This window comes from Narcine bancroftii, chromosome 8 (assembly GCF_036971445.1).
Source record: "Narcine bancroftii isolate sNarBan1 chromosome 8, sNarBan1.hap1, whole genome shotgun sequence".
Classification (NCBI taxonomy): domain Eukaryota; kingdom Metazoa; phylum Chordata; class Chondrichthyes; order Torpediniformes; family Narcinidae; genus Narcine; species Narcine bancroftii.
In genome coordinates, this window is record NC_091476.1 from 60873452 (window position 1) to 60945540 (window position 72089).

The 72089-nt window shown below is 43.3% G+C and overlaps 1 long non-coding RNA gene across 1 annotated transcript; it reads right to left on the reverse strand.

Annotated features, from left to right (window-relative positions):
- Positions 1-22952: 22952 nt before the first annotated feature.
- Positions 22953-56355, reverse strand: LOC138740754 (uncharacterized). Its single transcript, XR_011343151.1, has 3 exons — positions 56176-56355; positions 33103-33263; positions 22953-23463 (listed from the first exon to the last, which is right to left on the reverse strand). It is a non-coding gene; the product is annotated as an uncharacterized lncRNA (long non-coding RNA).
- Positions 56356-72089: the final 15734 nt, after the last annotated feature.

The window sequence follows — 72089 nt, forward strand, 5'->3', positions numbered from 1 at the left end:
ATAGGATCCATCTGACTTTTTCACTGGGAGTATAGGGGTGTTATAGGGTGACATGCATTCCTCCAATAGTCCGTCTCATATTAGGGTCTCAATTACCGGCTGTAGCCCCTTCCTCCCTTCCAAAGAAATAGGATACTGATGTTTCCTTACCGGCTGATGACCTGGTATTAATGTGACATGTAAAGGTGGGATGTCCAGACCTCCTCGATTTCCCTTCTTATACCAGACTCTCTCGTCAATCTGCCGTTCATCCTCCTCCTTCAGAGCACAGAGGTGGACTCGCACTTCTCCGTCCACGGGGAGAGCACCCAAACCTAGGAGAGCCTGTAAATCTCTTCCTAGGAGGTTAAATCCGGCCGACGGTAACAACAAGAGGTCCTGTACCCCTTCTCTCCCTTCCAGCTTCACTGTCACTTGGGGAATTATCGATACCATTCTAGGAGCCCCTTCTATCCCAGAAATTTTCAAATTGCTTTTTACAGGCTCGGTCCCGATCGGCACAGTTATTACACTACTTCGTTCCGCTCCTGTGTCCACCATAAACACCACCTCTTCTCCCTTGGGACCAATTTTTAGTTTTACCAGGGGTTCCCTCTTATACTTGGTCCCCAACATTTGGAACCCCTGACCCCCCTAATCTTCTTCCATAAGTTCGAGGGCACGCAATTCCCTCTTGTATCGGGGGAATTCCCTCTTAAAGTGTCCTTCCTCATTGCAGTAATAGCACTTAACGAACCTCCGGGGTCTTCCCTCTCTTGGATATCTTGGATTGTTTAGAGGAAGGTTTTGTTTTCTTTCCCCTCTGGATTCAGCATTCATCTGTCGGATAGTCTGTACCATAACCTTTGTCGCCCTCTTTTGATCTTCTTCTTCTCTCTGCACATATACTTTTTGCGCCTTTTTTAACAGGTCGCTTAGGGGTTTTTCGCTCCAGTCCTCCTCCTTTTCTAGTTTCTTTCTAATGTCCTGCCATGATTTGGAAACAAATTCAATTCGAATAAGCTGTTCACCCATTGGTGTACTAGGGTCCACGCCCGCATACTGTTGGACATTCTTTCTCACCCTTTCCAAGAAATCAGTAGGGGACTCGTCTTTCCCCTGGTGGTTCCCAAATGCCTTGGTGAAATTGTGACCCTTTGGCACAGCCTCCCGTATCCCTTTAATCGTCCACTCTCTATATTGTCTCATACTTGCCAATCCCGCGGGTGTTCGTTTGTCCCACCTGGGTTCATTCAAGGGATATTTTTGTTCATGGGGTCTGGGGTCCCCAGGTTGTTCACGTTCCCACATGAGGAGGGCAGCCTGTCGAATCATCTGCCTCTCCTGGGGTGAGAATAATGTTCCCATTATTGCGTGCATCTCTTCCCAGATATATGTGTTTGGTCCCAGGAACTGGTCGAACTGTTCGGCCAGTCCCATGGGATCTTCCAATAGATTTTTCATTTCCTTCTTAAATCCCCGCACCTCCATACTAGTTAAGGGAACATTCACATATCCCGATCCCCCTCCCGGTCCTCCCATAGGAACTTCCCTCAGGGGATTTATGCTTACTGAAAACTTTGATGGTCCTGGACCAGTCTGAGATCTTGTCCAGGGTCAGTTTACCGGTGGAAGTTTAGGGTCCGACTCCCTTAATTCATTCTTTTTTTCCCGGCCCCTTTCGGGGCAATCAGATTCATCACCTTTCCCCTCCGGTAATGAGCTTTCCTCGGGCGCAGTAGGCACCGGGGGAATATAAGGAGGGGGAAGGTTGTCCAGAGGTTCCCACTTCTTTTCTCCCGCTACCCTCAATTTAAAACATTTTGTTAAGGATCCTGGCCAGGGAACCCAACAAAATGCATATGCTGACTCTTCTTGATTCACCTTTGGTGAATATATATATTTACATATATGTTTAATGCTTGTCTAACCCAATCCTCATCAGATCCAAATTTCGGCCACCAGACCGAGGAACCTTTAATAGGTTGTTTCGACCAAAGGAGACAATATTGAACCATCTTTTTCTTGTTTTTGTCTCGATATCTTTTACTATCCCAATTTTCAAACATTCTCCCCAAAGGGCTGTCAAGGGGAACTCCCAGGAATTGTCCTGAATTTTCAGATGAGCCCTTAGATTTTGATCCTCCCATTTTCCCACCTAGATCCGTTTATCGTTACTGAGGACCCTCTCGTTCTGGACCCTACTCCCTTCTTCTCAGACGCCTCGTCGGAGGTACTGTCCCTCCTTCGGTTACCGCTGAGGTTTCCCTGGGGTCGACCCCTCTCTTCTCGGCACTTCGTCGGAGGTGCTGTCCCTCCTTCGGTTACCGCCGAGGTTTCCCTGGGGTCTATCCTAGAGTCCCACGACAGGGTCCTTATGCCACGACAAAAGCTCTATACCTGATCTATTACGTTAGGTTTTTTATCCAAACAGGTGTATCCCGTTACACCTGTTACCCAATCCCCACACCACAATCGTAAGTCGTCACTTACCGGTGTCTTCTCGGGGTTTGAACCGTCACCCTTTTCCTCTCCGTCTTGTCGTGTCACCTTGTCCGGATACCACTCGCTCAAGCCGCCCGAAGCGACGAGCAAGAAACTAGGAGCCGCTGAACTCAGCGGGGTGCACCACCTCCGATGTCCCTCTTCTCGCCTCCCCTCACGGCTGGAGTGTAGATCCCGGACGAGCCCCCAATTGTCAGAAGTACAAATTCTCACACATGAGTCTCTTTAAAACTGATGACACGACAAGCTTTATTTACAAGTCTGCAGAGTTGGACTCAATTGGCTTCTCACCAGTTAAGCCCCGATACATACAGTGCATTGATTTTTATACCCTTATTGTTTGCCCTTCCCCTTCTTATTAATACTGTTTTAATTGGTTAGTATTGCAAAAGCATTCTAAGTACAACTGCATTTTTAATTATCACGTTCGTTACGTACGCTGCGAACTCTACATACACTAAATTCTGTTTCTCACCCTTCTTATCAATCTTTTGTCTCCTGCATGTCTCTCACTATGACCATGAAAAGATATGTTTAAAAAAACATATCCAGCTGAACTTTTTGTCCTTGGCTGCTAGTAAGCTCCCTGTCCGTTCTGGCTTCCCTTTATATGATTAATCATCACATTTTAACTTAAGCCATTTTAACCTAAATTCTCTATATATAACAGATCCCACAGCCGGGAAAACAATGAGAGAGACCATGCGCTTGCTGGAAGGGCTGGAGTATTAGGTCCTCGGGTCCATAACGCAGAAAAGACAATTAAAGGAGGAGATTCGACCCCAAAAGGTATGGGTGTATCCAGCCTGCCAATGCCTCCTCTCCCAGCGAGACCCAGCTTCCTGTTTCTCTGAGTAAACATCCCTTGTCTTGAGTTTTCAATACAGAAGAGTCGTAAGGGGCGTGGCAAGATGGTGTAGAAAGAATACGTGTAAAACCACCTCTCCTCAGCTGAACTATTTAATCCCCGAATTATAAAGTCTGGAAACCTGGAAAAAAATTCTTGAAAATATCTGAAGACAACAGATACACAAATGGCTGCGAATGTGAAGAAAACTAAAATTCAATTTAAAAAGAATCTAATTTTAAAGTGCCTAAGAATTTAGGCCTACTCACCAAAAATAAGCCATGGAGTCGATTGAAGCTGCGCCCAAGTCGCAATGAACACCCGGCAGGCTGTATTACACCGCCGCCTGTCCTGCAGCCAAAGATGGCGCCGGTAATACTGGCCGCCCGGGGGGAATCGGAGCATCGTGCCTGTGTTGATGAGCGCACGGATGAGGCAACAGAGTGGCGTTTAGCAACGCCCTCTATTAGCCAGCGCGAACCCGTATACATGGTCAACAGACAGACGACGAGCTATGGTGCAAGATACAATTATGCGGCTGCACGGAATTCCAGGTATGCGCGGGAATGCACGCTTGAGCGATTTGTTGGAATACATCTGGGCTCTGAAGGGGCCTTGTCAGCATCACGCCGAAGACGTCGGACTAACTTTGGTGGGCGTTCAACCCTGCAGTGTGCCCGGCAAAAAAGTTGCAGGTGTCCCGTCCTGCTGGATATAGAGGAAGAAGCAATTTTAACTCCAGCAGCTACAATTAGGGAAGGTAGGCCTCAAACTGGTGCTTTATCTAGGATATCAACAGGAATGGAAGAGACTGGGATTGAAGCATTTTTTTTCTATTCTGGAAGGTATTGCTGAACAGATGGAGAATATGCCTTTTCAGATGACCTCACAGATGAATCAGGATTTATGAATATGAAGGGAAGAATGAATAATATTTGTGAAGAAGTTTCAATAGTTACAAAGGATATGACTACAGTGAAAACTGATATTAATGTTAGAAACAGAAGTACCTTTAAAGAAATTGCTCGAGACAAATATTGAGAACAAAGAACATTTATTACAACAACAATGCAAAGTTGGGTGCTCACCCAACTTTTATACAGTAAATTTCAGTATCAGAATACCCACCCCCTTACATTCTTCTGCCCCCTGGATGGGTTTGGCATAGGCAATCCTTCCTGCCTACGTGCAGTTTCAGTATACTTGGAGGACCAGGGGATATCCTGTAGGTGTCTTCTCATGCCATTATTCCCATTGTCCTTATTCACAACCTTGCCCTTGTCCCCATTCACACCTTTCCAACTCTCAGGGCTACAGTCCCTTCATATGCAGGGTTCGTTAATCTTGTCTAGGGTTTACTAGTTAAATATGCATACTTGAAAAATCTGTGTATGGCTTACTAATTATATATGTATAACTTACTAATATAGTCTAAGGTCTTCTAATTATTTATGCAAGCCTTGCTAATTCTATCTGGGGCTTGGTGACCCCTATCTCGTTCAGACTAACTCTACTTCTATTCTCAATTGTCTGTCCTTATCTCCTTCATTCAGTGAACTTGCTGCTCTAGGAGATTCTTATCTTACTCAGACAGTGTCAGCTTCCTACCTTCTAATATCCATGTCTCATGTTGGTTGTATTGGCTTCATTCATTTACTTATGTATCTATTTTATTTTCTTCATGTTCATATTGCAATATCAGTTTTTCTCATCTCACACAATCCTCACTTTTCTTTTAGATCAGTAATACTGATCTCACACAATGATCAGTGTTACTGATCTCAGTGTTACTGGTCTCTCACAATCCTCTGTTTTAGATCAGTACTACTGATGTGGTAAAGTGGAACGTGGTGGTTTTCCCAGCTGGTCAATAAATGGATAGCAGTCTCCGTGTCCTCAGAAAGATGTTGGGAACCGTACATCCTTTGGGTGAAAGTGTTCTGACGAAAGGGTTGATGATTTAAATGATGTGCACAAGTCTGTTTGTAGGGAAGCAGTAAGATGGTGAGAATAATGAGTCCAGCTGCTAAAAGGGTTGCGAGTATCAGACTCCAGTAACCGGTGAAAAGTCCAGTCCATCCCACAGAGGACCGAGGTTGCAAAGTCTGTACCTGGGCATGGGAAGTTTTTTGAAGTCCCGAAGAAGTGTTCTTAACCGCCTGCCCGTTGTGAGTAGTGTCTTTAAGGAGTCTTTCACAAGTGCTGCCTTCAGCAGCGAAGCTGTAATCGAGAGGCAGGCGGTGTTGTTGAAGTGTGCCTGGTAAACGTTGTTTATCTTCAGCCCGTAACCTCAGGGCCATTGTGTTCTGTTGGATGATGCTGCTCAAGGCTGCATGGAGTCTGATTAGATGTTTCAGATGGCAAGGAGCGTTAGCGATCTGTAGCCGCTGTTGCCGTTTATAACTGGAACTTCCCTTAACGATGCAGTAGAAAGGATTGTGAATGCCGGAGGAACCCAAAGGATGTTTGAGAAAAGGCCAGTCTGGGGAGGATTGTGCATCACGATTAGAGATGTGTGTTACAGTATGAGTATAATTGAAGTTGTGAGTCGAAGCTTGTCTGTGTACATTAGCAAACGTCTTCTCTCTCTCTCTCTGACAGGTGCATTGGTTACTAACATTCAGTGTGTCTTTGTCATATCGCTCTCTTTGTGCTACAGGTTTAGAACTCATACCTTTAATATCTATGTGGGAAGTTAAGTGAAGGTCGCTACAGCTGTTCTGGTCCCCTGGTCCGTATTGGAATCCCTTATTAAAGCATATCTCACTATGGCTAAAAACTAAATCTACACCTTGTCTAAACTCTAAAGGAAAAAAATTGCGACCTCTGCTGCCCCTATTCCAGGAGGACTTAATACATTGCGAGTAATTAAGTGATGTCCCAGAAATGGAGAAGCAACAATTAAACAATACAATAAAGAATAAAAACAACATTACGGCACTTTTTCACGGCGTAGTGTAAGTTTCAGGTCAGAAGGATGAGGCACTGCACACCAGGTGGAGGGTTGAGTTTGACTTTCGTGAAGCTGTGGTTCGGTAGCTGGTTTAATTCGTTGGATGTGGGTCCAGCCTTTTTCTCTCGTTCGCACGGCAGTGTCTGAAATCAAAAGTACACAGTAGGGACCATCCCAGGCAGGTTTCAGTTGGTTATCTTGCCATGCTTTGACATAAACCCAATCCCCAGGCTTAATAGAAAGGATAGGAAACTCCAGGGATGGAGTTTGGGCTAATAATCCCTTCTGTTTCAGGTCGTGTATAGAAGTAGAAAGACCCTGTAGAAATTTTGAAATGTATTGATCATTAGCCTCAGGTATCAGTGTGGAATCCCATAAATAGAAGTCCAAACATCATTTTGTATGGTGAGACTGCAAGGTCTTTACGAGGGGCTGTGCGAATTCTAAGCAGGGCTAATGGTAAAGATTTAATCCAGGAGAGGCCAGTCTCTTCATGAAGTCGAGTGAGTTGATTTTTCAAAGTTTGATTCATTCTTTCAACTCGACCTGAACATTGGGGGTGCCATGGGGTATGTAGTTGCCAGTCTATTCCCAGTTTCTTGCAGACACCCTGGAGAACCTGAGAGGTGAAATGTGTACCTCGGTCTGAATCAATAGTTTGAATCAGACCATATCTTGGAATCACAGATTCAATAAGTATTCTGATCACAGTGATAGCTCGATCATTCGGGGTGGGGAAAGCTTCAACCCATCGTGTAAAATGATCTACCATCACCAGAAGGTATTTCTAAATACCAATTTTAGGAAGTTCTGTAAAATCAACTTGTATGCGTTGAAACGGGCGAACTGCGATGTCGCGACTGCCAGCATTACAGGGCGCATAGATTTCTTATTGATTTTCTGACAGATTGGACAACTGCGAGTAGTGAGTTTAGCAATTGTATATATACCGGAGCAGTGTAAAGATCGTTGAAAGGCATCAACAAGCGCCTGGGTTCCCCAATGTGTCTGTTGATGTAGCTGATCTACCACTTGGCGGGCTAATGCTTTGTTAAGGACTTGACGTCCGTCTGCCGTCCACCACAACCCGTCGGCAGTTTGGCGCAATCCCTGATCTTTCATTGAGACCTCCTCTTCCCGTGAAAAGATGGGTTTTTTTTAAATCTCTAGTGGTGTGGGCAGTAATAGGTGGATGTGAATCTTTTCCGCAAGTGCAGCCTGTTTGGCAGCTGCATCAGCCTGTCTGTTGCCATGAGCTTCAGGACTGTCACCACTTTGATGTCCTCGGACATGTACTACGGCTATTTCAGTCGGGAGCGTCAGAGCATCTAGGGATTGGACAATTAAGTGCTCATGGGCTAACTTCTGTCCTTTATCAGTTATCATTCCTCGTTCTTTCCAGATCTTCCCAAAGGTGTGGACTACACCAAAAGCGTACTTAGAGTCAGTGTAGATAGTGCCTATTTTGTACTCTAAGCCGTAGAGTGCTCTACATAGGGCGTATAATTCACAGGATTGCGCTGACCAATGACCAGGGAGGCGACTGGCTTCAATCACCAGTCCTTGCTTCCCATCCACTACACTATACCCACTATAGCGAGTTCCTGCAATGCATCGTGAAGAGCCGTCAATAAACCATCTTTCACCTTCTTTTAAAGGGACATCAGTTAGATCTTCTCTAATTTTGGTTTGTAGGTCTATAACTTCTAAGCACCCATGTTCTAATTCATTTGTGGAATTGTCCAAATTTGGAGCAACGAGGAAGGCTGCTGGGTTGAGGGTTTTAGTCGTGAGCAAGGTCAAATCATCCCTATCCATTAGGATCGTTTCATATTTTAAAATTCTAGAATCCGTGAGCCATCTCCCAGCATGCTGGAAGAGAATATTGCGGACTGTGTGAGGGGTGTGAACTATCATAGGGGCGCCGAAAGTAATTTTTCGTCCTTCCTCAACTAAAACAGCAGTGGCTGCGATGGCTTGTACACATTCTGGCCAGCCACGACAAACGGGGTCTAAAACCTTTGATAGAAAAGCCACTGGTTGTCTATAGCCTGCCCTGTCCTGGGTTAGTACTCCGGTGGCTACACCTCCTTTGGCATTAGTATATAAATCAAAAGGCTTATTTAAGTCGGGTAGTGCCAAGACTGGGCCACGCGTAAGGCTATGTTTAACGAAGTTAAAATCTTTAATCTCATCGTCTGTCCAGACAAGAGCTTCGGACCCTATTATCGTGAGTTTATCATAAAGAAATTTGACAAGGCTAGAATAATTTTCCATCCAGATTCTACAGAATCCCACTAAGCCAAGGAATTTCCTAAGTTCCTTGGCATTTTTGGGAGGAGGAATCTGCAGAATACCAGCTATTCTCTCTGGACTAATTTTCCTGCTTCCCCGACTCACTAGATGTCCTAAGTATTTGACTTCCGATTGTACAAATTGTAGTTTGGATTTGCTGACTCTAAGACCTTTTTTCTCTAAAAAATTTAAAAGTGCAACAGTAAATTCTTTAGCCAATTTGTACGTTCTTCCAGTAATTAACAAGTCGTCAATGTATTGTATTAGCTGACAATTGTCTCTCCGAGGAGCCTCATCTAGTATCTGTTCTAGGACCTGACCGAATAAATTTGGAGATTCTATAAAGCCCTGAGGAAGGACAGTCCACCGGTATTGATTTTTACGTCCAGTAAAAGGGTTTTCCCATTCAAAGGCAAACATGTCTCTGCTTTCTGTTGCCAATGGACAGGTCCAGAATGCGTCTTTGAGATCAATGACACTGAACCATGCATTATGGGGATCGATTTTACTCATGATCGTATAGGGATTAGGTACAACAGGGTGACGGGTGAAAATGATTTTGTTCAACTCCCTTAAGTCCTGTACTAATCGATATGTACCGTCTGGTTTCTGGACAGGTAAAATCGGGGTATTAAAGGGTGACATACAAGGTTCGAGTATACCATCCTTAAGCAACTGGTCAATTACGGGCTGCAGACCTTTGCGGTCAGCCATAGGAATTGGGTACTGTTTTCTTCTAATTGTTTATTGCGAGTCTTTTAAAGTTACTTGTAGGGGAGGAATGTCTAGAACTCCTCTATTGCCCTTTTCTGCCCATACTCTTGGATTTATAAGTTCTTGATCTTCCTCGCTTAAAATATAAAATTGAACCCCGATGCCTGATTCTAGTGGTCTGGTACATAGTCAATTGGTCCTGTAAGTCTCGTCCTAATAAGCATACTCCAGCTTGGGAAAGTAGTAGAAGATCCTCTACTATTACCTTATTTCCCATTTGGATTCTGACCTCTCTTAACCCCCGAAACTATCATTGTCCCTTCTATTCTAACCCCCTTTGGTTGGTGTAAAATACTAGATCGGGCTGCCCCAGAATCAACTAAAAATATCATGTTGTCACTGTGGGGTCCTATGCATAAATTTACTAATGGTTCTCCGTGCAGCCCCACGGTGTGTATTGACTGAGAACCGTGACCCCCCTATTCATAATCTGATTCCATCAGGGCATAGGATCGTGTGTCCCTGGCTCGCAGTGGGCAATCCTTTTTAAAGTGTCCTTCCTTTTTACAATGGAAACAGACAAATGCTCCTGTTTCCCAATCTCTACCTGAGTTTCTAAGGTGCCCCGGGAAGGGTCGTCGTCCCCGGAATCCTCCTCTACTCCTCCATCTACTGGGGTCCCCACTTCCCCACCCGTGGCTCCCCTCAGCACATACAGGAGCTGGCACACAGTCCCTACCTTTTTCATGTCGCTCATCTACTACCTCTCTGACTGCTTGGATTAAAATTTTTGCCTTCCCTTTCTGCTTATCTTCAGACCTCTGGACAAATGCTTTCTGTGCAATCTGTAGTAGCTGGGTAATTCCTTGCTCATGCCAATTTTCCTTTTTTTGTAATTTTCTTCTAATGTCTGCGGCTGAGTTGGTAACAAAACCCGTTAGTACAAATTGTTCCCCTGCTGGGGATTCTGTGTCGAGACCCCCATATTGCTGTATTGCCATGCGCAATCTATTCAGAAATGCGGAGGGGGTCTCGTCGGGACCTTGGGGAACCTCAAAGGCTTTCTTGAAATTCTGTCCCTTTGGGGCAGATTCCTTGATTCCTCTTATCAAATTAACCCTGTATTCTTCCATCAATACCCGACCGTCATTGGTATTTTTATCCCAATTAGGTCTTGCCAAGGGGAATTTAGTTTCTCCTGGTACCGCATCTGGTCCCCCTTGGTGATCCCTATCCCAGACTCTAATCCCTGCCTGGTGGATCATTCCACACTCATCCAAAGTAAACAGAATCTTAAAGATAGATGTTAATTCCTCCCAAGTATATAGATTTGGTCCCAAAAATTGGTCTAACTGTTCGGCACATCCCTGGGGATCTTCTATCAGGGAGGTCAGTTCTTTCTTAAAGTTACGCACTTCAGTCCTGGTCAGGGGCACATTTACGAAACCGAGACCCTCTCCTACGGGAACTTCCCGCAGGGGTCGCATCCAGTTGGTTTCTGGCTTATTAGGTCTGGGTTCCTGCTCCCTGGAAGATGGATTGGGGGGGTTCTGCCTTTTCTTCCTGAAGAGTCTCACACTGTTCTAAATTTAAGTTTCCTCTCTCCTGTCAACGGAGGTGGTAATCGAGTGCTTTGTGAGCGAGTCATCATACCACTCCTGCTCTCTTCTCTCTTTTCTAGTGGTGGGGAAGGTGCAGAAGGGTAGGTTATAGGAGGGGGAGGAAAGATAGGAGCCAGCATAGGAGGAACATAAGGTGGAGGGAGGGAATGTAGCACATCCCACCCTTGTGGTTCAGGGACAAAAGGTTCCTCCTCTCTCTTGTCCTTGTACTCTTTTTCTTTCAAAACCAATTGATCACACGATCCCCTAAGCCAGCAGGCTGCATATTCCCTGCTCTCTAGGTTATCTCTCTGGTTTTGATAGAGCCAGATGTTCAAAGCTTGACACATCCAGTCATCATCAGATCCGAGCTTTGGCCAGTGCACGGAGCTCCCTTTAATCGGGTGTTTAACCCATTTTCTACAACAATACCTGACCATGGTCAGTTTGTCCTTTCCACGGGTCCTTCCCGTGCCCCACTCAGATAACATCAAACCAAGCGGGCTGTACGTAGTTATCTGATTCTCACATCCTTTACCAGGACTCTCTTCCTTGCTACCCATACTTCCCATACTGATAGGCAAGTAAAATTTCTCTTACCGGGTTCCAGTAACAATGCTCTAGCGTGCTTCCTTAACATTCTTCCGTCGTTTGTTCTCAATGTCTCTTCTCGGATATCACTCGCTTCTTCCACTGACCAGCCACCCGTCGTCCGTGAGTCCAGCTGAATCAGCTGGGGTGCACCTACTCTCGTCGTCGGGCACTCTGTCAGTGGAGGGAGTGTGATCCCGGGCGAGCCCCCATTTGTTAGAAACAGAAGTACCTTTAAAGAAATTGCTCGAGACAAATATTGAGAACAAAGAACATTTATTACAACAACAATGCAAAGCTGGGTGCTTCCCCTTACCCTGGGAATACACACATACACTGGGGCTCACCCAACTTTTATACAGTAAATTTCAGTATCAGAATACCCTCCCCCTTACATTCTTCTGCCCCCTGGATGGGTTTGGCATAGGCAATCCTTCCTGCCTATGTGCAGTTTCAGTATACTTGGAGGACCAGGGGGTATCCTGTAGGTGTCTTCTCATGCCATTATTCCCATTGTCCTTATTCACAACCTTGCCCTTGTCCCCATTCACACCTTTCCGACTCTCAGGGCTCCAGTCCCTTCATATGCAGGGTTCGTTCATCTTGTTTAGGGTTAACTCATTAAATATGCATACTTGAATAATCTGTGTATGGCTTACTAATTATATATGTATAACTTACTAATATAGTCTAAGGTCTTCTAATTATTTATGCAAGCCTTGCTAATTCTATCTGAGGCTTGGCGACCCTTATCTCGTTCAGACTAACTCTACTTCTATTCTCAATTGTCTGACCTTATCTCCTTCATTCAGTGAACTTGCTGCTCTAGGAGATTCTTATCTTACTCAGACAGTGTCAGCTTCCTGCCTTCTAATATCCATGTCTCATGTTGGTTGTATTGGCTTCATTCATTTACTTATGTATCTATTTTATTTTCTTCATGTTCATATTGCAATATCAGTTTTTCTCATCTCTCACATTAATAAGTGTTTGAAAGCGGTTGAAAGTGCAGGACAATGTTAAGAATATTGAAGAGGATTTTTTTAAATGTAGAGATCAAGTGGAACAAAATAGAGAAAAAATGGAAAAAGTGGAAGATTCTTTCACAGGATGGGAAATTCAGAAGAGAGAGTTGCTGAAAAAGAGTGATTCCTTAGAAAAGCAAAGTCGGTGTAATAGTGTGAAGATAGTGGAACTTCCAGAAGACATTGAAAGCTCGGATCTTGTTAAGTTTCTAAGAAGTGAATTCCAGATATCTTGGGTTCTGAATTTTTCCCAGATGGTCTGGAATTGGATAGAGCATATCAAGCATTGTGGAAGAAATCCTGCCCAGGACAGCCTTCCCAGGCTGTCCTAATTTGATGTTTGAGGTGCCAAGACAGGGAGATGATTTTGCGGATGGTTGTTTAGAAAGCCCGTCAAAACCGGACTCCACTGATGGTTCAGGGTAACAGAGTTTGCAGGTATGCAAATTTGAGTCAAGAGATAATTAAGAGGCGGAAGCAATTTAATTCAGCTAAAGAGGTATTATGGAGAAAAGGTTATATGTTACTTTTTGATACCTTGCTGTGTTGAACATTTTCTGTGGGAATTGTCAATCTTAATTCTTTGAGAATGTTCACGATTCATTAATTTTTGCTAATTACTTGCCAGATATATGTGTTCAATCTGATCGACGACAATCACCTAAGAGGAAAATATCTGAGAAGAGGAATGGGAATGAGAAGAAGGGGAAAATGTCGCAAAGACTGCTTGATATTGAAGACTCTGAAGAATCTTTTTTCTGGACTGGAGACATTAGGATGAACTTGGAAGGATGATTAATTTCTAAAGAAGCTCAACTTGGGGGAGGGGTTTGGATGACTCTGATACTTCCGAAGTCATCTGTCACTAGTGGTATTGTCCACACCCAGATAATTGTGGACTTACTACATTTGTTGTAGTTTGTTTGAGGGGGTTATATATATATATTAGTTTTGGAGTGTTCTTTCTTTGTAGTTTTCGAGGGGGTTTATTTATGCAATGGGAGCTTTTCTACTTGTATTTGCTTTGTGAGATGCCTTTTTTTAGTAAAATATAGCTAATTTGAATTTGTAACTTTTAATGTTAAGCATCTTAATAGCCAGATTAAATTAAAGCATCATTGGCGTATATTAAAAAGATGAAGGTTGATTTTTTTTTAAACAGGAAACATACTTAACTGAAAGAGAACATATGAAGTTTGGACATGTTGTTGCTTCTTCTTCTAATTCTAATCGAGAGGAATGGCAGTTTTTGTATACAAAGATACTGTTTGAATTGAAGTCATTTTCTGTGACAGCGGCAGACTTTTAATGGTGAACTGAAATATTTTTGCTGAGGTGTAGACACTGTTGAATGTTTATGCACCAAATGTAGATGATGAACGATTTGTATCTGATACTTTTTTGAACTTGAATCAGACTAATGAAAATATTTTAATTGGTGGATATTTTAATTGTGTTTTGAATCCTTTATTGGATAAACCTCCAAACAATGTAAAGAAATCTAAGATGGCTGTTCAAATGGTGGGTTTTATGAAAGATTTCAATTTGGTTGAAATTTGGAGGTTAAACCGACAGAAAAATATTTTTCTTCTTCACCTCGACGTGATTCTTTTCCTCGAATTGATTTATTTTTAGCATCAGCACATTTTCAGGCTCAGATTATTTATGCTGAATATAAGAGGAGGATTGTGTCGATTATTTTATGTTATTTATATCGTGTGTTGGTTCTGAATTTATGGACTTATCGATGGAGATTTAATGCAATGCTATTAAAGCAACATGCTTTAATAATTAATAATTTAATAATTAGTCATATTAAGGAACATATGGTATCCTTTTTACAGATAAATACTAATTCATTACAGAGCAAGTTTGTTTCATGGGATGCCTTGAAAGCATATTTACGAGGTCAAATTATTAGATATTCTGCAAGAGTTAAGGAACAATTTTTGGCAGAGAGCCTGACTTTGGAGAAGGAAATATTAGTTTTATAAAAAGATTTTCAAAGGAATTTACTGAAGATGAAAAAAAGCAGCTTTGACTAAATTTAAACTTTGTTATAATTTTCTTTGGCTTGGCTTCGCGGACGAAGATTTATGGAGGGGGTAAAAGTCCACGTCAGCTGCAGGCTCGTTTGTGGCTGACAAGTCCGATGCGGGACAGGCAGACACGGTTGCAGCGGTTGCAGGGGAAAATTGGTTGGTTGGGGTTGGGTGTTGGGTTTTTCCTCCTTTGCCTTTTGTCAGTGAGGTGGGCTCTGCGGTCTTCTTCAAAGGAGGTTGCTGCCCACCAAACTGTGAGGCGCCAAGATGCACGGTTTGAGGCGTTATCAGCCCACTGGCGGTGGTCAATGTGGCAGGCACCAAGAGATTTCTTTAGGCAGTCCTTGTACCTTTTCTTTGGTGCACCTCTGTCACGGTGGCCAGTGGAGAGCTCGCCATATAACACGATCTTGGGAAGGCGATGGTCCTCCATTCTGGAGACGTGACCCATCCAGCGCAGCTGGATCTTCAGCAGCGTGGACTCGATGCTGTCGACCTCTGCCATCTCGAGTACTTCGACGTTAGGGATGAAAGCGCTCCAATGGATGTTGAGGATGGAGCGGAGACAACGCTGGTGGAAGCGTTCTAGGAGCCGTAGGTGGTGCCGGTAGGGGACCCATGATTCGGAGCCGAACAGGAGTGTGGGTATGACAACGGCTCTGTATACGCTTATCTTTGTGAGGTTTTTCAGTTGGTTGTTTTTCCAGACTCTTTTGTGTAGTCTTCCAAAGGCGCTATTTGCCTTGGCGAGTCTGTTGTCTATCTCATTGTCGATCCTTGCATCTGATGAAATGGTGCAGCCGAGATAGGTAAACTGGTTGACCGTTTTGAGTTTTGTGTGCCCGATGGAGATGTGGGGGGGCTGGTAGTCATGGTGGGGAGCTGGCTGATGGAGGACCTCAGTTTTCTTCAGGCTGACTTCCAGGCCAAACATTTTGGCAGTTTCCGCAAAGCAGGACGTCAAGCGCTGAAGAGCTGGCTCTGAATGGGCAACTAAAGCGGCATCGTCTGCAAAGAGTAGTTCACGGACAAGTTGCTCTTGTGTCTTGGTGTGAGCTTGCAGGCGCCTCAGATTGAAGAGACTGCCATCCGTGCGGTACCGGATGTAAACAGCGTCTTCATTGTTGGGGTCTTTCATGGCTTGGTTCAGCATCATGCTAATAATACATTACAAAAATATCAGTATGAAAGATTAATACAGAGATCTAAACAACATTATTATGAAAGAGCTCACAAAGTGTTGGCTTGGCAGTTGAAGGCCAAGCAGGCTTCATGGACAATTAATGCTGTAGAAAAGAATTCAAACGTTACTTATAAACCTCAGAAAGTTAATGATCAATTCCGTGTATTCTATCAAAAGTTATATACTTCTGAAGGGGTTCCAGAAAATGGTTCTATTGAGTCTTTCTTATCTGCTTTATACTTGCCAGCTTTAAGGGATGAGGATGCAAAGGAATTAGAGGTTCCATTTACAGATTTTGAAATTAAGAAAGCTATACCGACTATGCCAAATGGAAAATCTCCTGGAGATTATGGGTTTACTGCAGAGTTTTGTAAGGAGTTTTATGAAGTTTTATCCCCTGTATTTATGTATGTGCTTAAACAAGCAATGGAAGAGGAATTGTTGCCAGTTTATTTTTCAAGAATGATAATTACAGTAATTCCAAAGAAAGACAGAGACCCTTTGAAGGTAGCTTCATATCAACCAATTTATTTATTGAATGTAGACTATAAAATAATAGCTAAAGTATTAGCAAATAGACTTGCTAAATATTTACCACAATTGGTACACGTTGATCAGGCAGTTTTTATTTAGAATAGATATGCCTCAGATAATATTCTTAGATTGATTACTTTGATCAATTCTTCAAGACATCAACCCAACCAGCCAATGATAGTCGCACTCGATGAGGAACAAGCGTTTTACTGAGTTGAATGGTGTATTTTATTTAAAGTACAAGAAAAATTTAAGTTTGGGCCACTTTCACTGGTTAGGTCAAGCCACTAAATAACAATCCAGTTTCTAGACTGATGACGAATGGTCAAACACTTCATAATTTAAACTATCGAAATCAACGCCTCAAGGTTGCATTGGTCATAGAATCATTAGATCAAACTATTAGACAAAATGCTATTATTAAGCAATAAAACATTTCAGAAGATAAATATGAGATCAATTTATTTGCAAATGATGAGCTGATATATTTAACACATTCTGAACAATCATTGAGACATTTGCAAGATTGCTTAGAACAATATGGAGTAATGTTTGGGTACAAAGTTAATTGGGATAAAAGTGAAATATTACCTATTTCAGATGATGATTATACTAATTGTAAGAAGATTACAAGATTGAGATGGTTTAATAAAATTAAATATTTAGGGGTAACCGTTTATGTAAATTGCCAATCTTTATATAAATTTATGTACCGTTACTAAAATAAATAAAGCAGATTTGAATAAGTGGAAAAATCTTCCTATAACATTAATAGGCCCGTGTGAATTGTATTAAGATGAATATGTTTTCATGTATTCAATATCTTTTTCAGGCAATTCCATGTGTACTTCCAAAGGCATTTTTTTTCAGGAATTGAATACTGCGGTGAGGAGGTTTTTGTGGAAGGGTTAATGCTAGGATAGAACTGCAGACATTGACCTGGAGGTATGCTTTAGGTGAAATTCAACTGCCACATTTTCAGAATTATTATAAGGCTGCTCAATTAAAATTTATTAATAGGATGATAAAGCTGAATTGGCACGTATTCTCAAGCCTCAGGTTGATCAATTTATATTTAAGTAGAGTCCTCATTTGTTGCAGGGGTATAATATGCCGGTTTTAAAACATTTCCTGGAGATTAAGACTAAATGAAATTATATTATAGGTTCTTGGGTAAAATTATGGATCAAATCCCGGTATATAAACATAAAGTTATTTCTTTTATCAATGAATAATCCGTATTTAAGGTGCGGGGGGGGGGGTGCGTGGGGGGGGGGTGCGTCGCTGCGTCTATACCTACTAAATTATTTATCTTAAATATTTATTTTATAACCAAACATTGCATCATAACACAATTCCATCACACACGAGGTGGATTATGTTAAAGGGGGAACCGGGAATATCCTGCTTACACAAACACCGACCAACCTGGAGAGGGCAAGTCTACTCTCAGTCCCAGGATGACACATTTACACAAGCTTGAAGCAGTGATGGCGGCACAGATCAGTGCTCGGAAAACCTTCCTCCGACAAGCTTTCTCATACGCCAGAAGAACCAATTAATAAGCTGCTACCTAAGGACTGCCGCTGACACTGAGTCCTTCCGACATCCAACAAAGGGACAATGGTGAAGGGGGCGAAATTGTCAGTTCCGCGGTTTTTGTGTCCTGTTATAGGTTAGGCTGGGAGATAATGGTCGCCAACCAATATCACCCCGCACATTAACCACCTCTTCATCCAGCGACCCTCGCTGTGGTGGATGTCTCAGGGGCCGGTACTTTCCTGCACATATTTGACCAATACACAGTCAAGTCTCTGAAAGTGGTTCCCCAACCGGTGGACAGGGTTGCGGAATATTTGTTCAGACGGTGCAACCAGCACTGATCCAACCAATCGCTGTGAATTGAACAGTCCGTACGCAAGTCAGTGCCCACCGCCTACGGCCCAGCGAAGGTGGGTCCTCCATGGGAGGACAGTACGCAGTGAGCAGGCAGCCTCCGGAACTACCCGTGGATTCCCATGGGATGCTTCAGCTGCAGTTATCTGGGATGCGTGATGCCATACACTCACCACCTCGATGACCCAGGGGAGCACCCAGACGAATGAACATGGTGATGAAAGTATTGACTAACGAGACGCCTGTGGCGCTTCGCCATGCGAAGGAATCGGATGGCCCTGATCTATCTGCTGGCGGCCGATGGTGGAACCTCTGATGTTGTCGGTAAAGACTGCTCCATTTCCATTCCGGACGAATCGGGGAATATATCACATGCGAGAGACGGTGAAAAAAAAATAAACAAGCGGGGAAGTAGTTCCTTGAACACGCCATTGTGTAGGGAAACGGATGGGCTTTTGGGGCTGTGGAAAGTTGTCAGGACAGTACTACGTTTAGTCCTGTTTGGGTCTGTGTGCAATGCAATAAGATGCCCCGGTGTTTATATTGGCTTCTAAACAGTTTGCCGGGGTGTTGGGACATTCTGGGGGGGTGAGGAGGTGACCTTCGGTGTGGGGGTATGTTTTATAGAAGGTCAACTGACTTCTCCGGCATAGTCATAACAGAAGTCACCTCGCGTGAAAAATCATATACAGGTGAAGCTACCACGCAATTGGTTCTCATAGGTCACGTGGACATATCTAAGGCAGCGGCCTCCATTCAGCTGCAGTGTAAAATGCTCCACCAGGACCAAATCTCCCTCCTTTGTTCCCCATGAGACAATCCCTCAGCTTCTCTTCAGGTAGCGAGCAGTGGGCGACGCTGGAAAACCTGTTGCAGAGGTGTATGCCGGTACAGGGTGGGAAGTATTATGGCATACACACTAGAGAGACCAGCATGTTTCACCAGTTGTACATTGTAACTAGACTATTGTTCTTCTGCTTGTCGGAGAGGAGTTAGGAGGTAATCACAATCAAGCAGCCAGTTTTCAGGATCCGGATGCTACTGTGTGTTCCGAGTGCAACTACAGATTTGTGTTGACTAGCATCACGTGTCCAGGACTTGTTAGCCTGAGTACGCCTGAGATTGTCTGATCTCTGAAGCTAACCAAGCTCAGGACTGTTCGGTACTTGGAGGGGAGACCGCCTAGGAACATCAGCTGCTGTAGATTTCTGAAAAGGACGCTGGACAAATTGTCCTCCCTCGTTTACCTTTCGGTAGGCTGAAGTTAAAGAATTTCATGGATGTTTCCTTCTAAATTGCAATAGGTGACAATAACAATAGAACCTTGGGGAACATTCAGAACCCTACAACCCTCTGGCAGTGATCCTGTGTTAGTTGTTGATGGGAAGATCATTGCCAGTAGCTCAGCAATTTCCACCGTCGCCTCTAATAGTAGCATTGAATAAATCTCTTCGGGTCCTGGCGACTTACAGTACCCTCCACAATGTTTAGGGCAAATACAATCTTCCCCTTCATTTCCCCCCTATGTTTCACCATTTTAAATTTGTAATCAAACAATTCGTATGTGGTTAAATTGCACATTCTACATTTTATTCAAGGTTATTTGCATACGATTCGGTTTGGCCATGTAGAAAGTTACCCTTCTCATACACAGACCCCTCGTTTCAGGGCACCATAACATTTGGGAGATTCCGATTACATATATCAGATTTATTGTTAGAATGCATACATGAATCACATACAACCATGAAATTCATTTTTTCTTCACCGGGCGAAGCAGAATTATCACTTATTGGTGGGGCAAACGACAACTGTACACAATCAACATATGTAAACAAATAAATATAAACTAACTGACTGTGAAATAGAGAGGAACAATCAATAAAATGCAAAAGTAAGAATCCTTAAATGAGCCATTGATTGAATTTTTCGTTGAGGAGTCTGATGGTGGAGGGGTAATAACTGTTCCTGAACCAGGTGGTGGGAGCCTTATGGGACCGATACCTCTTTGCTGATGGTAGCAGCGGGAACAGAGCCAATGCTGGGTGATGTTGATCCTTGATGATTGCTGCTGCTCTCTAACGAAAGCGTAACCTACTCGATGGTGGGAAAGGTTTGCCTGTGATGTGTTGAGCTGTGCCCAATACGATTTGCAAGTTTTGTCGCTCAGGGATGTTGGTGTCCCCATCCAGTCCCTCATCTTCATAGATTATAGCAGAGAATGTCTAGATTTGGTTTATTGGCTTCCTTCCCTTCGATATATTTCAGCACCAAAAAAGGATTAAAAAGAATGTTTATGGGAAACTACTCGAGGCTGTTAAAGAAATTGTTTTCTTTGAGTAATGCAGATGTAAGGCGGGAGCACCAAGGCTACACTGTTCTCTAAACTCATGCTTGAGGTTTTGCTGAACTCTGGAAAGTAAGAGTGATTCCAGGTCATGTGAACCGTTGCGAGCAGGCTGTAAAATTGGAAGAGACAACACCAAAAAAGGTTGTGCATGTCTGCGTATGGTCTTTATTGCAGAAAGACCCTGTTGCAGGTTACAATAGATTTTCTCGTGTAACAGAGAACCGGCTTTGCAAATCTAATAAAGTTGTGTTGCCCCGTATTATTTGTCATTCTCTTCTTTATTTTTGAATGAAGTTAATCCGAGTTTTAAGGCGATTTGTCCAGCGCAAATAAACCGGAGTGTGGACGTGATTTCTCATTTCTGTGAAAAATTCATGTGTTATTTAGAAATGGGATAATTTTATTTCTCCACAAGATTATCGAGGAACTCATGGCTGAAGTAACATCAGTTTGAGAAAAATAATGGTGAACTGTTTGACAAGAAACTATTTTTCGAAATTTCAATAATTGTTTTTTTTTTCTGCACTTACGCATCTGTTTGGCTTCAGAATCCCCCATCTGCAGACTCCCGTGTGTGTACTTTGTCTTCAATGTAGAATTCGCGTTAATATGTGCGTGTGACCATTGAGGAGATGGGCCGAAGCGTCTTTATCTGTGTTTTACCTCTCCACACGGCAAGGGTGGCCAAAGTACGGCCGGCGGACTAAATGCGGCCCACTACCCATTTTAGGTGTCCCAGGTTGAATTTTAAAAATAAAATGTGATATGGTTTAATCGAACTTGGTCAAACAAGATATTGTAATATCCGAACATTACACTCGTTAGTTTCAACAGTAGATGTCGCTGCCATTTTCGACGACTGCAACACGGACTGATGCAATGTTTCTCGCTGATAATCTTTGTTTAACTGTGGTAAACATTTTATCTCAGTAAAAAGTTTTATCACAGTTAAAAACAACGCTTACCTCATTATTTATTTATCTCAATTAAAAAGAGCCTTTACCTCAGTTTAAATAAAGTTTATCTCAATTAAAAACGTTTACCTCATTTTTAAACAGTTTATCACAATTAAAAACAGCATTTACCTCAGTTTAAATAAAGTTTATCTCAATTAAAAACGTTTACCTCATTTTTAAACAGTTTATCACAATTAAAAACAGCATTTACCTCAGTTTTAAAAGGTTTATCTCAGTTAAAAAATGATTGTCTCAATTAAAAATGGCGTTTTCCTCAGTTTTTAAAATGGTTATATCAATTAAAAACGTTTACCTCAGTTTAAAAAATGTCGCAGTGAAAATCAACGTGTACCTCTGTTGATTAAACATTGCGGAACTGAAAAGACGAAAAATACCAAGGGAGAGCCAAGATTTTCTGGCAGAATTACCCTAAATTGGTTGTGCAAAAAATAAACTGTACACAGCGTGTATGTGATTTTTGTATTGCACATTTCTTTTCTTTTTTCTTCTTTTTCTTTCTTTGGCTTGGCTTCGCGGACGAAGATTTATGGAGGGGGTAAAAAGTCCACGTCAGCTGCAGGCTCGTTTGTGGCTGACAAGTCCGATGCGGGACAGGCAGACACGATTGCAGCGGTTGCAAGGGAAAATTGGTTGGTTGGGGTTGGGTGTTGGGTTTTTCCTCCTTTGCCTTTTGTCAGTGAGGTGGGCTCTGCGGTCTTCTTCAAAGGAGGTTGCTGCCCGCCAAACTGTGAGGCACCAAGATGCACGGTTTGAGGCGTTATCAGCCCACTGGCGGTGGTCAATGTGGCAGGCACCAAGAGATTTCTTTAGGCAGTCCTTGTACCTTTTCTTTGGTGCACCTCTGTCACGGTGGCCAGTGGAGAGCTCGCCATATAACACGATCTTGGGAAGGCGATGGTCCTCCATTCTGGAGACGTGACCCACCCAGCGCAGCTGGATCTTCAGCAGCGTGGACTCGATGCTGTCGACCTCTGCCATCTCGAGTACTTCGACGTTAGGGATGAAAGCGCTCCAATGGATGTTGAGGATGGAGCGGAGACAACGCTGGTGGAAGCGTTCTAGGAGCCGTAGGTGGTGCCGGTAGAGGACCCATCATTCGGCGCCGAACAGGAGTGTGGGTATGACAACGGCTCTGTATACGCTTATCTTTGTGAGGTTTTTCAGTTGGTTGTTTTTCCAGACTCTTTTGTCTTCCAAAGGCGCTATTTGCCTTGGCGAGTCTGTTGTCTATCTCATTGTCGATCCTTGCATCTGATGAAATGGTGCAGCCGAGATAGGTAAACTGGTTGACCGTTTTGAGTTTTGTGTGCCCGATGGAGATGTGGGGGGGCTGGTAGTCATGGTGGGGAGCTGGCTGATGGCTGATAGAACATGAAATATTACAGCACAGTACATTTCTTTCTACCCGCAATGTTTGTTTAATTTTTTTTAATATAATTTTTCCCACAGGCCTGTACAGTCATACACCGTGTCCTACCTATGATGGAAGTTTACAATCTCAAATGCAAGTACATGTACTAATTTTCTCTCTGACTATATATACAAGCCCATGTCTTTACCCACCTCTCCCCTCATCTACAAAACTAAACAATTAATTCATACTTCAATGTCGATTACAATAACACAGATTAACAGTAAGGAAACGAATAAGAGTACAAATAATTTAAAAAAAGATACAGGGACTATCATGGCTCAACGGACGGCTTCCAGGGTAGAGCTCATTCTTGACCTTCTTTGATTGGGATCAGTGCAGGAGAGATGGAGATGCAACAGGGATCACTTAAAACAATCACTTCCATGCACCTATGTAGTGCATGTATGGCTGCCAAATCTTCTGAAAGATGCTGTACTTGGTTCTCAGATTGTAAGTTACTTTCTCCAGGGGAACACAACTTTGTTTTTCCCTGTTCCATTGTTTGATATTAAGACTAGAGTCGGACTTCCAGGTCACCACTCTGTACTTCCTGGCCACTGCCAATACAAAGAACACAAATTGGATTTAATATTTGGACAGCTTCATTGTAAGGATTACGTCCAATATTTTTTCCAACAGGAACAACTCTGGGTCCTGCGGGAACTGTTAACCTCTAGCTTTCTCCAGGATTTGGCCTCAATCCACCCAAAAGGGCCTCACCTTAGCACATGACCAGGTTGCATGCACGAACGTCCAGGTTGCAACACCACACCTAAAGCATTGATCCGGGAGTTCTGGTTTTGATCTACTGATTTTCTGTGGCGTTATGTACAAATGGTGCAAAACAATATACTGGACCAGCCTGTACCTTGTATTACTGAACGTGGTCATGCTGTCCCTGCACATGTCGGACCAGCAGCTCTCACCAATTGAAATTCCAAAGTTTGACTCCTCTCTTTCTCTCGACCTATGAAGGCCCGGTTTGGGTCCATCTGACTGGAACAGGTAATAAATTGCTGAAATAAATTTCTTGTCGATCCCCCTTCGAATCAGGGCCTCTCTGCAGCTGGAATGAGGTAGGACCATACCTGGACCTAATACATCCCATAAAAAGACCTTATTTGAAGATAGCAGAGGAATGTTTTATTCAGTAAATCGTATTTATTTTTGAGCTGTTCAAAAACACATTAATTGCCCTTGCTTGTAACAGTTCACTATGCACCTGACTCCCTTACGAAGCCAGATGTCTAGAATCTTGTTACCCACTGTCATTGGTATTAATTTATACGGAGTAAAGGGCATTTTTGAGGACAACCCCACTTTAATACCCAAATACTGGTTGATTTTGGCCTGTCAACAATTTAATGACCCATTTATAAATAAAATCTTCTGCTATCTTCTCGCACACCAAATGTAGATAAATTTGTGCCCAAGATGGTACATCTCTCCAAAAAAGAGAGGTGATGAATCTCGATTGTGCTGCCCAATTTTTTTTTAAGTCCAGCAATCACAATCCACCAAGACCATAGTCCAATGTTAATTTTTACATAGAGACCCTTGGTACATTACCATCCCAAAGAAACGTCCTAACCATATGTGAAAACAGCTTGAAGAAACCCTGGGGCAATGGCACATGCAAGGTTTTGAAAAGATATTGGAATCTTGGCAACACATTCATTTTGATGCAGTTGACCCTCCCTACCCATGTGGTAGGCAGGGGGATCCACCTCTTTAAGTTCTCCTCGACTCTTCCCAGCAAGGGGGCATAATTTAACTTATATAGGTCATTCACGTCACTATCAATATTAACTCCAAGGTATTTGATCCCCTTCTATGGCCAAATTAAATTACTAATTCCTTTAAATTGACTATAGTTACTCTCATTGAGTTGCATCACCTCACTCTTATCCCAATTGATCTTATACCCAGATAGTTCCCCATAGTTCTCCATTACCTCTTGCAGTCTAGGCAGAGAGGTCGCTGGGTCTCTCATATACATCAGTATATCATCAGCAAACAAATTAATTTTGTGTTGCTCCTGGCCCACTCTATAATTTTTGATGTCTGGATCCTGACAAATGGCTTCTGCCAACGTTTCCATTGCCAGCACAAAAAGAGCCGGTGAGAGTCTGCACCCTTGCCTACTAAATCTGGTAAGTGGGAAGGCTGAAGAGACTTTCCCATTGGTTTCAATTTTCGCCTTGGATGTGTGGTATCGTGCCCTAATTCAGTTTGTAAAATTGGTCCCAGCCCTGCCTTCTCCAGCACATTGAATAAAAATTCCCACTCCCGTCCATCGAAGGCCTTTCCTGCATCCAAGGAGATGGCCAGACTCTTCTCATTTCCAGATTGTGCCAGATGCATAACACTCAGCAATCTGCCAATATTATCTGTTGCTTGCCTTCCCTGCATAAAGCCTGTCTGATCCTTGTTTATCAATTTTGGCAAATGCAAAACCAATCTATTTGCCTATGCTTTGGCTAGGATCTTGTAATCGGTATTCAGCAGACAAATTGGCCTATAGGAAGAGGGCATAAGCGGATCCTTACCCTTCTTCAAAATCGTCATAACAATCGCCACTGTAAAAGATTCCAGCAGGGAACTTGTTTCCCTACGTGCTCTATCATTTATTACGTGCAGCACACACAATGCTTTACCCAGTTCTTCCTCAGTAAAAGGAAGATCTAATCCTGCCTAATCCTCTGGGCTCAGGAAGGGGAGGTCTAAACTAGCTAGGACCTGCCCTCTTGATTGATGTCCCCAGACATTCCAGATTTATATAATCTTTCATAAAATTTCCTGAAGGACTCATTAATATTCTTTGGTTTGTAAGAGATCTGGCCATTCCCCATTTGTATTGCATTAATAGTTCTAGAGGCTTGTTCTGCCATCAATAGCTCTCATTCCCAACTCAATATTTTTGTCTCGACCTCATAATAGCCTTTTCCATACAATATGTCTGAAGTGTATTGTATTCCAATTTCTTATTGTGAGAGCTCTGTAATGGTCCTCAAGGCCTGATTCCTGAAAGACCTTCTCTAGTTGGGTAATGTCCTTTTCCAATTCCTCCACTTCCCTCATATAATTTTTCTTAACCTTGAGGGTATCCCATAGATACACCTTGAGGGTATCCCATAGAAGTAATTATCTCCAGATTCTTACCAAGGTACCTCCCCCATCGCTGCCATCCCCCCACGCACTCCCTATCTCTTACCATCTGACCTTTCATCTGCTCCACCTAAGCTACGAGAATAAGCAAATGAAAAACAAGGGGGAGACAAATACAAAGACAATAATTCAAATAACTGAGCAGAACAACATGAAACCAAGTGCAACAGATATTCACAGTCATACTTCCCCTTAATCCCACATAACCCTCCTAATACAACCTCCACTTCATACTACATCCACCTTCCCCTCCGTTTTGCTGACAGCCTCCTTCGGCAGACGACCATTCCCCATAACAAAAAGTTGTGTCATCGGCACCTATCTAATCCCCTCTCCATCACCTGAGGTCCCTGGGAAAAGTCAAAGATACAACTATTATAGCTGTTTGGGCCAATCTATTTCTTAAAAAAATGTACATTTACAATTTAAATACCAAAAAAGGTAAGACAATATATATAATCTATTACATCTTTCCTTCAAATTCTACTTCTTCTTTATGTTTCCCACTGCAGGTAAACCTTCAGCAAATTCACGCATTCCTTTGGGTCTGAAATAAATTTTCTTGTCACCCATGGCAATAATACTTTTACGGTAGCTGGGTACCTCAATACACAGTTTTTTAAAACATTATTTATTTGAAGAATCATTAATAGTAACACAAAATACATTCCATAAAGAAAATTTTATATGAGTGTATTTTTTTAAATAAATTTTTAAAAAACAAGCACAAAACAACACAAAATCAAGACCCACTCTCAGCCCCTCCCACCCCATCAGCCAACTCTTTTAAGGAGAGTTAAAAGAGTTATATATAAGCAGAAACTAAAAGCATTAAACAAATCAAAATATATATAAATGCATTTATTCTGAATATGGTAACCACTTATTAACAAAAAAAGAATAATTGTCATGTAGATTCTATGTATTTTTCCATAACAATACAAGCTTTCAATTCATTATGGCATTTCATTATATTAATCACTATGTTATCTTTCCATGTACTTTCTACACATTTTCGAGGTACAGACAATGCTAAATATATAAATGCAATTTGAAATTTATCCAACCCTAATCCCCTTAAAGAAATCATATAACCCATTAAAAATAGATAGATCTAATGGTAACTTAAAATTATATAATTTTTCCAAAATTAACATAATTAATGGGATGTTGCTGCTCGTGTCCCAGATATCCTAAAGTGGGAGGGACAGGAGCCAGAGGTCGTGGTACATGTAGGTACCAATGACATAAGGAGAATTAGAGAAGAGGTCCTAAAAAGTGAGTACAGGCAGTTAGGTAGGGAGTTAAAAAGAAGGACCGCAAAGGGGGTAATCTCTGGATTACTCCCTGTGCCACGTGACAGTGTGAATAGAAATAGAATGAGGTGGAGGATTAACACGTGGCTGAAGGGGTGGAGTAAGGGGCAGGGTTTTAAGTTTCTGGATAACTGGGACCTTTTTTGGGGGAGATGTGACCTGTACAGTAAGGACGGGTTACACTTAAATCCCAGGGGGACCAGAATCCTGGCAGAGGTATTTGCTAGGGCTACTCAGGATCCTTTAAACTAGAATGGTTAGGGGGAGGGAACAAAATAGTACAGAGCAGTAAGGAGAAGGTTAGAATGCAAACAAAGAAAGTTTGTAGTAAGTATTTGAATATGGATGGGCAGGTGATAGAGAAGGGAAATGCTCTGGAAGAAGATGAAGGGCAATTGGCAGGAAAAGTAAATAATGTTGTTATTAAAGATGAGGGAAAACAGGGATTAAAATTTGGGAAATCTCTGAATTTCATATATTTTAATGCCAGGAGTATTGTAAAAAAGGTGGATGAGCTGAAGGTGTGGATTGATACTTGGAAGTATGATGTGGTAGCGATTAGTGAGACGTGGTTGCAGGAGGGATGTGATTGGCAACTGAATATCCCTGGGTTTCGTTGTTTTAGGTGTGATAGAGTCGGAGGGGCAAGAGGAGGTGGGGTTGCATTGCTTGTCAGGGAAAATATTACAGCGGTGCCTAGGAAGGATAGATTAGAGGGCACATCCACGGAGGCTATTTGGGTGGAACTGAGGAGTAGGAAAGGAGAGGTTACACTTGTAGGGGTGTATTATAGACCACCCGGAGGGGACCGAGACCTAGAGGAGCAAATCTGTAGGGAGATAGTAGATATTTGTGATAAGCACAGGGTTGTAATTATGGGAGATTTTAATTTTCCACATATAGATTGGGAAACACATTCTGTGAAAGGACTGGATGGGTTAGAGTTTGTGAAATGTGTGCAAGATAGTTTTTTATAACAATATATAGAGGTGCCGACCAGAGAAGGAGCAGTGTTAGATCTACTGTTGGCAAATGGGATGGGTCAAGTGACGGAGGTTAGTGTTGGCGAGCACTTCGGGACCAGTGATCATAATGCCATCAGCTTCAATGTCATTATGGAAAGAGAGAAGTCAGGGCCAACGATTGAGGTTTTTGATTGGGGAAAAGCTAGATTTGAGGAGATGCGAAAGGACTTGCAGGGTGTGCATTGGGACAATTTGTTTTATGGGCAGGATGTAGTAGAGAGATGGAAGTCTTTTAAAGATCAGATTTTGAGAGTGCAAAAGCTTTATGTTCCTGTTAGGTTAGAAGGAGGGGCAAAAGGTTTGAGAGAGCCGTGGTTTTCAAGGAATATTGGAAACTTGGTTCGAAGAAAAAGGGAGGCGTACATTAGATATAAGAAGCATGGAGTTAAGGAGATGTTTGAAAGATACATTGAATGTAAGAGGAATCTTAAGAGAGGAATTAGGAAAGCTAAAAGAAGGTACGAGAAAACTATGGCAAGCAGGGTGGAAACTAATCCAAAAGAGTTCTACAAATATGTTAATGGTAAGAGGAAAGCTAGAGACAAAATTGGTCCCTTAGAAAATCAGAGCGGAAAACTGTGTGTGGAGCCTAGAGAAATGGGGGAGATATTGAACAGTTTCTTTTCTAAGGAGAAGGATATTGGGAGATGTGAGATAAAAAAAGCAAATTGGGTAAATATGGGGAATATAGAGATTACAAAAGGTGTAGTTTTAAGGCTTTTGAAGAATATAAAGGTGGATAAGTCTCCGGGACCAGACGGGATCTTCCCCAGGACATTGAGAGAAGTGAAGGAGGAAATAGCAGAGGCTCTGGCGGTAATTTTCCAAATGTCATTAGATATGGGGATAGTGCCGGAGGATTGGCGCATTGCACATGTGGTTCCGTTATTTAAAAAGGGTTCAAGGAGGAAGCCTGGCAACTATTGGCCTGTAAGTTTGACATCTGTGGTAGGTAAATTAATGGAGAAAATTCTTAGAGATAGTACTTATAAACATCTGGATAGACAGGGTCTGATCAGGAGCACTCAACATGGATTTGTGGGAGGAAGGTCATGTTTGACCAATCTGATTGAATTTTTTGAAGAGGTGACTAGGAATGTGGATGAGGGTAGCGCAGTGGATGTTGTCTATATGGACTTCAGTAAGGCCTTCGATAAGGTACCACATGGAAGGTTAGTTAGGAAGGTGCAGTCTTTAGGTATAAATTTTAAGATAGTCAAATGGATTGAACATTGGCTGAAAGGGAGAGGCCAGAGAGTGGTAGTGGATAATTGTCTGTCAGGTTGGAGGCCGGTGACCAGTGGTGTGCCTCAAGGATCTGTATTGGGCCCATTGTTGTTCGTTATATACATTAATGATCTAGATGATGGGGTGGTGAATTGGATTAGTAAATATGCAGACGATACTAAGATAGGTGGAATAGTGGATAATGAAGAAGGTTTTCAAGGATTGCAGAGGGATTTGGGCTGCTTAGAAAAGTGGGCTGAAAAATGGCAGATGGAATTTAATGCTGATAAGTGTGAGGTGTTTCATTTTGGTAAGAAGAATCAGAATAGGACATACGTGGTAAATGGGAGAGCATTGAGGAATACAGAAGAGCAGAAAGATTTAGGAGTAACGGAACATCGTTCCCTGAAGGTAGAAACTCACATGAATAGGGTGGTGAAGAAGGCTTTTAGTATGCTGGCCTTTATCAATCATTGCATGGAATATAGGAGTTGGGAGGTGATGTTGAGATTGTATAAGACGTTGGTGCGGCCTAATTTGGAGTTCTGTGTGCAGTTCTGGTCGCCTAATTATAGGAAGGATATAAACAGAGTGGAGAGAGTGCAGAGAAGGTTTACCAGAATGTTACCTGGGTTTAAGCATCTAGAGTATAGGGAGAGATTGGACAGATTAGGTCTTTATTCTTTGGAGCGTAGAAGGTTGAGAGGGGATTTGATAGAAGTATTTAAGATTATGAAAGGGATAGACAGAGTGGATGTGGATAGACTATTTCCGTTAAGAGGAGGAAAGATTAAAACAAGAGGACATGAGTTAAGAATTAAGGGGCAGAGGTTTAGAGGTAACATGAGGGGGAACTTCTTTACTCAGAGAGTGGTAGCCGTGTGGAATGATCTTCCGGGAGAAATAGTGGCGGTGGAGTCAATTGTATTATTTAAGAAAAGGTTGGACAGGTATATGGATGAGAAGAAGATGGAGGGTTATGGGCATTGTGCAGGGAGGTGGGACTACAAAGGGGTGTTTGGTTCGGTGCGGACTAGAAGGGCCTAATGGCCTGTTTCCGTGCTGTAATTGTTGTTATGTTATATATGTTATTTCATTCCAGAATGTTTGTACATGCACACAAGACCAAACAGCATGTAAAAAAAGTTCCACTACATACACCACATCTAAAACAAGAATTCGAATTACTAAAACCATATTTTTTCAATTTATCTGGTGTTAAATACAACTGATGTAGAACATTATAATTAACCATTCCATACTGCACATTTGTCAATTTAGTAACACTATCATGACACATATCTGCCCAGTAGTCTTCAAGAAAAACAAAACCTAAATCACTTTTACCATTTAAACTTAGATTTTTCCCATTCTAACTTATACATATTGTCTTGTAATACTTGGTACATAACAGAAATATAGCCCCTTTTTGCTATAGAAGAAATCAAAGATTCGAATTCTGTCAATACAGGTAAAATCATCTCTCTACCATACATATTTTTCACCAAAGATCGTTGATAATAAACAAATAAAGAATTTTCAGCAATATCAAAACGCTCTTTCAATTGATTGAAAGAAATAAACTGTCCTTCTACAAAACAATCCTGTAATGTTTTTATACCCTTTGGATCCCAACTCTTTAAATGACTATTAAACATTGAAAAGGAAATAAGCTGATTATTATATAATGGAGATAAAATTGACAATTTACCTTTTGATCCCAAAATCTTTTTTTTATTCCTTAATTTAATAAATGTTTTAATATCGGCATATTATATTCCCTCAACAAATTTACATTCCATTGAAATTTAAATTGATGCACCTTGACTTCACAAATACAGGCCATCTCATCCTCCTCTTCTAATGCTGATAATGTTAACTTAGATAAATAAGAATCAGTAGAACCACTAACCTGTTCCCCCTCAGAAGTATATATTTTTTTATAAAATGAATAAAACTGGTCATTAATTTCCTGAGGTTTATAGGTAAATGTTGAATTCTTTTTTAGAGCATTAATAATCCGTGAAGCCTGTTCCTTCTTTAACTGCTATGCAAGTACCTTATGTGCGCTCTCACCCAACTCAAAATAACGCTGCTTAGATCAATTAATTAAGCATTCAAATTGATAAGTCTGCAATGTATTATAGCACAATTTCAATTTAGTCAAATCCACTTTTTTATCTTCTGTCACTTCCTTCTGAAATTCCTTCTCAAATTCATCAATCTGCTTTTCTAATTCAAAACATTCTGCCATATACTGCTTCTTAATTTTAGTGGTATAACTAATAATCTGTCCTCTTAAATAAGCTATTAACGCATCCCATAACACAAATCGACTTTTCACTGAATTAACATTTTCAGACAAAAAAAGTAATCTGTTCTTTAACAAAAGTAACAAACTCTGGTTGTTTCAACAACATTGTGTTAAATCTCCATCTATAAGATGAACGTACCACTTCTGAACTTACATAAGAAAAAAGTAATAAAGAATGATCTGATATAACCCTGCTTTTATATTCTGCCTGTGATACCCTTCCATGTAAATGTGCCAATACTAAAAAAAATCTATTCTAGTAAATGAATCATGTTGAGACAAATAAAAAGAAAAATCCTTCTCTGTAGGATTAACCCTTCTCCAAATATCCACCAAGTTTAAATCCTTCATCAAGGCCCCAATTTGTATCACCATCTTTTATTTCTTTATACTTTTTGGAGATCTATCCAACAAAGGATCCAAAACACACTTAAAATCTCCCCCAAATAAAATATTTTCATTAGCCTGATTTAATAACAAAAAGGCATCTGAAATAAAACACTCATCATCCACGTTAGGTGCATAAACATTAAGCAAAGTCCAAGATTCATTAAAAATTTTACAATTCACCTTTAAAACCCTTCCAGCATTCCCTTCCATAGTTTGGAACTCAAAAGCCAAATTTTTATAAATTAGAATTGCTACACCCCTTGCCTTAGAATTAAAGGAAGAAAAAAAACAAATACCCAACCCAATCTTTCTTCAATTTCAAATGTTCTTTTTCAACCAAATGTTTTTCTTATAAAAAGGCAATATTAATTTTCATTTCCTTGATATAAGCCAAACCTCACTTTCATTTAATCGGATTATTTAACCCCTGAACATTAAAAGTTGCAAATTTCAAATTAGTCATCCTTACAAATTAACAATATAATCATTTATTACAAAATATCGCTCCCCTTCTAGTAAATGAAAACCACTCTACCTCTCCTAAACATTTTTTAAAAGCAAATATATATTTAAAAAATTAATTATCCCCCAGAAAACACTACCCAAAGGTAGTAACGCCCTAAAAAAAAACATGATCTGGTAAACTCCACTAGTGGCAGATGACTATCAAAGATTTCAGTGGTATCCACTACCCCACCAGAAATACATCATTCATATTAATATAATTCAATACTGTAAATATATTCAACCCATTACCGATGATTGTTCCAGATCTTCAATGTCAATAAGACTTTGTGTTAAAACCTCTTTCTTTCCATTTTTCCCATTTTTCCCATTCTTCCCATTCTGCCCATTTCCATTTCCATTTGCCCTCTTTTTGGGTGATGATGCCGAAACCCTTCCATGTCATTGTAAATCTGGTAATGAATTAGAAAGAATTAATGCATCATGATCATTCTCAAAAAATTGAGATTGAAAGTTACCATAAAAGCCTTTTAACACAGCAGGATATCGAAAAGCAATTTATAACCCTTCCGCCACAGTACTTCTTTAGCTGAATTAAATTCCCATCGTCACCTAATAATTTCTTGACTCAAATCTGCGTTAAAAAAAATACTCTGTTATTTTGAATCATCATTGAAGATTGACTTTGACTTGCCTTCTGTACAGCCAACTGTAATATCATTTCTCTGTCTTGATAGTTCAGGCATCGAACTAAGACCACTCATGGTGGTTGTCCCGGTAACGGTTTCTTTCATAACGCTCTATGTGACCTCTCCAATACTAAACCTCCCGAAAAATTCTCTTTGCCCAACACCTTGGGAATCCAACTCTTGAAAAATGTTAATGGATCAGACCCTTCAATGTCTTCTAGAAGACCCACAATTTTCACAACACAGTCATACCCTTTTTGTTTAACTAATCTTTTAGCTGGCTCTAATGCTTTTCTTGTTTTCAGGAGGGTTCCGCTAATGTCCCGGTAGAAAAAAACTTGGTTGCCTTCCACCTCTTGGGGGATCCTCTTCTTTTCGTATTCATCACTGCCACACCCACTATTTTTTTCTCTGTCCTGGTAACGTAACAGTCTCACCAGTACAGATGGTGACCATTGTCCAGGACCAAGTCTGGGGAAAAGATATCTGTGTGGCCTTTCCACCTTGACTCTTTCCACAGCACTTCCCTACCCAGCATCTTCGGGATATAAATTTGGAAGAAATGTGTCAGATTCTGCCTTCGTTTATCCACTAACTTTTTTTGTAATTTTTTTTATTTTTCACACTGTGAACTATATCAACCAAAATATGTACAAATGTATCTCATTAAATTTACACAGTGGTCCATTCTCCCCTTTCCCCCTTCCCTCCCTCCCCTCTAACCATCCCCTCCAATACCCATAAATATTCAATATATACAATATAATAAAACCATAAAACAATTTTTTCACACAAAGGGAAATAAACAAGAAAAATGCATCATCTATTTATTACACACTGAATCTAGTCATTTTTATCATATTCATTCTCATTTTAGCGGATGGAGGTCGTAGGCAAGTTCTCTCTGATATGTTCCATGTATGGTTCCCAAATTTGCTCAAACAATGTGACTTTATTTTTTAAATTATATGGTTTTTTTTTCCAATGGAAATCATTTATTAATTTCAATGTACCATTGCTGTATACTCATGCTCTCTTCCATTTTACAAGTTGACATTATACATTTTTTGCTATCGTTAAAGCTATCAGAATGAATCTTTTTGCACTTTATCCAATTTGAAGCCTAATTCTCTACTTCTTATGTTACTTAAAAGAAATATCACTGTTTTGTTGTTTTTTTTTGGTATGTTATGTGTTGTAATTTTATTTAGTATCTGATTTAATTCTTCCCAAAATGTATTTACTTTCGTACATGCAAGTTGCATGTAATGTTGCTCCCATTTCCTTCTTACAGCAAAAATATCTAACTGATAATGTTGAATCCCATTTTTAATTAATTTTTGAGGAGTAACTATTTATCATGCATAACCTTGTGTTTATTGTATTCTTCATAGTTCCAGAACATAAATTTTCACATACTTCATTTTTTATCTTAATGTTTAGATCCCTTTCCCACTTCTGCTTAAGTTTGGAGTTTATTTCATTTTCCTTATCTTGCAGCTTAATGTACATGTTGGTTACATCTTTATATATACTTTATCGCCGTTCTTCATTCTTGTTACATCTCTTCATCTCTTCTGTCCTGCAAACGTTCTGCAAATTATTCTACTTTCTCTGGATCTGAGAACAGTCTGTTTTGCACCCCAGGTATAAATATTTTAAGCACGGTTGGATGTCTTAATATGAATTTGTATCCTTTTTTCCATAAAGTTGATTTCGCTGTATTAAATTCCTTCCTCCTCTTTAAGAGTTTAAAACTTATGTCTGGGTAAAAAAAAAATATTTTGGGCCCTTGTATTCCAATGGTTTATTATCTTCTCCAATTTTATTCCTTGCCATTCCAGTATATTTTCTCTTGTCGTGTATCTCAAAAATTTTACTAAGTTGGATCTTGGTTTTTGATCTGCCTGTGGTTTCGGAGCTAATGCTCTTTCTATTTTCATTTCTTCCTGCAATTCTGTAATTCCCAGGACCTTTGGGATCCATCCTTTTATAAATTCCTTCATGTCTGTGCTTTCTTAACCTTCCTTCAGGCCCCCTATTTTTATGTTGTTTCGCCTACTATAATTTACCAACATATCAATTTTCTGAGATAACAACTCTTGTGTCTCTAATTTTTTTGTCACTTTCTTTCAATTTTTCTCTTAAGTCATTCACTTCCATTTCTACAGCCGTTTTCCGCTCTTCCACACTCTCTACTCTTTTCCCTATTTCTGTCATTCTAACCCAGGGGTGTCAAACTGAAATTCACGGAGGGCCAAAATTAAAAACTTGGACTAAGTCGAGGGCCGAACTAAATATTTATTGAAAACTTTCAACAACATCTGCATGTTTTCTCTTCTTTCAACATATGTAATGTTAAACTTTTTTTTATTAAAATAAATGTTTAATTTATTGGATAAACTCTTTCCAGAAGCATTAACAAATGAGAAATAAAATATTCAATAAATAATATTTCTTTATAGAGGATTTGTCAAATGTTGCTAATGTGCTGTCGAATAGTAAAATCTGAGGGCTATTGAGAATGTGGGAGAATAACATGATTCCTGAAACAATCAAATGGGTGACTGATTGTGGGCATGAACTCTAGCAGGGTTATTTGCCATGCCCTTTTTCCATTGGTACAGATATCCTTTGATTTGCACACTTTTCAAGTTTGATGCCTAATGAGCTTGTATCCAGGTGCAGGACCATTTTAACCAGGAATATATTTATCACTGTGACATGAAACTATTGGAAGATCGTTTTATCCTGAGATTAAAGTTCATAATCCTTACTCAGGCCTGTGTGCGGGAGGGCGAGGTTTGCGGGCGATCGGGTTGGACCACGACAGTGCGGGGGCATCGGCTCTCGCTGCAGGGCGGCATCTCGGCAGATCAGCGGCCCCGTCACCGTGAGTCGCGGGTCAGCCTGCGGCAGGGAGGGGGAGTGGGCAACGGGCCTGACCTAGTCAGGCCCGAGGCCTCCGGTTCCGGGCGCTGGGAAGCTGCCTTGGCTTCCCCTGACACCGGCCAGGCCCCAAAACCAGAGTCCACGGTGAGACCCTGCAACGTAAACAGAGGAGGTGGGGGCGATTAGCGGGCTGACGCCAATGCATTCTGGGATTTATAGTATTAGCTGTGCATGCGCTATACTGGCGCGGCGGCCAGCGGGCCACCTCTAATACATTTTTGAAATGATTTTGCGGGCCAAATATAATTATATCGTGGGCCAAATTTGGCCCGGGGCCAGAGTTTGACATGTGTGTTCTAACCTTTGCATTTTATCTTCTGTTCTTTTCATTTTCCTTTTAATTACATTAAACTCTAATGATGACCATTCTTTTAGTGATCTCATTTGTTCTTCAAAAAGACTTTATCTATATTCTGTTTATCAGTTTTATCTTTTATTTCTCTTTGGCCATCAGTTTTATCTTCTATTTCTCTGTGAAGATCTTGGTCTTCTTCTTCCTCGTCTTCTATGTCTATATCTGTGTTTGTGTCTTCTTCTCTTTGTGTCTGTGTCTCTTCTGTTTTTCCTGATGGGCTGCTTGTATCTCTTTGTCGGGCCTCTTCTTGCTGTTCCTCCCCTCTTGGGCTGCTCGTCTGTTGTGCGTGTTGACGTCGGTCTTCTTATCGATCTTCCCTCCGTTTATCTTCCACGTCTGTTTCGTCGCACCTTCTTCTGCAGTTTTCCTTGGTGTCGGGCGTCTCTCAGCTGCTCGGTCTGTGACAGCCCACTCCTCTGCTGAGCACCCTCCCGCCGGTGTCTTCTTTCTCCTCTGATTGCGCACTTTTGTAGTGTACTGGCTGGTGTTTCGCAACTCTGTAAGGCAGGGACTGACCTCGAGCGTCGGGCGCACCTCGTCATCACAGCGTCCTGTTCCTTCCTGCAGAAAAGGCCTTCATCCTTCTTCTCCAGGGACTTTTTTACATATTTATTTCCAGCTGTTCTTACCTTCTCCTTCTTGGAAGCCATCTTCGTTTTCTTCTTTGTATCTTTATCTTCTATTTCATGTACTTTGTTTCTGTTATGTTTTGCTTTGTTTTTTTCCTGAGTTTTTTTTTCTATTTTCCTGGAGAGGGCTAGTTTTCCCGACCGGCCACTACTCCATCACGTGACTCTCCCTCTCCCCACTATCTTAATTCTATCTACTTCTTCCGCTAAAATTTTCAAGGGCATCCATTTTTTTCTAAATGTGTTCCCATTCTTTTAATAATATTTCTGCATTATTATTTCTACTGTGCATAGTCTCCTCATTTTGTCTTACCCTGTACTCCACCTCAGCAACCCTACCCATTAGCCAGGATAGGGTGTTCTGAACCCTGTCTAGCTCCCTCCCAACCCCACCCATGTCTTAAGTTCTTTCATCCACAGTTCTAAAGAGCCTGCTTTCCATTTGACCCATCCTGTCAATAACATTTTGCAGGAAGGGCACTGAGCCTCCCTGCTTGCTTTTGTTTAGCAGAGTTCTCTTTCTGGAACTCCCTGCTCCACAGGACCGGTGTTAGATATCTCTTCTAGAGCAGCGCTGGACCTGTCAGCTTATCTGCTTATTTCATTGCCGGTTGCTGTCAGGTCTCCCGCTGCTCCCAGGTACTCGATCCTGAGCCCGCTACTGGGGCAGAGGTGAGTATTCGAGTCGTCCCCGTTGTCGGCATCGACGCTGACACTGACGTCCGCTGCTCTGTGGGACTCGATCCTGGATCCGCTACTGGGTCAGAGGTTAGTATTAAACTCGCCCCCGTTGACGGCACCGACGCAGATTTCCTGCCGGTACTCCTTCTGTCGGGACGCTCCGTTGCGTGCGGGTTTCAGCGCTGCTGCCCCGCGACCGCTGCCGAAGCCGACCGCTTCGCGGGCCTTGCACTTCCCACCACGAGCGCGCCCGGTCCGATGGTCCTGTTGAGGAAGGGGGAACCCGATCCTTTCCCCATCCTAAAGGGGTTCTGTGGAGTTTTCTTCAGATACTTACCGACCATTGACATCGGAATCCTGCTCTTCCCGTCTGCTAAGTTTCACGTTTGAAATTACAGCTTCCACTTCGGGCCCAGCGACAGCCCGCGTTCGCTGTCTCACACATATGAACCTTTATATTTATTGTATCGATGTACCTGTTTGTGAGAGATGGGAAAATTGACCTAAAATTATGAACATGGAAGAAACTAAAGTTCATCAGTAAAATGGCTGAAACCAGTTCAAACAGGATAAGTTTGGGGCTTAGGATGCAGGAAAGCAGAGTCAGCACGATTAACATAAGAATCTTCTAGTCTTTGTGACAAGACCATAGGACTAAGATAAGGAATGGTAAGGTACAATAGAATGTAGGAAGTTGAGGTAGTCTGGATCAGATAAGGGTCTCCTAGCCCTGGACAGAAGTACCAAGTCATACATTTCTAATTAGCTAACCATACACAGATTTATACATATGAAATTAGCCAACCCTAGATAGAATGAGTCAACTCTGCATATCAAGAGACTGTAGCCCCGAGAATCAGGAAGGTGTGAATAAGGACAATGACATGAAGGGACACCGACAGGATACCCCCCCCCTGGTTCTCCAAGTATACTGAAATTGCACGTAGGCAGGCAGGATTGCCTAATGCCAAACCTCTCCAGCAGGAGGCAGAAGAATGTAAGGGGGAGGGTATTCCTACACTGAAATCAACTGTATAAAAGTTGGGTGAGCCCCAGTGTGTGTGTGTATTCCCAGGGTAAGGGGAAGCACCCAACTTTGCATTGTTGTAGTAATAAATGTTCTTTGTTCTCAATTTTTGTCTCGAGCAATTTCTTTAAAGGTACTTTAATTCCTAACAAATGGGGGCTCGTCCGGGATTCCACTCCCTCCACTGACAGAGTACCCCGACGACGAGAGTAGGTGCACCCCGGCTGATTCAGCTGGACTCACGGGCGACGGGTGGCTGGTCAGTGGAAGAAGCGAGTGATATCCGAGAAGAGGCATTGAGAACAAACGGCGGAAGGACGCGCGCTAGAGCAGTACTGCCAGAACTCGGTAAGAGTATTTTACTTGTTCCTAAGTATGGGAATAGCGGGCAGTAGAGATGAGAGTCCTGACACAGGACGTGACCACCAGATAGCTACGTACAGCCCGCTTGGGATGATGTTATCTGAGTGGGGCACAGGAAAGACCCGCGGTAAAGACAAACTGACGACGGTCAGGTATTGTTGTAATGAATGGGTGGGATACCCGGTTAAAGGGAGCTCCGTGTACTGGCCAAAATTCGGATCTGAGGATGAATGGATGTGTGAAGCTTTGAACTTATGGCTCTATCAAAACCAGAAAGACAATGTTGAGAGCAGGGAATATGCAGCCTGCTGGCTCAAGGGATCCATTGAACAGCTGGTTTTGAATGAGAAAGAATCCAGGGATAAGAGAGAGGAGGAACCTCTTGTCCCTGAATCACAGGGTTGGGATGTGTTACATTCCCTCCCTCCACCCTATGTTCCTCCTATGCCAGCTCCTATCTTTCCTTCCCCTCCTATGACCTACCCTTCTGCACCTTCCCCACCTCCCCCACCACTAGAGAAGAGAGAAGAGAGCAGGAGTGGTATGATAACTTGCTCACAAAGCACTCGATTACCACCTCTGTTGGCAGGAGAGAGAGGTAACTTTAATTCAGAACAGCGTGAGACTCTTCAGGAAGAAAGGGCAGAACCCTTTGATTCATTTCCCAGGGAGCAGGAACCCAGACCTAATAAGCTAGAAACCAATTGGATGAGACCACTGTGGGAAGTTCCCATGGGAGAGGGTCTCGGTTTCGTAAATGTGCCCCTGACCAGTACTGAAGTGTGTAACTTTAAGAAAGAACTGACCTCCCTGATAGAAGATCCCCAGGGATGTGCTGAACAGTTAGACCAATTTTTGGGACCAAATATATATACAATATGGGGGTCTCGACATAGAATCCCCAGCAGGGGAACAATTGGTACTAACAGGTTTTGTTACCAACTCAGCCCCAGACATTAAGAGAAAATTACAAAAGACAGAAAATTGGCATGAGCAGGGAATAACCCAGCTTCTACAGATCACACAAAAAGCATTTGTCCAGACATCTGAGGATAAGCAGAAAGCAAAGGCTAACATTTTGATGCAAGCAGTTAAAGGAATAGTAGATGAGTAACATGAAAAAAAAAGGCAGGGACTGTGTGCCAGCTCCTGAATGTTGGGAGAAGTGCAGGGAGTGGGAGAGTAGAGACCAGAGATAATTTCATAAATCACGACTTCCCACTTCAGTCACTGACCAATATTGATTAAAATTCATGCTAAAAATTAAATGTCATAAATGATCGTTTTTCAATACTGTAGAATTAGCGAATTTAACTACCAGTTAATTCCAATTTATGAAATAAATTGTATTTAAAAGTGATTTTGCACAGGGAGTACCTGAGAGTTGAGTGATGTTATAACATTTGCAGGGAGAAATGTTTGCGCAAATAGGGTGAGTTCTATACATCTTAACTTTAAGTGTATGTGAGATAAAGAAAGGATCTGATGTGTAAAGTGGCTGGATCAGCCAGTTGAAGGGGGAGTGTGCATGTCCCTTTAAGTGCACTGTGGCACTTGAAATTGAGGCTTCAGGCTCTTGTCTTGCAGTTAGAGGTATGGAGCCCTATCAACACATTTAATACATTTCTTCTACACATTCAGCAGTCAAGGTCCGTGAGTTTAAAGATCACCCACCTCTGGAGAATAAAGATACCTCTGGGGATTCCTATGGGGATTCCTATAAGTTTAATCATTCATTTCTCTGGTGCATTTTCCTCTGGAGTGAAATTAATGCCTCAGCACAATTTCTCTGTATTGCCGCTGTTATTTAATTCATGATAACTTTCCCCCATTCATCAGGTTTATATTTAAATCCGGTAGTGCGGAAGTTACATTGTAAATAATCACGGAGGTAAATCCTGCGCAACTGGATTCAGCTTAATGGAGAAATAAACCTGCGAACTGGTCTATGGTGGTGTGTGAGTACTGCAATAGGTGGAATATGATTTAAATTGGTGGCATTGTTCAGAACAATTGGGTGCATAAGAATAATAATATCATTAAGAACTCACAGATCTTGTACCAGATGCTATTCAGTACATCTTGACTTAAGGACTGGAGAAATTGGCATGTTAGAATGAGATTGGCATGGTACCAATATTTCTTGATTCAATAATGACTCCACAAGCTCCAGGATTCATGCAGCAGAACTTTTAAGTGGAATATAATAGAAACTAGCCTGTACTTAAATTATTGTGTGTGCAATCTTCATAAGAACATCTTTTAACTTTTTTTGGTGCCTGTTTTACAGACTGTTTTAAATAAGGCCAGCTCCTGTGAGCTGTGGCACAAGGCATTTTACTTAAGGCAGAACTAAAGGTTGAATATGTTTCAAGTTCTCTTGCAGGGGCTCTTGTGCTGCAATGTCTGTTATGTACTCACTCTAACAAATTGGAGGGTTGTGCCCCATACAGACAAGCAGCTCCAACTGCATTTTAATAAGGTCTAACATATTCAAAACCCATGCAAATATGGTTTGTGTTTCATTTTACAATTTTTACACTAACACAAAGGAAAGTCAGATTGTTACAAAGTGCCGTAATTTAACATTTTTTTTCGTTTCTTTAATGGTTTATTCAGTTATTGTTGTATTTTACTTGTCTTTTGATTATTCAGTTATTGTTGTATTTTATTGCAGTTTTCAATGAGCTTGACATTTATTGTGGTTTTATTCAGTTCTTATTGTATTTTATTGCAGTTTTCAATGAGCTTTACATTTATTGTGTTTTATTCAGTTCTTATTGTATTTTATTGCAGTTTTCAATGAGCTTTACATTTATTGTGCTTTATTCAGTTCTTATTGTATTTTAATGCTGTTTTTAATGAGCTTTACATGTATTGTTCATTGTTGTTTACTAATTTCTTTGGAATATTGTTCGTTAATGTTTTAAGTCCCCCTGGAATAGGGGCAGCAGAGGTTACAATTGTGCTCCTTTAGAATGTAGACAGGGCATAGATTTAATGTATAGTCATAATGGGATATAAGGGATCCCAATACGGACCAGGGGAATTAAACAGCTTTAGTGGAGTACATCTAATTTGTATCATAGCCTACACAGGTATTAAAGACAGGAGTTTTGAAGCGATAGCACAAAGGACATGGTGGGACAAAGACAGACAGAATGGTAGTCAGGATTGTACATGTAACAGAGAGAGAGAGTTAATACATATGCTAATGTACACAGACAGGCTGCAACTCACAAGTTCAATGATACATATGCTAATGTTAGCAGACAAGCTGCAACACACAGTTAAATCACAAGAAACAATCCCCCCCCAGCTTGGTCTCTTTTCATCACCCCGTGAAGGGGAGCACCAGTTTCCAACAACGTGAGCTGCTTGACACTTTAATATCAGGCTCCAAACAGCCTTCGGAGATCGGTGGCCCTAGGGTTCGGGGCTGAAGAGGACATCAGATACTAGCCACAATTCAACGGAACCACCTGACTACTCGTTCGCTGCTGAAGGCAGCGCTTCTCATAGACTGCTACTCGTTCGCTGCTGAAGGCAGCGCTTCTCATAGACTGCTACTTGTTCGCTGCTGAAGGCAGCGCCTCTCACAGACTTCGTCGGGACAACACTTACAAAGGTCGTGTGCTTCAAAGACACTGCTTCAATATTTCAACGTATGGGATGGACTAGACTCTTTACTGAGAACTGGAGCCTGATACTCCAAACCCTAATAAGCAGCTGGACTCACTCCCCTGACCTTCATGGTGCTCCCTTACCTAAAGACTTTACACAGACATTACAATTCGGTTATTGACCAGCTGGGTAAAACTACACCTTACACTTGAAAGATCAGTGTTACTGATCTAAAAGAAAAGTGAGGAGAGGGGGGGGGGGGGGGATCAGTCACACTGACACTAGTAACCAAAGATCAGTAACACTGATCATGGTGAAAGATCAGTATTACTGATCTAAAAGAAAAGTGAGGATTGTGAGAGATGGGAAAATTGACCTAAAATTATGAACATGGAAGAAACTAAAGTTCATCAGTAAAATGGCTGAAACCAGTTCAAACAGGATAAGTTTGGGGCTTAGGATGCAGGAAAGCAGAGTCAGCACGATTAACATAAGAATCTTCTAGTCTTTGTGACAAGACCATAGGACTAAGATAAGGAATGGTAAGGTACAATAGAATGTAGGAAGTTGAGGTAGTCTGGATCAGATAAGGGTCTCCTAGCCCTGGACAGAAGTACCAAGTCATACATTTCTAATTAGCTAACCATACACAGATTTATACATATGAAATTAGCCAACCCTAGATAGAATGAGTCAACTCTGCATATCAAGAGACTGTAGCCCCGAGAATCAGGAAGGTGTGAATAAGGACAATGACATGAAGGGACACCGACAGGATACCCCCCCCTGGTTCTCCAAGTATACTGAAATTGCACGTAGGCAGGCAGGATTGCCTAATGCCAAACCTCTCCAGCAGGAGGCAGAAGAATGTAAGGGGGAGGGTATTCCTACACTGAAATCAACTGTATAAAAGTTGGGTGAGCCCCAGTGTGTGTGTGTATTCCCAGGGTAAGGGGAAGCACCCAACTTTGCATTGTTGTAGTAATAAATGTTCTTTGTTCTCAATTTTTGTCTCGAGCAATTTCTTTAAAGGTACTTTAATTCCTAACATGTTTAAGAGTATTTTTTAATGTTCTTATTGTACCAGCCTGAACCAACATCCGGGCAATGCATTCCAGGCTCCAACTACACTCTGTGTAAATTCTTAATCCTGACGTCTCCCCAAACATTCTTCTCCTCACCTTGAGCAAATGTCCTCTGGTGTTTTCTACTCTCGCCCAAGGAAGAGAGATTGTTGTTCACCCCACTTATGTCTTTTACAAATCGTGTAGACCACTATTAAGTCGCCTTTTATCCTCCTTCCTCCTTTACTCCAAAGAAAAATACCCTCACTCTGTTAACTTTGCTGCAAACTGGCAAAATCCTGGGAAATCTCCTCTGCAACCTCTCTGTAACTTCTACATACATCCTGTACTGAAGTGACCAGAACATTAGCAATATTCTAAGCCTCATACTACCAGGGCTTTATATGTCATTACTCTTGAACTTAATCCCCAGTCTAATGAAGGCCAGCATACCAGAATTCTTCTAAACTACCATATCAACCTGCGGGACAACCTTAAGAGATCTATGGATTTTGATCCCATGCGTCCTCTATTCTTCCACACTGCTAAGAATCCTGCCTTTAATCATGTGCTCTGCCTTGAACGATTGATTTCCAAAATATCCGGATTTAACTGCATCTGACAATTCTCTGCCCAAATCTGCATTCTCTCTATATCCTGTGTAACCTACGACAGACTTCAACACAATCACAACACCTCCAACGTTCCTGGTATTTCCTCGATGGCAATGAAGTGCTCGAACACCCAAATTGCCTCAGAAACCGGAGGATATTTGGCCTGTTACCTGCATTACTAAACAAATTCGGCAGATGCACAATTGAAAGGTCCAGTCCGGATTCATCACTTCCTAGTGCGGGAACTGCTCGCTTTCGGCCGAAACGAAGTGCAGAGTGTTATGAACATTGCTCAGTCCGTCACACACACACCTCCTTCCCCTCCACCCATTCCATCCTTCCGCTGCCTTTGAATGGCAACCAACAGATGAAAAGGCAATACATCTGTGCCCAACACTCTTCATCAACCAGCCCCTGCAGAGAAGAATTTTCACGATTGTGCGATTCTGCAACATCAGATTCAAAGATCGTTCCCTTACAGCCATCTTCAGACTCCTGTATGAAACCCACAATTTTTAAAAATCTGTTCCCTTTGATCTGCACAAACTGCTTTGTGCAGAAACTCTTTCTACTCTCTCTCTCTCTCACACACACACACTCCCTCTCTCTCTCTCCAGTCTCTCTCTCCCCATCTTTCTATCTATCTATCTTTATCTGTGTCTAATTGTCTTTGTCCTTCAGATTTAGATTTCATATTTATTGTCAGAGTACATATATGGCATTACCTAAAACACTGAGATGTATTCCTGCCGCAGAGGCAGAATCACCAATTATTGGGAGTACAGAAAAACTGACTCAATTCACACATACACAAAATAAAGTAATGTAAACAAACTGACGGTCCACTACAGTGGAGTGCAAAGGTAAGACTCCTTAAATAAGACCCTGATAGAGTTTCTTGTTGAGGAGTCTGATGGTGGAGAGGAAGCAGTTGTTCCTAAACATGGTAATGGCGAGTCTTGTGGCGTCTATACCTCTTTCCTAATGGAAGCACCAAGAAAGATCCGTGTGCTGCCTCGTGTGGGTCTTTGATGATTGTTGCTGCTTTGCAATTGCATCATTTCCGGAAATGTTCTCGATGGAAGGAAGGATGTTACTCGTGATGTCCTTCCCTGGATCCACTACCCTTTGCAAGCTCAAGGCCGTTGGTGTCCCCAGAGTAGACCGTGATGCATCTGGTCCATACATCTGTAGACAACCATACATCTGTAGACACTTTCCAGGGTTTCCATGTTATGATAAAACGCAGCAAAATCTTAAGGAGTTAGAGACGCTGACTACGTTTTTCACAATCCAATTAGTGTGTTTGGGCCAGGAAAGATTCTCTGAAATAGTCACTCCCATGAACATATGATAACCTCCACCCCTAATTCTCCTAATGATCACTGGATTCTATATCTCTGATTTTCACTTCCTGGTCAATAATTAGCTCTTTGGTTTTGTGTCATTTAGTGCGAAGTTATTGGTGCAGAATTCAGCCAAATTTTCACTCTGCCTCCTATGTACTCTTGGAGGTTGCTGGACAATTTTGAAGGGACGATGTTGTTAAATGCGTAGGATCAGGCGTATCCTGAGGTGAGCATCTCTTCTGTCCTTGTGTCCAAGGTCGTTGTGTAGAGGCCATTAGATGGTATCCGCTGCAGTCTTACTTCTATGATAGAGAATCTGAACGGATCCGTGTCACCTCTCAGACTGGAGCTGATATGCTTCGACACCAGCGTTTCAAAATACTTCATCATGTGAGTAACCCTGGTCGATAGTTATTTAGGAGGGTTACCGAATTCATCCTGGGAACTGGTACGATTGAAGCCTCTTTGAAACAGATGGGTACCCCACCCTGCCTGAGTGAGATGTTGAAGATATCCGTGAATACATTATCTCTCTTTCCCCATCTCTCCACCTTCTCTCTCTCTCTCCTCTCTATCTCTCTCTCTCTCCCACTCTCTCACTCTGTAACTGCAGTCTTTCGCCTGTACCTTTTTTGCTGTAGTCTACATCAGATGTTGTGCCAACTGCTCGCAATACAATTTTGTATCTGTGCATTGCTGCATGTGACAATAATCTTGAGCATGAATAAACCAGGTAGAAAACGATGTTTCCTATTGATCAAATTCAGTGCATTCGAATGTCAACTAAAAGGTTGCAGTAACATACGGGAGGAGTGACTGTCGGGGCATATGAATCGTCCTCTCTGTAAAACGCACATTATCTGTATCTCGGTTTGTTGATCCAACTTCATCAGAGGGACGAGTGGAAATCAATCAGATGAGAAACTCTATGAATATGCAACCAAATCTGAAATGCAGATTTCAGTTCCTCGGAAACCGCCCCGCTCAGCATGGGAAAGGGAACAACTGTGTCAGTGCATGAACAAGTTACATATTATTTACCAGCTATTGATATGGGATGGCTCGCTCCGCTCCACAATTCTCCACCGCATCCTCGTTGAACTTAAGGGCACAAGCGATTATTTACCAAAGGATCAAAGGTCACTGAACTGAAGCTTGGAACAATCACCAATGCTATCATGACGGGCGGCGAATTTAGGTGTCGACTGATGGTCCCAAAACAGAACTCACTGCCTCCTGTCAATCTGTGCAACTCGCTCTGATAAAGTAGGAGAAGCGGAGATTTGTGTCTGTCACCTCCTGCCGATGCAGCCCGTCAACATGACCGCCGCAACGAGACGTGTTAGCTCGTGAACAGGCCCACAGCACCGGGAAAGATGGATCAGTTCTAAAATTAGTAATTGGAGCACAACGAGATGGGCTAATTTCATTCACAACACAGACGGCCGCTCCGCTGATTTGCCCGGGATTCCAAATACAGCCAAGGCAGAATAATATATCCTCCCGATCTCACGAACGGCACCAAATACCTTCCAGATTTGACCCGTCTTCTTGCTCTGGTGCAGACCCAAATTCGCCTCGTCATCGGCGTCAATTATCTGCCTGACCCTGAAATTACGCATTGCAAAGTACTTTTAACTGAAAAATGAATCTCTCCTGTGGGACTATTAGGTATCATTTGTCTGGTGTTGATCACGGAGCAAACTTCATTAATTAATCGGGTTCCACGCAGCGTGAGTGTTGTGCAATATGTTGAAATAAACACGATGCAGTTTTTCGGGGTGAGATTTGCCAATCACCGGTGCAGTTCGGAGCAGACAAGTCAGCAACAAGTAAATATCTGCATGCACTGAACATCATTTCGATTTCTTCAAATTCTAATCTGCCATATATCGGTCAAATTTAACTCTTTGGACTCCATCCATTCTTAACCTTTCACAATATACACTCCGGTCTGGGCCCATGGGAAAGCTACAGTATCAAAGGCTGAAAATCAGTATGAACCAGCTGGTGACTGAGTCTAAAACCAGTCCCGAAAAACAGGGACACGGGGTATAGGCGCTTGTTGGTGGTTCCTGAAAACAGGGGCAGGGAGTCCAAAGGGTTAAATAAAAGCCAGAATCGTCACCTCGCTAATTTTTTGACCGTCTCGGGAAGAATGTGGCATCGATGGAGAGGGTTCAGAGGAGATTTACAGGTGGTTGCCTGAATTGGAGAATGAGGATGCTTGACAGAGCTGGATAATTTTCCCTTTTGAGCGAAGAAAGATGAGCGGTGACTTAATCAAGGTTGTGCAAGATGATATGAGGCCTACATGGGGCGGGCAGCCTGATCGTTTCCCCGGGGCGAAATGAGCAAATTCAATAGGACACCTGCACAAGGTGAGGACAGGAACGTTTAGGGACGACATAAGCAGTAAATTTTTCAGACCTAGGTAGTGGAGGAGGGTGGGCAATGAGGGCTCTTAAGCAGTTCAGGCGGATGAAAGATAATTAGAGGCTTCTGAGATCAGCAACCCTTAGATTTTTGAGAAGACTGACATCAATCGGCACAACATCCTGAGCGTGGAAATTGTACTTTGCTGTGATGCTCTATGTATGCATTTGAAGGGCTCTTAAAAACTTTAACGTGTAGAGGGGTTCCAGGTACATCGTTCACTGAGACGACCACTCAAGTATATGTTTGTGATGCTTGGCTTCATTGTGCTGCGCATGGCGTATTATCTGTCGGGAAGTTATGTTGCGACTATGTACACTCCTGTTAGATCGAAAGTAAGAAATGCTGGTCGTCCCATTGGACGAAGGGGGTGGAAGCGTTGAAGGGGGCAATGGAGAGATTTACCAGGTGTTGTCTGATTTGGAACTTATGACCCATGGGATATTTTATGCATCTGGGTTGCTTTCGTTGTTGCGTGGGGGGCTCCGGGGAGACCTGACAGAGGTGGTTAAATATTATGGGTACACCGGCAGATTTCTTCCCCGGGGCAAAGGTACTGCACACATGACAACATTCTATCAAGGTGAGATGGAGAAAAGTATTTGGCAGAGAGTACCGGTGGCCTAGAGAATCGTGGTGAAGGAGATAAATTAGTAGAATTTCCGTGGCTTTGAGGTAGAGAGTCGTGAATGTGTAGGGAATGAAGTAATAAGCATCTGTCCAATCAGCAGAGTTTTGGGATACTTTAGACATCATGATCTGCACGGATACGTAGGCCGAACGGCCTGTTTCCCGCTGTCAGTTATCGATATACAGGTGTAAGGTAGATGTATGTGTGGCTGTGGGAATGGCGCATGTGGTCGCAATTACAATTCCTGAGCTGCTTGGATGCCTTCCTGGGAAGATGCGACCTGGATATGAGGGTCTGGCTGCATCTGCTCGGGGGCGGGGGGGGGGGGGGGAGGAGGAATCTACTGGGGGTTATCCACGTGATGCTCTGGGGTGGAGGAGATGGTGTTGAGGATGAATGTCGTGGGGAGGAAATAATCCAAATTTGTGGCGGGGCAAATGGGGGTTTCGGCAAATATAGAAGTTAAAGAGAACACGTGCAGCGGAGATGACAGGAGTTAAAGCGTCAACGAGTGGGGACCTGATGTACTGAAATGAGTTTCCTTTAATAAAACATTCGTGAAGATCAGGTAGGTGATCTCTGATCTCATATCATCCCACAATACAGGAATATTATTGCTATTGAAGGAACATAACCGTAGGAGAGTGAGGTCTACAGCTCAATGTGTGTAATCAGTGGGCGTGAAAGTGTGAATATATTCGATGAGAGATAACTACAGCACAGCACAGACCCAAAAAAACACAGCATTATGCCGATCTAATAATATAAACATGGAACGTACAAGTTGAAATATTTACTACCTAGTACATGCCCTTCGGCCCAAAATGTTGTACCGATCTATCTTTACCTACCAAAAACCTACACCATCCTTGCCACATAACCCTTTATTTTCCATGATCCGTGTGCCTAAGGGTCTCTTAAATGACCAGGCTCCAACACGAGCACTGGCGATGTATTCACGCCCCCAAATCTCTGGGTATAAAGTTTTTACCCCTTATGTCTCCCGTAAATATTCTTCCCATCACTTTGTTCAAATGTCCTCTGTTGTTTGGTACTCCAGAACTGCGATAAACGTGTTGGCTGCCTACCTTAGCAATGCTTATTATAATCTTGTAAACGTCTGTTAACTCACCTCTCATCTTATTTAGCTCTGTTATGAGCCCAGAGGACCCCAAAACCAAGCAGCAATATATATTAAACAAGACAAATGGTTAGTTAAACAGAGGATCTTTAAGCATGAAAATATGATCAAACTTTAACTTATCACCATTAATTTAACTAACCTAACAACCCACTTCTCATACTAAGCGCACGTGTATGTAATGTGTGTGTAAGTTCAGAAAAGTTATTTGATTCACAGTTCAATTTCACTTCTCATACCTCCAAGTTCACTGATTGCAGGCAATTTCTTATACTGTGCACAGAATTTAACATTTATGAATTCACCAGGTTTTGCTGCTTGACAGGTACATGGTTACTGCTCAGGAAGGTTCTTCTTGGTTTTCAGAGAGAGATTTGTTATACCTAGACACAAACGGATTCCTTCTAATCAGCCCACGTCAGTGTCTTGCCGAGAAACTCCCCCCCCCCCCCCCCACCCGCAGAGGTTTCCATATGATAATCTCTTTCTTTCTGGTCATCACAGATTTCCTTTCTGTTTCACTTATTTCAAGTGAAATATTAGGCAACCAGTCCTCTCCTCTTGCATGAACCACAGCTGAACTATGCATGCACAATCCATCTTCCAAATTGGGTTTTTCCAAAAGCTTGCCAGCTTCCAGTCCAATCTGCTGCCTCCAACTGTAAAACTGCAGAACTGAACTCCTCCCTCCCTCTCTCTCTCTCTCTCTCTCTCTCTCTCTCTCTCTCTCTCTCTCTCTCTCTCAAAACCTGTTTGACTCTTTCTGCTTGCAAAACCACATGGCCATCTTAGTACAGCAAGTTCCACTCCAGACAGGCTGTGGCTGTGATGAGTTAATTCATCTGTTGCCTTTTTGTAAACAACAATCCATTAGTGAAGTCACTTGGGCACTCTCCAAAGCTCTTGCAAAGGGTCTTTTAGCCAGTGCCTCCCTCATGAGAAGAGCTCCACTATTTTAAATAAGATCAGATTATGACCTACACTAACATAAACCTGCCCTATTTTATCTCGCAAAAACATATCTATAATCTGTTACTGTTTGAAATGGAGGTTTTAGACCAGCCTATGCAGGAAGAGATGCAGTTACATCAGAAGATATAATCTAAATTCCACCATGAGGCCCAGGATGCATATGAATTAGTAGACACATCTAAATTCCACCATGGGGCCCAGGGATGCATATGAATCAGTCGACATAATCTAATTTACACCATGAGGCCCAGAGATGCAGTTGCCTTTTGTTGGTTGCAGACTGTCAGGAGACCTTGAAGATAATTAAATCATTTATTCAAAGAGATATGGTAGGAGTAAACATTTTTTTGGGTAATATAAGCCATGGTCCCACTGCTGAAGTGGAGACTTTCTGAGAGGTGGCAACATCTCTCAACAAGAAGAGAAACTTCTAGAGTCCAACCAACGTCCCGGTCGATGGAGGTGGAGAAGCTGCTACCTTCTTCTTTCTTTCTTTTTCTTCTTTGCCTTGGCTTCGCGGATGAAGATTTATGGAGGGTATGTCCACGTCTGCTGCAGGCTCGTTGGTGACTGACAAGTCTGATGTGGGACAGGCAGACACGGTTGCAGCAGTTGCAAGGGAAAATTGGTTGGTTGGGGTTGGGTGTTGGGTTTTTCCTCCTTTGTCTTTTGTCAGTGAGGTGGGCTCTGCAGTCTTCTTCAAAGGAGGTTGCTGCCCACTGAACTGTGAGGCGTCAAGATGCACGGTTGGAGGCAATATCAGCCCACTGGCGGTGGTCAATGTGGCAGGCACCAAGAGATTTCTTTAAGCAGTCCTTGTATCTCTTCTTTGGTGCACCTCTGTCTCAGTGGCCAGTGGAGAGCTCGCCATATAACACGATCTTGGTAAGGCGATGTCCTTCATTCTGGAGACGTGACCCACCCAGCGCAGTTGGGTTTTCAGCAGCGTGGATTCAATGCTTGCAGACTCTGCCAGCTCGAGTACTTCGATGTTGGTGATGAAGTCACTCCAACGAATGTTGAGGATGGAGCAGACTCAGCGCTGATGGAAGTGTTCTAGGAGGCGTAGGTGATGCCGGTAGAGGACCCATGATTTGAAGCTGAACAGGAGCAACGGCTCTGTACACGCTGATCTTTGTGTGTTTCTTCAGATGGTTGTTTTTCCAGACTCTTTTGTGAAGTCTTCCAAAGGCGCTATTTGCCATGGTGAGTCTGTTGTCTAACTCATTGTCAATCCTTGCATCAGATAAAATGGTGCAGCTGAGGTAGGTAAACTGGTTGATGCTGTTTACATCTGGTACCGCACATATGGCAGTCTCTTCAATCTGAGGCGCCTGCAAGTTCACACCAAAACACAAGAGCAACTTGTCCGTGAACTATTCTTTGCAGATGATGCCGCTTTAGTTGCCCATTCAGAGCCAGCTCTCCAGCGCATGACGTCATGTTTTGCGGAAACTGCCAAAATGTTTGACCTGGAAGAAGCTGCTACCAGCGCCCCAATAACCTACTACAAGTGTGCAGTCATTGCCTCACTTCGGCAGTTGGGACCAGTCCAGGCGTTGATAAGTATAATTGGGAAGGGCTTGCATATTGTAGTTTGAAATCAGCTTTAGATTTAGTAATAAAAATTTGTATAAACTGAAGTGCTCTTGGCGTGTGTCTCTGTTTTTTTTCGGTCACTCAAACACTGTGATCAATTTAAAATGAACAAAATTAGAGGTACAAGTTTACCCAGGACAATTGGTGTAGTCAGCAGGATTGGTCTCAAGATGTTTCGCTGAAAGAAAGAGATGAATCTTGAGCAGTTCTTGATTCCGGGATGGACTTCCAAAGACGATGGTTTTGGCATGTTGGCCAATACCCTGTCTTTGTTGGGACCACCCATTAGTTGGGATGAGAAGTTAGATTCATTAAATGCGCCTCTGGGAGAGCGGGGTGCCACTCTCCTTCAAGAAAGTAAATTTTCTGTTAAAAAGGGGATGCTGGCGGACAGATTTTGGTTGCTGACCACAGCCTTACATCGCTCCATTCAGCATGAAGCAGAATCAGTTAACCGAGAAGTAGAATCTCAGCACAAGAGAGAGCAATTAGAGGAGGAGCTTGAAGCCCTACCACAACGCTGTTCCGTAATGAGCGACATTGTTCGCACCAGTCAGGACCGAGCCAAAGAATGGGAGGATAAGCATGTCCAAATGAACTACTGTAATATTAAACTCCGGCAGCAGCTCTGTGCAGATAAAGAAAGGCATGGAGTAGAACCCGATTCACATTGTATTCATGCCATGATAAGGAATGGCGACGATCCTGATGTAATTGATGATTGGGACGGGAATATCTAGAATGATAACAATGGTAATAATGCAGATTATGGGTCCACCATATTCCTTATTACCCGCAAGCAGGCTGCCGGGTTAGTTGAACAAATGAACGGCTTACAGAAGGAACAAATTTGTTTGTTAATACTACTGGGGACCCTGAAGGGGTGGAACCATGTGCTGCAGCAGGCAGTCGACAATTTGAATCATCGCCCTTTAAAGGGAGGTACACCTTTCCACTGACTTCTTCATGCTTCTGAACTATAGCCTATTCCAGAAGAAAAACAGTCATTGCCCCCCCATTCCCGAGCGAGAAAATGCCGGACAAAAGGTATGGGTGGCACCACCAGGTAGTGGCCCTCCTGTAAAGGGGGAAATAGTGACACCTGCCCAGGGTAACATTCGGTGGGTAGCTATTGAGGGACAGGATGGTTTAGTTTGTTTAAATGCTGAATGCTTACGGCAGCGTGAGTGACATATGCAGGCTTCTTTGTTCCAGGTCCTCCATCTTTTGCTCCTGCTGATCTGGTTTAACAGCTGTTTTGATGCCACAAATTGGATTTGTAATGTCGAGGACGTTCCGAGGGAGTTGCCCGTGGGGGACACGGCCCGATGTGTCCACTAATATATCTGATATTGTTCAGCATGTTTCAAAATCTGTTCTTGAGCTTCAGTGTCTGGGTATTGTGGCCCACAAGGATAGTTTGAATCCTTTTTCATGGTTAAATGGTACATTTGTGGGATTGGGCCACACTATTCTCCATTGGTTGCTCGTATTATTGCTTATTTTTGTGATTATTATAGTTTTAGTTTCTCCTTTTCGCTCCTTCTGTACTCAAATACTTGTAAGGTCTCGTAAGTGACAGGCTGCGACTAAGGGTGGAATATAATGGAGGGTTTAGACCAGCTTATGCAATAAGGGGTGCAGTTGCATCAGAAGACATAATCTAAATTCCACCATGGGCCCAGGGATGCATATGAATCAGTCGACATAATTCAATTTACACCATGAGGCCCAGAGATGCAGTTGCCTTTTGTTGGTCGCAGACTGTCAGGAGACCTTGAAGATAATTAAATCATTTATTCAGAGATAAGGTATGAGTAAACAATTTTTTGGGGTAATATAAGCCATGGTCCCACTGCTGAAGTGGAGACCCTCCAAGAGGTGGCAACATCTCTTAGCAAGAACTTCTAGAGTCCAACCAACATCCCGGTTGGGGGAGGCCCTGACAACCTACTACAAGTGTGCCTTGCTTCGGCAGTTGGGACCAGTCCAGGTGTTGATAAGTATAATTGGGAAGGGTTTGCATATTGTGGTTTGAAATCAGCCTTAGATTTAGTAATAAAGATTTGTATAAACTGAAGTGCTCTCAGCATGTGTCTCTGTTATCTTTTGGTAGCTCAAACACTGTGACCAATCTCAAACGAACAAAATGAGAGGTACAAGTTTACCCAGGACACTGTTCCACAGAGTAAAGCCCTAGTTCTGCTAAACTTGCCTCATAAGATATATATTCCAATCCAGGCCACATCCTCTGCACCCTCTCCATAGCCTTCACATACTTTCAGTAAAGAGGAGACTAGAAATAAGCACAATATCCTAAGTGTGGTCTCACAAGAGATTTATAGAGCTGCAACATTTCTATTACGTGGCAATAATGGAACCTTTACCTTTGCCTTTACTTCCTGAAGTCAATACCGAGACTAATGAAAGGCAGCATAACATTGGCCTACTCAACTATCCTATCAACATGCCAGGAAACCTTGAGAGATCTATGTATTTGGGCTCCAAGATCCCTCTGTTCCTCCACACTGTTAATCATCCTACCATTAACCATGTCACCGTTTAAACTCGACCTTCCAAAATGCATCACTCCACAATTATCCGGATTGAATTGCATTTGCTAATTTCCCGCCCGCTATGCATCCTGCCTATATCCTACAACAAACTTCAACACTATCCACAACAACTCCAGCCTTTCTATCATCCTCAAACTAACTGACCCATTTCTCTACTTTAAAAATGATCGAGAATTCCCCTGCTACATCTCCCTCCATTGTTCCTCAGATCCATGTACCGATCTAACAATTCCTTAAACGATACCATTGTACCTGTGTGAAAACCCCACCTCTCACATCCCCCTGCACTTCCTCCCACCTCCACGGTTAGCGCATCTCCTTCACAGCCCCAGGCATCGTGACCGGAGTTCGAATCCCGCGCTGTCTGGAAGGAATTTGTACGTTCTCCCCGTGTCTGCGTGCGGTTTCCCCCGGGGTTCCGGGTTCCTCAACCAGTTCGAAACTGACTGATTAATTGGTTGTAAATTGGGCGGCACGAACTCGTGGGCCGAAAGGGCCTGTGAACGCGCTATGTGTCGAAATTAAAAAAATACAAATGCCTCTCTGGTTAGTTATTTCAGGCCTGGAAAAAGTCTCTGACCAATCATTGCATCTTATTATCTTGTACTCCTCGATTAAGTCGTTCATTGTCGCTCCAATGAGAAAAGATCAAATTCACTCACGCCAGTGGCCGTGTCAGATCGTCTCGAGAGTAGGAAATGGAGCACAATAATGTGTCACTAGTCAGAGGATCAGGGTTCTCAAAAAGTAAGGCGAGCCGGGGAGGTGCCTTCTGGCTACTCGCAGCTGCCCCAAGACAGCAGCACGAAGTTGAAATGCGAGGTAGAGACACTGCAGCAGCGTTGCTGTACGATGGGAGAAGCTCAAACACGGGTCAAAAATCTCGAACATAAGGCCACTGAACTGCCGTGCAGTCCGGTTAAAATACAGCCACAAGAGGCGGCTCGGAGAGTCAACTGGCAACAGGACCCAGTTAATTTCTGTGCCCTGATGCTGCGGGGCAACGGTGCCAACATTTGATCGAGGGATGGGGACGTCTGCGTGGACAGTCCCGGGCAGAGTGGAGTAAGGGGATGGAACGACGACCGTTATAGAGTGGACCCTGGTTACTGGCCTCTACCAGACTGTCCACAACAGAGACTCCCCAGAGAGTTCCAGCGTTACCCCTGAGCTGGTGTGACACCGAGTCATCACTGCCTGTCCCGACTTGCAGGGGGTTGTTCTATTATTGGTCTGCCCCGTGGCCGGGAAACAATGAGAGAGACAATGCGCTTGCTGGAAGGGTTGGAGAGGGGAGCAAGTCCTCGGGTCGACAATGCAGAAAAGAGACTTAAAGGAGGAGATTCAGCCCCCCCCCCCCCTCAAAGGTATGGGTTTGTCCAGCCTGCCAGCAGCTCCTCTCCCACGTGAGACCCAGACAAATGAGGTAGGACTGGGGCCACGTCTCTCCAAAGATTTGTTCCGAGGTCCTTTCCCGGCTTTGTGAACCGATGCCCTGCATGGCTGAACACTGGCGAAAGGAGAACACCCAGCGGTTGTCGACAGGTGGAGACTGGTGCCAAACACACCATGATTCCAGGCAACCCTGACACATGGCGCGGTCCGCGGACGCCCTCAGAGGTCCATCATCTCCGCGCTCGCCCCGGGAAACACATATAACCCAGTAGATCAGCAACAATGGAAATTGACCAAGGCAATGGTATAATCAAAACAATTATTTTATATTAATAACATAACACTTACTTAACTCTAAACAATTCTAACTTATTCCCACTTTGTCAAATGTGTGTGTGTGTGTGTGTGTGTGTGTGTGTGTCTGTCTGTCTGACTATCTGTCTGTCTGTCTGTGTGTATGTGTCGTGGCGTGGGGTTGAGGGTGGAGGTGTTGCGGTAAAACCCAAACCATTATAGTTCAACCATAGTTCTGAAGAGATGATTTTACAGTTCAGTCTCAGAAAACATTTGTGTTGAAATTCAAAGTCCTTACTGCTGTTGATAAGGAATTATGGAGAAGGTATGAGGCATCTACATCTCAAAGCTCACAAATGTCTTGTAGAATTGTTTTCAGGGAATTGTTACTTCATATCAATGATTTCCCCCTTTTGCATGAAGGTTACAGTACCTGTGTTTTCTTCCACGAGGCAGTTGGAAATGGCTATTTTCTTCAATCCAACTTTTTCAGTGTTACTGATTTTTGGTTCTTGATCCTATAAAATATTCCATATGGAATTTAAACTAGAGGTGTAGGTGTTAAAGGAGGAGATTGTTGAAGAAGAGTTGTTTTACATTTAATTGGATCTGGTTGTGTGAGTATGGTAGGGTGAATAATATTTCATGCTTTAATTGTAAGGGGGAAGAATCAATTGCTGTACACATCTGCAATGGAAGATGACACTACAAATTGGGTGAAGTGCCCTTGTCTGCTCCTAGTAGGCTTGGGTTCGGTGTAGGATCGGTCATCTATATCGAGCTGGCTGTTTAGCATTTTGTCTCAGATGTTCTTCATGTCTGTCTCGGAGAGCTCCACTTTAATGAATCCAAGAGCTTGGTAACACTCACACCTCTACCATATTTGTTTGTGACAAATCAGGTTGCTTGCCTCTGGGCTCATTCGATGGTAGTAGTGTTTTTGTTTGTGTATGGGTCCCATGCAACTTCTGCGTAGTCATAAGGAGAACAACAAGCAGCCTTTTGTTACTGCATTTCAATCCTCTCTGACCTACAGGAGGGTCAAGTACCTTCCTCAATCCTCTGCGACCTCCACGATGGTAAGTGATCTTCTTTCAAGATGTCTTTAATCATGTGACATGACACCAGTGCTCTCCTTTGAAGTTTAAATTCCCAAATATTATGAGCTATTATGAATCTGAGCTGTCTGCACAGCTCAACCTGCAAATGGCTTCCTTGCTATGCAGCTGTTTCTTTGCTAAATATTACTTGTCTTGAACTTCCAATACAAAAAAGTCATAATGCTTTTTAAGACTGTTTACAATTTTGAATCATCAGAAAAAAATGTCTTTTAATCATACAGGCTTCCAGCAGAACAATGACTAAACACACAAATGGTCTCCAAGATCTGTTAGCTGCCATTTCAAAGGATTCACTGAGTGTGAAATTTTGTGTGTGTGTGTGTGTGTGTGTGTGTGTGTGTGTGTGTGTGTGTGTGTGTGTGTGTGTGTGTGTGTGTGTGTGTGTCGCTGTGTCTATATCAGGGGTCTGTAACCTTCAGCATTAAAAGAGTCATTTGGGCTGTTTCCCACCAAATAAAACCCATCTGGAGTCGCAAAACCAGTTTGATCCCTAATATGATGGAAACACCGCATATATAGTTTTATTACACTTATGCTGTGTGTATAAGGACTATAACAAAAAAATGTCAGTTTCTATCTTATTCTGAAAGATTCCGTCGTCCATTGATTTCCTCAGTCACGTAGCTACAGCAGTCAACCACCAACCTAAATATAAAACATAACTACATCAGTTGAGGGTCCAATATAAAAATATATATTTGCAAAATAGTAATATTAAATGATTTTATTTTACCTGTTTAATGTGACTTTTACTCCTGAACCTCACTGCACAGCTGATCAATATTAGGGCTGTAAGACGTCACTTTGATCTTCATGCAGGATTGCATGCTCTCATCCATGAAGCGTGAGGGATGTTTGCTTTTTCTGTAGTTCATGCTGGAAAAAACCTGCTCACATAAGTATGTGGATCCAAAGATCAACAGGACTCCAAATGCATATTTTTTCATGTTCACATATGTCTTGAGAATTTAATTCCATGTTTTGAACACACGTTTGCCCAGTTTGGAGGGGTTCATTTTCACTCCATTTGTGCTTCTGAGCATGAATGGCCTTCAGACGAGCAACATCTTCAAGATCAGCTGTCAAGCTTCTGAACTTAGACACCCATAAGTCTTTGTCAGCTATATCGGCCAGTTCGATCTCAATATCGGGTGGACTTACCTCTGTAAATGCAGTCATATTCAACAGGACTAAATCAGGGGGCGTGGCAAGATGGCATAAAGGGCAGACGTGCAGTCCTAATCCTCCCCAGCCAGTTTGTTAAACACCCGTTTTTAAACTTTAATTTAAGTATATAAATGCTTTAGTTTTATTTCTAAGAACATTATTTGATTATAATGGTGGCTAATATTAAGAAATTACAGAAAAAACTACTTTTTAAAAGTGCTGAAGAACTGAGGCCTACCTGTCCAGTTGGAACCATGGAGTCTTCATCTGGAACCTCCAAGCCACAGAGAACTCCAGCTAGGTTAATGTCTTGGGTAAACTTATACCTCTCATTTTGTTCATTTTAGATTGGTCACAGTGTTTGAACTACCGAAAGAAAATAGACACACACACCCAGAGCAGTTCAGATTATACAAATGTTTATTACAAATTCAAAAGCTGATTTCACACTACAATATGCAAGCCCTTCCCAACTATACTTATCAATGCTTGGACTGGTCCCAACTGCCGAAGCGAGGCAACGACTGCACACTTGTAGTAGGTTGTCAGAGCGCCGGTAGCAGCTTCTCCACCTCCCCTGACCGGGACGTTGGCTGGACTCCAGAAGTCTTCTTCTTCTTCTTGAGAGATGTTGCCACCTCTCGGAGAGTCTCCTAACTTCAGCAGCGGGACCATGACTTATATTACCCAAAAAACTGCTAACCCAAGCACCTATTCCCAGCACAGCAAGAAAGATAAGCAAGCAAGCTAGCATGCTAGGCTTCTAACAAATAACATAATTTTCAGCTTATCACTTTGAATACAATGGTTTATTTTGCATCAAGGCTAGGCCTCTGACAGTCTGTGACCAAAACAAGCAGTAAGATTAAATGTTCTTGGTACACAGATGTCCTTTCGTCAGATAACTGCAGCTCTGGCCCCTTGGTGGAATTTTGCTTATGTCTGCTGATTCTAAAACACAAGCAGGTTCTCAGCCTTGCAGAACCCAAAGCTGCAAGTTTTTTAAAAAAAGGTTCTTTGCTCTACAGAACCAAGAGCTGGGAATTAAGAAAAAACAGGTTAACTAAAATAGGTTAAAATCTTCCATTACATTCCACCCCTTGGTCACAGGCTGTCAGACACGAGACCCGACAAGCATTTGAGTACAAAAAGAGCGTAAAAGAGAAATTAAAACTACAATAATCACAAAAACAAGCAATAATGCGAGCAACCAACGGAGAATATGGTGGCCCAATCCCCCGAATGTACCAGCTAACCATGAAAAAGGATTCCAACCAAGGCTCACATTATCCTTGTTGGCCACAATACCCAGACGCTGGAGCTCACGAACAGACTTCGAGACATGCTGAATAATAACAGAAATATTAGTGGTTACATTAGGAATATACGAGCAACATTCAGAACCAACAACTGCGCACGTGCCACCCTGTTTTGCTAACAGAAAATCCAAGGCCATACGATTCTGCAAAGCCACTGTCCTAATGGCAGAGAGTTCATCATTAAGGTCACTAAGGCCCTGATTTACAGACAAAAGAGCAAAGGATGTCTCATTGGCAATAGAGTTCATCAGATCATATAATTTGTGAATCTCTAGGGAAATACGAATATCTCCATAACCTGGCATCAAGGCGCCGAGGACAATCTCAGCACCTGAAAGGTGACATCTATGCCAAAGGACAGTGGACTTATGCATAAGTGAGGGATGGTCCTGTAAACGGGAAATATGGTGCAGGTAGGGGACGGCATATGCTAAATAGCAGCAACCACCCCAGGTAAGGGGCAGCCAGGCATAGGCGCGAGACCCACAAACCCAATAAGTCCCGTTCACAGGGGGCTTGGAAATGAAAAGAGAATATGTCAGACAATCACTGAATCATAGTGAATCGGCAGGCTTGGCAGGGAATTTACAAAACCAGACAGAGCCCTTCACATATTGGGAAACAATAAAATAGGGGGGTGTGATATTATGAGAGAGGGTAGAAATATGCCATCCTCGGAAAATACCCAAAATATCACTCAGATTAAAGAAATGAGCCTCCTCAGGCACAGGCTGATCAACATCAATGTAAACTCTGCCTTTGGAGGAGTCAAAATATTTCCTTTTGGGTGAAAGGAATGGGGATCATGGGAATGCCTGTACCAGCATGCAAAGGGCCTATAGTACAAACCCAACAATTAGAAACATTTAATCGGTGAGCGTATGCATAGGAGACATGGAGAAAGGAATTGTCAGACAAATCTGAAGGAATGTTTGATGGCGAGGTAGACCACCAATCCTCCACAGAACTAGAATCCTTCCGCCACTTAGCAACAGGTGGAGCAGAGTTATTACAAGATACAAAGCAAGCACAAAAACTACCATCACAGAAGTAGGGGGCAACCTCTTCAGTTGGTCCATCTACAAACAAAATATAAGACCCGACACTGGCAATAACATTAGCATATAAGCTGCACTTGAGGCGGGTGACCGAGGACTTCCTTGATGTAATGCACCAGACTGTGTCTCCCACGGGCAACTCACTCGGAATGTCCTCATTATTACAAATCCAATTGTTGGCACCAAAGCAGCTGTTAAGCCAGATCACCAGGAGCGTAAAACGGAGAACCTGGAACAAAGAAGCCTGACACATGTCACTCACGATACCATAAGCGTTCAGTGTTTAAACAGACTAAATCATCCTGTCCCTCAATAGCTACCCATCGAGTGTTACCCTGGGCAGGTGTCACTATTTCTCCTTTAACAGGAGGGCCACTACCTGGTGGTGCCACCCATACCTTTTGTCCGGCATTCTCTAGTTCAGAATTGGGGGGCAATGACTGTTTTTCCTCTGGAATAGGCTGTAGTTCAGAGGCGTGAAGAAGTCGGTGGAAAGGTGTACCTCCTTTTAAAGGGTGATGATTTAAATTGTCAACTGCCTGCTGCAGCACATGACACCACCCCTTCAGGGTTCCCAGTGGTGTTAACAAATTAATTTGTTCCTTCAGTAAGCCATTCATTCGTTCAACTAACCCAGCAGCCTGTGGGTAATAAGGAATATGGTGAACCCATAAGATACCGTTGTCATTTGCCCAATTGCCTTCCCAGAGAAGTGCGAGCCATTATCAGACTGAATCTCTTCTGGAACATCATAACGAGAAATTAAATGATTTAGTCCTTGGATAGTACTAGCTTGGTCAGCCGTCTTGGTGGGAAAGGCAAAAACCAGGCCCGAAAAGGTGTCAACCATTACTAGGACGTAACGTTTACCCATACAGTCTGGCATGGGGCCTATGTAATCAATTTGCCAAACTGCAGCTGGGCGAGCACCCCGTTTTATTCGGCCATGAGGACCAGGAGGAACGACACGGAACTTCACAAGTTGACATTCTGGGCATGTACGCACGACCATGCGGACATCATCCTGATGGACGGGTAAAGCATGTGTTCAGGCCCACATAGCTGATCCCTTCTCCCCCAAATGACCACTCTGTTCATGTGCCCATCGAGCCAGGGGGACGGTATCAGCACGGCTGATGGTGGCAAGCTGATCTGCAACTGCATTATGTTGTGCCATGTTAGTCGCCACATTAGTATGGGCATCAACGTGATTCACAGTTATGGGAAGCATCCCACAACAACTGCCACAGCTCTTTGCCCCACAGGGCAGTCATGTATCATCCAGTCATTCTTTTGCCAATCAGGCATTCATACTACAAGTCCATTAGCCACAGCCCAGGAATCAGTAAACAGACGAAGAGGGTGAACATGGGGATCTAGTGGTAAAGTGACTGCCTTCAACTCAGTATACTGACTGGAGCCACCATCCCCCTCCTCTAATAAGTGAGTTCCTGACTTGGGATGGTAAGCCACTGCCTTCCATTTTTGCTTTCCTTGCACCCATTGGCTGCTACCATCAGTAAACCAGGCATCCTCTTGTTCTGCTGGAGTGAGCAAATCATAGGGTTTACCCCACTGAACTGGTGAAGGGGGTAAAGGAGGGGGCAAGGCAGGTTCAACGTCCTCATGACGAGACGGAAGATCAGCCACCTGTTTGTGTATGCGGCCCACCCCTTCAGGCCCTTTGGTTGCACGACTCTGAATATACCACTTCCATTTAACAATAGAAGACTGCTGCACCCGCCCGATCTTTAGATTAGCATCATTAGCCAGAACCCAATTAATTATTGGAAGTGCAGGTCTCAATTGAACATCTGCATCGCCTGTCATTCTTTCAGTCTCCAGCAGGGCCCAGTAACAGGCTAGTAACTGTTGTTCAAAAGCAGAATAATGAGTGGCAGCCTCAGGCATGGTACGTGACCAGAATCCCAGCGGGACTCGGCGACCCTCTTGTTTCTGCCAGAGGCTCCAGCAGACCACATCATCAGTAACGGAGACCTGTAGTTCGTAGGGGGTATCTGGAATGCGGGGAGCAATGGGCAGGGCCTGAAGAATAGCCTGCTTGGCTGACTGGAATGCCCTTTCCTGATCGTCACCCCATACAATGTCTGTTTTCTTTCAGGTAACCTTATACAGAGGAGTAAAAGCAATGCCAAGTGTGGAATATGGCATCGCCAGTATCCCAATAACCCCAGGAAACGCTGGGTCTCTTGTTTGTTAGTAGGAGTGGCCAAGTCTGCGATTTTATTGCGAACTTTATCGGGAACCACTTGTTCTCCAGCATGCCACTGAATTCCAAGGAAAATAACTGTCTGGGACGGGCCCTGTACCTTGGCGGGGTTAATGGCCCACCCTCTTTGCATCAGAGTATCTTGGACACTCTCCAAACCTTCCTGTACCATCTCTTCTGTGGCCCCTTGGATCATCAGATCATCAATATAATGGTGAATTGAGAGGGAAGGCGATACTGGCACCGTCTCCAGGTCACGGGCAATTAGGCTGTGGCAAATAGTGGGAGAGTGTACATAACCCTGAGGGAGGCGATTGAAGGTATACTGACGCCTCACAACCCAGACGGCTGTTCTGCTCACTTACCGGGGATTCCAAATAGAGCCAGGGCAGGATAAAATATCCTTACGATTTCACGAGTGGCAACAAATATCTTCCAGATTTGGGAAAAAAATCCTATTCCGTACAGACCCCAATTAGCCTCGTCGTTGCCGACAATTATCTGCCTGACTGTGAAATGACGCTTTGAAAATAACCCCATTTTAACAGGAAAATGAATGTCTCCTGTGGGGCTATTTGGAATCATTGTCAGTGTCACAGAACAAACTTCATTGCTTGATCGTTTTCAACCCAGCGTGAGTGCTGTGTGACACGTTGGCCTGAACACGACGTGGTTGTCCGAGTGAGACTCACCTATCAGTGATGCGCCACAAGTGATCACCAAGTAAATATCTGGCTGCACTAAACATCACGTCGATTTGTTCAAATTCTAATCGGCGCTGAACCCGTCTACTGCAATAAATCGGTCAAATTTAAGTCAAAGCCAGACTCGCCGCCTCACTAATCTTTTCAACTAAAGGAAGAATGTGGAAGCTATGGAGAGGGGACAGAGTGGATTCCCCAGCCTGGGGGCTGGATTGGAGAAGGAGAATATAGAAATCTACAGGATTTTAGTAGCCATTTCAGATCGTGATAGGGCTGACAGTCAGCACATTTATCCCAGGCGAAGTTAGCAAACACCAGATGACATCTGTACAAATTGAAGGAGGGGGTGGACGTTTAGGGAATACGTCAGGAGTACGGAGAGTCATGATGCCTGAAAGCTGGTGCAATAGAGACATTTAAAGTACTCTGAGAGACAGGTACACGGGTGAAAGGAAAATAGTGGGAGAGAAGGTTCCCTTTTCTGTCTGAATGTTTATAGATACATTAAACGGCAGGGCTCTAATGTGCAAAGGGGTTCCAGGTGCATCGTTCATGGCGACAACAACTCAAGTACAAATGGTGATGAGAAAGGCGTAAGGTTTGCTTGGATTCATTGGGCTGGGCATCGCGGAATCAGTCACAGGGGAGGGGTAAGAGGAGAAGGGGAGAGATGGGAGGGGGATATGAAGCAGATGGGTGAGGGAGGGGAGAGTGGAAAGAGAGAAGGGGATAGAGGAGAGGGAGACAGAGGGGAGGTAGAGAACCGGCATGGAGGGAAAGAGAAGGAAGGGGCAGGGAGAGAGGGAGAGTGTCAGTGTCCGTGATCGGGACTGGGGTTCCAATCCCACGCTGTCTGTAAGGAGTTTGCACGTTTTTCCCATATCTGCATGGGTTTCCCGGGAGCTCCGGTTTCCTCCCATAGTTCGAAACGTAACAGAGCTGTAATTAATTGGGTGTAATTGGACAGCACGGACTCGTGGGCTGAAAGGGCCTGTTTCCGTGCTGTACGTATAAATTTTAAAATTTAAAAAAATTAAGAGCGATGAATGAGAGACAAAGGGATAGAATGATGAGGGAGAGAGAGGGGACAGAGGAGAGAGATGAGAGAGGTGAGGGGAGCGGGAGAAGGAAGGGGAGAGGGGAGAAAGGAGAGGGAAAAAGAAGGGCCAGCGAGGGTTGGAGAAAGGGTGCAAAGGGGGAGGGAGTGGGGGTGTCGGAGAAGGGGAGAGAAAGGTGGGATGGAAGATTTAGAGAGGGGAAGAGAGTGACGATAATGAGGGGGAGGCAGAGATTAGGGAGAACATAATCTGGCAGAGAGTGGGGGAAAGGATGGAGAGAGGGGAGAGGGTAAAGAGAGAGGGAGAGGGGGAGAGTGCGAGAGGGAGATAAAGAGAGAGAGGAGGGAGAGACGAGGGGGAGGCAGGAATGGAGGGAACGGGGTTAGGGGTAGAGTGAGAGGGGAAGGGCAAGAGGATGGGGAGAGAGGAGGAAAAAGAGAGATGGAGGGAAGAGTGAGAGAAGAGATGGAGAGAAAAGGGAGTCAGAAATAGAGAAGGACAGAGGATGTAGGGACAGAGGGAGAGAGGGGCTAGAGATGCAGGAGAGAGATAGAGGAGGGGTGAGAGAGGAAATGGAGTGAGCAGGGAGAAGCTGGAGAGAAGCAGGGAGATAGTGGGGAGGGGTGGGAAGGAGAGGGGATTGAAAGAAGGGAGTGGAAGGGGAAAATGGCGGCAGGAAAGGAGAGGTGTAGAGAAAGGGATGAAGAGAGATGGGAGGGGAGATGGGTGGGGAAGAAAGATGAGGGGAAAGAGCGAGAGAAAAGTGGTATAGAGAATGAGAAGAGAGTGGAGAGGGAGAAAGCGGGCAGGGAGTAAGGGAGGGGTTGAGAGGGCAAAGGGAGAGGATAGGAAGGAATGGGAGGGGATTTAAGGGACGGAGATAAGGGGAAAGAGGAGGGGTGAGAGGGGTGGGGATAGGGGAGATATAGGAGGGAGAGTGGGGAGCGGTAGAATGAGAGGGTGGGTGACAGTGAGGGAGAGAAATTGAGACAGAAGAGGAAGAGAGCAAAGAGGGTAAGCAGACAGAGAAAGAGCAGGAAGGAAGAGGGAAATGGAGAGGCAGGGAGAGAGATGAGGGAGAGAAAAGAAAGGTGAGGAAGAGGGTGACTGGGGAGTGAGGGGAAGACAGAGGGTAGGAGAGATAGAGGAAATGCAGAGATGGGAGGACAGTGAGAGAAGGGAAGAGAGAACAGAGTAGGGGAGAGGAGGAGGGAGGGACAGATGGGGAGAGAAAGAGGGGAGAAGGGGACAAGGGGGAAGCAAGGAGGGTAAGGGGGTGAGGGAGAGAGAGCAGAGAGATATCAACAGATGGAGAGAAGCGGAGAGAGTGGAGATATAGAGAGGAGATATGAGAGAGAAGAGTGGTGAATGAGGGAGAGGGGGAGTGGGAGATAGGGAGGTGAGGGAGAGCGTAAGGAAGAATAGAGTTTGTAAGGAGAGAGGTGAAAGGGAGGTCTGGGAGAAAGAGGGAGGACGACAGAGGGGTAGAAAGAGAGAAAGAAAGAGATGAAGAGAGGGTGGAGAAATAGGGGGAAAGAGAGCTCAGAGAGTGGGGAGAGGGGAGAAGAGATTGGTGACAACGTGGAGGGAGAATGTGGAGGGTGTAGGGAATGAGCAGGGAGAGAGAAGGAAATGGAGAGAGAGGGTGTAGAGAGTTAGAGGGGAGGGTCAAGGGCAGAGGGAAAGAGAGGTGTGGAAAAGGGAGGAGGGAAAAATGAGAAGGAGAGAGAGGTTGGAGAGGATGGGGAGGGGAGAGATGTGGGATAGCGAGAGAGAGGGGAGGGGGATAGAGAAAGTTGAGGGGAGAGAGGGTTAATGGAAAAGACTGAGGAAGCTGGGAGGTGGAAAAAATGTGGAGAGGGGAAAGAGAAGGAGGGAGAGGGGAGGAGAGTGAAGAGTGGGAAGGAGAGAGAGTGGAGGGAGATAGTGGGAGAGGGAGAGAAGGAGGGGGAGAGAGAGGGTGGAGAGTGTGGTGGAGAAAAAAGGGTGGAAGAGGGGGAAGAATGAGGGTGAGTGACGGGGCACAAAGAGGGGAACAGTAAGGGGAGATAGAGGGAGATGGGAGGGGAAGAGAGGGATGTTGAGAGTGGGAGGTGCGAGAGGAGAAAGAGCTGAGTGGGAGAAAGAAGCGGAGTATTGAGGGAGAGTAAAAGAGTAAGGAAGAGTAAGGGATTGAGATGAGTGTGAGGGAGAGAGAGATGGATGTAGAGGGGGAGGAACCAGAGAGAAGAGAGGGGAGGTGGGAAAGGGTACAGGGTAGAGAGGAGAGGTGGAGAGAGATGGGAGATGTATTATACTGACTGCTTCTCATGTATGGAGTTGCATGCTATTGGTTATGACTGTAGAGATGCTCCATCCGACTGGTCTAACAGATGGAGATACTTTCCCACTGGCCAGTATAGTGGTGGCTCTGTTAATAAAAGCCCTGCATTAGTATAACTCTTGTCAGGTCCATGTCTATGGCATATCAATTTTATTAACAGACTCACAATCATTAATACTTCCCTGAAACCTGGAAGACTCGAAATAGATCAAGATGCCACCTGAGCTGGAGAAAATTTTCACCACTTGCTCCACTGTTTTCAAGCATACATGCGAGTGAACAGAGTTGTGCAAGATACTGTGAAGATGGACCATCTTGTGGCTCTCCTTGGAGAAAGTACCCTACTCCATGGTTAGTGAGCCAGGCATATACCAGAATGCACTGAATCTCCTCAGAACCTATGATGATAAGCCACAAAATACTTTGTTTGAAAGTCACCAACTTCACACTCGAAAACAACAAGCCAGAGAGAGCGAAGATGCTTTCACACTCGCACTATAAGGGCTATCCAAAACCTGTGTTGCTGTCACGGCCAAAGCCCACCAATAATCCTTAATGTTGGATGCATTCCTAAGCGGATTGGAGTCGGGAAGCATCAGACAACGTTTACTGGAAACCCCGGGCCTAAACTTTAATTCCACTCTACAATAATCGAAGACCCTTAGGGCTGCGCTACAACGTGCTAAAGTCCTTGAGAAGGAAAGAGGTGCTGAAGCGGCAACCCCAACGTCCGCCCGCAGCAATGATCCACTGCTGAGCGCCACTAAATCGCAGCGTAGAGGCCGCTACTGAAGATGCTACTTCTGCGGATTGACGCTACAGTGCGACAAGCCGATTGTGCCGACTGCGGAAAGCGAGGGCACTGGGCCAGAGCCTGCCGGACGCCTAGCTCATGCCGTGAGTTGAAGAGAGGGAGGAAGAAACGCACAAGCGCTGCTGATAAGCAGGGGCGCCGCCATGAAACTGCTGTGTTGACTTGGAGAGCCAGCGATTCATCTAACACCTCTTATTCCGAAATCGAGAGCGGAACTGCCAGTGACGAGGCGAGCTCTGATAGATCGCTGCCGCGGGGAGACCCTGTTCTGGCGTCGATGACGATAAACCAAGATGAACCCCAAGGGCTGAAGCATTCCAGAATGAAGGTGGAGACAAACGGGGAGTCTGTTGGCTGTTTGATTCAGGCAGTACTGACAGCTACATCCAACCTACGAGCGCAAGCTCTCTGAACCTTAGCCTGTATCCATCTAAGAGCAAAATTTCTCTGGCTTGTTCTGGACTAAAACGAGACGTTACACGTTGTTGCAGAATAAACCCTGAAAGTACAGGGAAACGAGTACAAAGATTTCAAATGTCACCGGCTCCCCGGTCTAGGCGCTCTGGTGATATTAGGGCTAGATTTCCAGTGCCAAATGAAAAGTATTGTGCTGGCATTTAACGGCCCACTACCATCGATCACGGTACCCGAAGAGGCTGTTTGTGGGTTGTCAACCCTTCTGATTAAACCTCCGTGTCTTTTTACCAATCTAACCCCTGATTGTAAGCCTAAAGTTATAGAGAGTAGGTGTTGTAGCAAAGAAGACAGACTCTATGAAGAATGAAGTTAGTCATTTATTAAGAGAAAAAAAAATCATTGAACCCAGTACAAGTCCTTGGCGCACACAAGTAGTAGTTGTCAAAAAAGGTGCAAAACCTAGAATGGTAATGGACTACAGCCAAACTATAAATAGCTTTACACAACTAGATGCTATGCCCTGCCACGTATCTTGGACATGGTAAACCAGATTGCGCAATACAAAATATACTCCACAATTGATTTGAAATCAGCCTACCATCAGGTGCCCGTTCACAAGGATGGAAGGCAGCTTACTACTTTTCAGGCAGACGGCAGACTATTTCAATTTAAAAGGGTCCCTTTTGGAGTTCCTAATGGTGTTTCTGCTTTCCAAAGAGAAATGGATAAGCTAGTAGACGCTCACAATTTGAAAGCCACCTACCCTTATCTGGACAATGTCACTATATGTGGCAAGGACTTAAATGATCATGATCAGAACTTAGAGAAGTTCCTCCAGGTGGCCAAGGATCTGATCTTGACCCTTAACAATGACAAGTATGTATACCGCACTAAATGCCTGGCTATACTAGGCTACATTGTGAGTAGAGGCGAAATCAGCCCTGACCCAGAAAGAATGAGTCCACTCATGGAGCTGCCCCCGCCTGCGATGTAAAAGTCCCTCAGGGGCTACTTGGGTTTTTTCCTCCTATTACGCTCATTGGGTGCCGAATTACGCTCATAAGCCGTGGCCACTATTTAAATCAATTTATTTTCCCCTGTCTGTAGAAGCCCTCCGTGCTTTTTAACACATCAAACAGGATATAGCCAAGGTGAAAATGTCAGCTATTGATGAGGATTTACCATTCTGATGCGTCCAATTGGCCTTTAGCAGCTACACTAAATCAAGCTGGTAGACCTGTGACCTTTTTCACTCGTACATTACATGGGCCAGAGGTCAAGCAATCTTCTATTGAAAAGAAAGCGCGAACCATTGAGGAATCCATTCACTATTGGAGACAGAAAGAAATTCACATTACTGACTGACCAAAAATCTGTTGCCTTCATATTCAACACTAAATCGAAGAGCAAAATTTAAAACGATAAGTTCATACATTAGCAAATTGAATTTTCTACATGATTATGATATACTCTATCGCCCGGGAAAGTCCGATGACACCCCACCCCCCCCCCCACCCACCCACACACACACACACACACACACACACACACCGACGCTCTTTCTCACATGACCTGTGCAAGTCTGCAGCTGGACCATTTGAAAGGCTTTCGTGATTAATTGTGCCACACAGGGGTCACTAATTTAATCATTATGTTAATTCCCTCAATTTGCCGTACTCACTAGACAACATCAAAACAATTGAATAGTGAGTGTCCAGTCCGTGGGGAGAGTAAACCACGCAATTACAAACCTCCCACTTCTATGCTAATTAAGGTGCCTAGACCCTTCGAACGCCTCAGGATAGATTTTAAAGGACTGCTACCCTCAAACAATAGGAATGTCTTCTTCCTTAATATCATTGATGAGTTCTCTCGTTTCCCTTTCGCTATACAAAGTGCTGATGTTTCTGCTAACACTGAAATTAAATGTCTGGATATGATTTTCAGTATTTCGGTTATCCTATATCTATATCCCATCATAGTGACAGAAGGTCAGCTTTCATGAGTACAGAACTTAGGAAATACCTTCTTGATAGGGGAATCGCAACTAGTCGTACTACAAGCTATAACCCACGAGGTAATGGTCAGGTGGAATGTGGTAACGGTACAATCTGGAAAGCTATCACTCTCGCACTGAAGTCTAAAGGTTTCCCCACCAGCCGCTGGCAAGACATGCTACCAAGAGCATTACGCTCTATTCGTACACTGCTTTGTACAGTTACCAATGTAAGTCCTCACTAGCACGTTTTTATTTTCCCTAGAAAACTGAAGATTGGATCGACCTTGCCGACTTGGCTATCTGAGTACGGAGAAGTCTTATTAAGAAAACATGTTAGCCTCAGCAAATCTGGTCCGCTTGTAGAGCGTGTTCAACTGCTTCATGCTCACATGCAGTATGCTCATGTTGCTTTTCCTGATGGGATAGAGGACACCGTTTCCCTTAAAGACCTGGCTTCACCTGGCCTGCGGTCTGCTAGCCCTTCCACTATTATGACACCCTCACTGCCCTCCCCACCACGAGAAAACCAGTTACTTGATCCATTTACCAAGGAACAATACTCTCCGTGAGAGAATGTTGCCTCCCGCTCTTCACTCCCTTCTACAGGTGTTGCGGAAAGTCGTTCGTTAGGAGATAAAGCTTCACTTCCACCAGTGTCTTTGCCCAGATCTGCTTGT